At 48.7% G+C, this 70,192-nt stretch overlaps 5 protein-coding genes across 5 annotated transcripts; 3 read left to right on the plus strand and 2 right to left on the minus strand.

Moving 5' to 3' along the window:
- Positions 1-346: 346 nt before the first annotated feature.
- Positions 347-3,786, minus strand: LOC120652810 (trifunctional UDP-glucose 4,6-dehydratase/UDP-4-keto-6-deoxy-D-glucose 3,5-epimerase/UDP-4-keto-L-rhamnose-reductase RHM1-like). The gene is made up of 3 exons (XM_039930743.1): positions 3,524-3,786; positions 1,129-2,719; positions 347-1,032 (listed from the first exon to the last, which is right to left on the minus strand). The coding sequence occupies exons 2-3, from the start codon at positions 2,695-2,697 to the stop codon at positions 580-582; spliced, it is 2,022 nt and encodes a 673-aa protein (XP_039786677.1). The 5' UTR covers positions 2,698-2,719; positions 3,524-3,786; the 3' UTR covers positions 347-579.
- A 1,584-nt stretch (positions 3,787-5,370) lies between these two features.
- LOC120652812 (UDP-glucuronic acid decarboxylase 6) lies at positions 5,371-9,578 on the minus strand. Its single transcript, XM_039930747.1, has 13 exons — positions 9,186-9,578; positions 8,917-9,021; positions 8,722-8,808; positions 7,953-8,040; positions 7,125-7,216; positions 6,969-7,033; positions 6,800-6,888; positions 6,624-6,701; positions 6,419-6,512; positions 6,264-6,330; positions 6,108-6,171; positions 5,927-5,967; positions 5,371-5,840 (listed from the first exon to the last, which is right to left on the minus strand). The coding sequence occupies exons 2-13, from the start codon at positions 9,007-9,009 to the stop codon at positions 5,649-5,651; spliced, it is 1,050 nt and encodes a 349-aa protein (XP_039786681.1). The 5' UTR covers positions 9,010-9,021; positions 9,186-9,578; the 3' UTR covers positions 5,371-5,648.
- A 9,914-nt stretch (positions 9,579-19,492) lies between these two features.
- On the plus strand, positions 19,493-20,660 carry LOC120652813 (cysteine-rich repeat secretory protein 55-like). The gene is made up of 2 exons (XM_039930748.1): positions 19,493-19,914; positions 19,998-20,660. The coding sequence occupies exons 1-2, from the start codon at positions 19,565-19,567 to the stop codon at positions 20,449-20,451; spliced, it is 804 nt and encodes a 267-aa protein (XP_039786682.1). The 5' UTR covers positions 19,493-19,564; the 3' UTR covers positions 20,452-20,660.
- Positions 20,661-22,616: 1,956 nt separating this feature from the next.
- Positions 22,617-23,423, plus strand: LOC120652815 (uncharacterized protein Mb0911c-like). Its single transcript, XM_039930749.1, has 2 exons — positions 22,617-22,820; positions 22,899-23,423. Exons 1-2 carry the CDS (start codon positions 22,693-22,695, stop codon positions 23,185-23,187), a joined length of 417 nt encoding a protein of 138 aa, XP_039786683.1. The 5' UTR covers positions 22,617-22,692; the 3' UTR covers positions 23,188-23,423.
- Positions 23,424-28,715: 5,292 nt separating this feature from the next.
- LOC120652816 (heat shock cognate 70 kDa protein-like) lies at positions 28,716-31,397 on the plus strand. The gene is made up of 2 exons (XM_039930750.1): positions 28,716-29,113; positions 29,353-31,397. The coding sequence occupies exons 1-2, from the start codon at positions 28,885-28,887 to the stop codon at positions 31,074-31,076; spliced, it is 1,953 nt and encodes a 650-aa protein (XP_039786684.1). The 5' UTR covers positions 28,716-28,884; the 3' UTR covers positions 31,077-31,397.
- The last annotated feature ends 38,795 nt before the right edge of the window (positions 31,398-70,192 follow it).

Raw genomic sequence — 70,192 nt, forward strand, 5'->3', positions numbered from 1 at the left:
ATCTTATCGTATCAATAAGTAAAGCACCAGCAATAACCAATTGATCATCCAGCGATCGCAGAATGGCTTTTCCAAATAGAAACATCCAGCAATCCACCATACAGTGATAGACAAAACACAAAATTAACGTAGCGAGGATAATCACCGAAGGTGCTGCTGTGCAGGGGGGCTGACAACCTTATATCCACCAAGAACCCCCAAACAAAAAAAAAAACAAAATTAACGTAGCGAGGATAATCACCGAAGGTGCTGCTGTGCAGGGGGGCTGACAACCTTATATCCACCAAGAACCCCCAAACAAAAACCAGAGGCGCAAAGTGCAAAGAATGCACCACAAACCAGAACATGTACAACGACTGCTCTTGACAGTTACGTAATATATAAGGGAATAAGCTAACTCATAGTGTTCTACGTGTTCTGTAAAAACATGATCCGTAACAACAGAATGACAAAGAAAGGAGGTACGCCTGCCATTCTCCCTAAAGAATTGACCACAACTACGAACCACCATGCAACATTAACTAATTTTGTGTCCAACAATAACCAATACAAAGGACCTCAACAACCCCGTATAAATCCTCAGTTAGAAGGGACCTTCCTGTTTGGCTCAAAGACGTACTTGATCAACGAATCCTTGATGGATAGCAGCTCAGGGAACTCAGCCTTCAATTTCGATGCGTCCATCTCATTGTTGCTCCTAGGTGCAACTATGACCTTGGCCTGCTCTTCAAGTGTGAAGTTGGTCCACTTGAAGTCGGGACTGATGTACTTTTTGTACATCTCCAGAATCTCGTTGTGGCTGACAACACCAGGGTTGGTGAAGTTCCATATGCCCCTGCAGTCCCGCTTCGCCATCTCGATGGAGATAGGCAGAAGCTCATCCAAAATTGTCATGCTGTTGGGAATGTTCACCACCTTGTCGTAACGAGCTATCTTTGTGATGAAGTTACGAGGGTTGCTTAGGTCTGATGATATAGGCATCCTTACCCTAAGAGTACAGACATTATCATAGTCCTTCAATAGTTCTTCCACCTGCAGTGCAATTAACAGCACAGAAGTTAACTTCCAGGCATTACGAAGCAGTAGAAGGTAAACCCACGATAAACAAAAAGACAAAAGTGAGCTTACCATTGCTTTAGTTTTGGAATAAAAGGAACCTGCAAAGTTGGGTGTGTCTTCCTCTTTAAAGCCGATTCCAGACCCTTCAGGGTGCTTAGCATCGTACTCAAATATACAGCCTGTAGCATAGTTGATCATGAGCAAACCCTGCTCACGACAAACATCTGCAAGATTCAAGGTGCCTACAACATTGGTGCGGATAGTGTCTTGTTTGTGGGTCTCGCACCAGTCAACATTCGGTCTCCCAGTGACTCCAGCAGCATTGAAAACATGAGTTGGCCTCACATTTCTAATGTCCTCCAAAAGCTGAGAACGCTCCTCCAAGCGTCCTTTCCCATACTCATATGGTATCCCTTGTTTCTCACAAATCTTCCCAAGGAGGCCACCAATCCATCCAGTCCTACCATATATCAAGAACTTGTAGGGATGCTTTTGAGGGGCATCGGTGGTGCTTTGGGTACTGGTTGCAGGAGCTGTTGTGCTAGCTTCCAATGGTGAAGAAGATAGATACTTGGTTTCCTCGGTCCAGTTATGTCTTTCATCAACACCAGGAGTCATCAGCATCCTTGGATGAGGGAGCAGCGCACCAGAAACATCTCCCCAGTAATCGGGATTGGTGGTATACCACTCGATTGTTTTCTTCAATCCCTCTTCCCATGGTGTGCGCTCTGCCCATCCCAATCTCTTCAGCTTCTGATCATCCAAGAAGTACCTCTGGTCATTGAAGGGCCTGTTGTCAACAAACCTGATGACTTTCTCAGTATCCAAGCCAAAGAGCCTGCATATGTCCTTGGCCACATCAATCACCCTCCTCTCCTTCACAGTACCAATGTTATACACATGTCCAACCTCTCCTTTGTGAAGAACCACCTCAAAAGCTTCAGCCACATCCTCACAGTACAGGTAGCTCCTGACATTGGAACCATCTCCATGAATAGGAAGAGGCAGACCTCTCATGGCCAAAAGAATGAATTTGGGAATGAGTTTCTCAGGGAACTGATTTGGCCCATACACATTGTTACCACGAGTGGTAATCACAGGAAGACCATAAGACCTTCCATATGCCATCACAAGCATTTCAGCCCCAGCTTTTGTAGCTGAATAAGGATTTGTTGGAAGCAGTTGTGAGGCCTCGTGGTTACCAACCACAGCATCCTCATCAGTTTCTCCATACACCTCATCAGTACTGACATGAATAAACCTCCTGATCTGACCAGTAACCTTGCAAGCCTCCAGCAGGACGTGGGTACCATATATATTGTTCTTTGTGAACTCAAATGAATTGCCAAAGGAATTATCCACATGAGTCTGAGCAGCAAAATGCATGATGGTGTCAATTGACTCTGTGATCAGAAGGTAGTTGACCAGATCAGCACTTGCAATGTCACCCTTGACAAACTTGAAATTTGGTGAAGGCCGCGAAGGGTTGAGGTTCTTTAGGTTGGAGCAGTAGTCAAGCTTGTCGAGGACAACAATCTTGTAGTGTGGATAGCTCCTAACCAGGCGGTTTGCCACATGCGATGCAATGAAACCAGCAGCACCGGTTATGAGAATGTTCTTGGGCTCGTAGGTCGCCATCTTTGTCTGCTAATCCCTGGACCTGTTAATTTGTTACAGAACACAATGAGATCAGATGTCCAGTCACAGTGACTCATCTGCTAAAGTTGAGGAAATGAAAATACATACAAGCAACATTCCCAGGAAAAAAAGAACCGACATGTAAAAAGCAGATAGCAATCAGCAGCAATAATAAGTTAATAATAAAAAAAATAACAAAATGAAGCTAACTATCACTAGAAAACATGGAATTAACTAATTATCAGCAAATGTAGTACTGGAATATAAAATGAAATGAACAAGGATCTTTAGCATATATATAGTATATAATCAGATATGTCAGCTTAATGGTCTTGCCCACTGATTGCCAACTTGAGTTCTCCATGCTACGCAACAAATAACTCTATTACTAAGGGTCATTAACTCTAGCAGTAAGAGTCGTTAATCCTACCAGTAAGGATCATTAACTCAGGAAGATAAGCAGAAGCCAGACAGCGCTCACCAGTCACCACAATATCCTAGCCCAGGCAACCAACAAATTCAAGGGCTCGCGGCCACCATGATCCACACACAAATCTAGAGAACCAGCTCACGCAACGCAACGGCAGCCAACTCCATCGACTATCCGTTCGCAACGAACGAACGAACGGCATCGCCGCCGACTAACTCCCGCGTCCAGACCCCGGCAGCAGGGGGAGCCGGATCACGCTCCCCCACTGGCGCGGGCGCCGCGCCGCGAGGATCAATCAGATCTATCGCGCTGGCCACCACAACGAAGCCGAAACGAGCACCGCCCGGAAGCAACCGTAGAATTCGCAAGACCAGATTCGAGAGCAGGAGGACTTACGAGAAGCGGTCGCCGAGATCCGGGAGCGCCGCGGTGGCGGCGGAACCGAACCGAGCCGAGCCGAGCCGACCTGGGGGAGCAAAAGCCTGTCGCGGAGCCGAAGGGGGCGGTCGCGCGCGCCGCGGCGATGCGCGCACGCGCGTCCCGTGCGGGGGGACGAGGCGGCGCGGGCGGTGGCGGTGATGAGACGACGCCTGCCGCGACGAGCAGCGGGGCGAAGCGTGGGCGCGTGGAGGGAGGAGATCGGGGGGCGAGGGAGGGAGGGGACCGGGGCTGGCTCGCTTAAATGCGGGCCGCGCTAGTAGTCCTGGCTCCAGAGGCCGCGTGGACACGGCGTCTGTTTCGTCCAGCGTAAGCTGGCTGCTCTTGCTGGCGGTGGTGGACTCGACTCGCGGCCGCGGTGCCCCCCCGTCGACAGCGCCACAGCTCAGCTGCGGACGGACGGGGCGTGACGGGGGTAGGTAGGCGGCGCCTCCGGCGCGTCTCTCGCACGACGCGGATCTCAGCGGTGATTCTAGAGATATTTTTCAAAATTAACTTTTTCTTTCCTTTTTGGATGGACTCTAGCACACGGTTAACGATCGCGGTGCTGTTTCTGTTGTGTGCTGAAGTTAAACCTTCTTGGAGATAACGGCGCGTCTCTGGATGGCGGCGTAGCGTCACCGACATCCTGACGGCGTGCTCTCCAGCGTGGGCCCCGTAGCCGTAGCTCGTGGTGCTCGTGCTTCGGTCGCTTGGGACGGAAGCGTTGGATCATTCGTTGCTCGCGTCGCCAGTCAAGCCCTGCTACCGCTCCGCCATGTTACCACTTTACCAGCGGGTACGACTTGTACTAGCCAACAAAAGGCAAGGGTCGGTTGGTTTCGCACTGACGAAGCTGGAGCCAGATCTGCTCAGCTCGTTAAGTCCACTCCACTCCGTGTGGGTGTGGGGGCGTCGTGGGCTCTCGTGGCTCGTTGCCGCTGTTTCCATCCGTTGGGTCACGCGACCGACGCGGGAGGAAAGTCAGGAACGACGCGCGCCCTGCTTCGTTTTTCATCGTGCCTAACGCGCAGTCAAATCTGCCAATCTGGTGTCCCAGCACTAGGGCCTGTTTGGCTCCAGGACTTTTTCCAAAAGTCCCTATCACATCAAAAGGAATCTTACTATTTTATATTATTAAATAAAATCTGTTTATAAATGTTTTTTGACAGCTGAGTGCTTTTTCGCGAGACGAATCTAATGAGCCTAATTAATCGATGATTGGCTACAGTGATGCTACAGTAACCATTCGCTAATCATAGATTAAGATACATCATTAGATTCGTCTCGCAGTTTAGCCCCAGGGTTCTGCAGTTAGTTTTATAATTAATATTTATTTAATACTTCTAAATACTAAAAAGTCCCTAGGACTTTTTTGAAGTCCCTCAATCTAAACACCCCCTAAAGAGAATCGTCTCGAATGGGGGCAAAAGAAGCTCCTGTCACGAAAGGTAAAAAAGGAAGCTTCTGTCGTTCCGCGCCACGATCTGTGCACGACCTGGCTGCCTAGCATCCGTTGAAGAATTCGCAACCGGAGGCCACCAATCAGATATCAGCACGACCCCCCGACGCTTGCATGTTGCGAGTACTCCGTACTTCGCAGCTTCTGCTACTCGTGCCATTATTTTCTCCAGACGACACCCGGGTCACCGGGACTTCCATTTGCCGAAACACGGTTCAGTCAGATTTCTGCAAGACAACGACAGCTTTGTAATGTCAAGGTGTTGTCATTTTAGCAGAACATTTGTCCGGTAAACAAACAAAGTGTGCATTTTAGCCATGTCAAGCTGATTAGAGGTTACTCTCAGGCATCAGCAGCAGCAAGATGGAACAAAAGCTCAAAATGGCATCAACATTGCTATAATCGATTCAGGGAGTACACATGCTACAAACAAGTACCACAAGATCTGCGGGAGCAGAGAGACGCAAAACGGCCGGCCCTGTATGGGAATTCTAATAGTACAATCTTTCAAGGTGAACGACAAAGGTGTATTCAGTTTATTGGAACTCAAATTCCGTAATGAAATGTGGCCACGAATAATGACGAACCCAACTATGAGTATGCTCCCCCCTTGGATATCCTTCTCGCCAAAAGCAGGGCGGTTTAGGCCTTAGTCTTCTTGGGCACCGCCAGGCGCTCCCGGAAATCATCCTCCATGAGCACCAAACCGTCGCGCAGGACGACCTTGGGCTCCCACCCAAGAACTTCCTTGGCCTTTGTGATGTCTGGCTTCCTCTGGCGAGGATCATCAGGAGTGTTCTCAGTCATCGTCACTGTCACTTCCGGGTTGATCAACTGCAAAGCAGGCATGTCAGTAAACCATTAAGATTTACCAAGATTAAAAAAAAGAAAGGATTGCAATTATATAATATACAGCTTACCTCCTTCACATTCTCAGCAAGTTCCAGCATGGTAAATTCACCTAAACAATAAATATATCCATTTAGCAGAAAGAAGAAGGAACCTGACTTCTTTAACATAGGAATGCTTATGACAAATTTATAACGCTGACTGAACTGACAACTGTGTGGCAGCAAAAGTAAATACATAGATGAATTTTACCTGGGTTACCCAAGTTAATCGGTCCAGTGTTGTTTCCATTCATCAGCTTAATAAGACCATCAACCTACATTGAAATGATGTAGTTGTCTATATTATGCACTGAAAGAGCCATGAGAAATTATGAATCCAATTTTGCAAATGCAATGGAAGACAAACCATATCGGCAACGTAGCAGAAGCTCCTAGTCTGTGTGCCTGGTTTCTGGACAGTCAGGGGTTCGCCACTAGAAGATTGTGAAAGAAAAAAGGTAAGCCACCAAAACCATCTGGACACATGCTGAACTGAAACAGAAGAAATCCAACAATTATTACCGAACAGCCTGAGCAATGAAGTTGCTAACAACACGGCCATCATCAATGTTCATCCTAGGCCCGTAGGTGTTGAAAATCCTGGCAATTCGGATTTCTGCAGACATGGTCGACAAATATTAATAAGGACAAATCATAAATCCCAGAGTAATAACGGAACAAAAAGGGCTATCAGCTAATAGTGAAGTTTAAGTACACAAAGTATTACCAATGCCATGCTGCCTGTGATAGTCGAACATCAGTGTCTCCGCTACACGCTTACCCTCATCATAACAACTCCTGACTCCTGATAGGGAAAAAAAATCAAAATGGTAAGATAACTTGAAAGTAAATTTATGGAAAGAAGAGGAAAATATATTGCATTGGCCAGACGAAAAAAATTACCAATTGGGTTAACATTGCCCCAATAGGCCTCGGTTTGAGGATGCTCCAGCGGATCACCATAGACTTCAGAGGTTGAAGTCAACAAAATCCTGCGATTGAACATAAATTCCATTTAATACAGCTTTTTCACATGGAGGCATTGGAAGAATCAATAGGCATGATTACCAACCTAGCTCCAACTCTCTTTGCAAGTCCCAGCATGTTAAGGGTCCCAATAACATTAGTCTTGATGGTCTGTTCAGGAAATTATAGACATTTCAATACAATGAACGGTCAGGAAAAACAAAGAAATGATATACTTCTCACAGAACAGAGACTTGCATACCTTAACAGGATTGTGCTTGTAGAAGATTGGGGAAGCAGGGCAAGCAAGGTGATAGATTTGGTCAACCTCCACAAGCAGCGGTTGGGTGACATCTAAAACAGTGAGGAAGAATTTACAGCATAAGAGCATAACTCATGACTCCTGAGGAAGAAATTATACTTAAAATGAAATGACTGAGACTAGGTATTCATTAAATTGTTTTTCCAAGACATGATGAATACTATTAATTTGAGTATATGATCTGTCCCGTCATCACATTTTCATGATCAGAAATGAAGAAAGTTACAACACCAGTGTCAGAAAAAATAACTTGAATGCACATGCTTGTACTCCGAATATGAGTTGCCATTAGCAAGTTCCAAATAATAGTCAATGACCAATTAAGAGAAAAAAGAAAGTTAATTCAGTCAACAGACAACTCGGATCATGCTATTGGACAAGCATTGAATATATGGCACAATAATTGCATGCTACTTGAATTGTCATTGACTAACCATGATTCAAATTTTCAGGAACCTTTGAAAAAGACGAAAATAACTACAGCTTACAAGTGACAGTACAGTACTAGTCAACAACTAAGGCTTCAATAATAAAGTCAGAAAACATTAAGCTCCATTAAACGAACAACAAAGGACATGTTACGGCAAACACAGAGACAGCATAAAGAAATAGCACTTTATTTGCCATTGACTATCCAAGATCAATAACTCAGGATCCTATGAAAGAGAAGACTTAAAGCAATACCAACATAATTGAATTTGTGGCAATGCAGAGACCTATACTAGCAAATGTCTTCAAGAATGCATAGTTAACTAGTAGTTATTTTACCGTGGCGGATGAGCTCAAATCTTGGGTGGCCGATCCACTTCTTCAGATTGTCTTTTGAACCAGTGAAGAAGTTATCAGCAACAATGACCTGGACACAACAGAACAGGGTTAAAAAATGTATGCCAGACAGGATCTGTAACAAGGATCCTAGAACTAAAAGGTTTTTCCAACCCACAAATTGAGAGCAGTATGAACTATGAAACAACACTACCGTAAATAGCCCTCAATCCTTAGAACAGCACTCCACATGAGCCAACAACTATCTTAGGAAGCTCAAAATGAAGTACCTCTAACAGGATCTCTAAAGCATTGCCAGTGGACCTTTGTGATCTTTCAAAGCCACAAACAGATCCACGAAACAACACTCTGAACTACAGTCATGATATAGCATGAGCTCTATCAAGTAATGCACGCTTTGCTGCTGGATCTCACTCAATACAGTGATCACTCACATTACCAATCAGATCCACAGAAGCACCCAATGCTCGAGCAAAGCTTCCAGCTATAGCTTAATACATCAATTGCCCCGACATGATGCAAAATGTAACTCGAAAGCTTGCTGCCCAGAGATCTGGAAGCACAATTGTCTCCCACCAACGTCCCTTTCAAGCAGATCTAGACCCACTTAGTTCCTGGCCTTATCACTCGGATGAGATCTAGACGCCCTCCATCATAATGGGTTTGACCAAACACATGGACGCAGGCCGATCCCGCAAACCAACGAGCAATGAAGTGCTATGCTACGGGATCTCAGTCAGGGCGCGCGTACCTCGTGCTTCTCGTTCTCCATGAGCTTGTCGACGAGGTGCGAGCCGATGAAGCCCGCCCCACCGGTGACCAGGATCCGCAGGTTGGCCTGGATCACACAGCAATTCGGCACCGACGATCAGGATCCGGAAACACGCGAGCCGGGCAAGGCCACACGGCGAGGGAGGAGATCCGGCGACGGAGATCGCGCCCTCACCTGGAAGAACTTGGAGAAGCGGAGCGGCGAGGGGGTCGGCGGCGGGCGGGAGGTGGTATGCTCGCCGTTGCTGCCATTGGTCTCCTGCGCCATCGCGTCGCGCACCTGGTTCCGCCCAGATCCAACCCAAACCACACGCGTCAGGCGTCAGATAGAAATCACACGCACCGCGGAACGGGACGGAACCAAAAGCGATCACGCAATTGCGAGCGAGCGAGCAACGAAGAAGCGTGGGGAGGGGAGGGGAGGGGACGGGGCGCGGCGCTCACCCAGCAGCTGGCGCAGGGGATTGGGCTCGGCTTGCTTGGCTCGGACAGACACGGGGAACGGGCGGTTTGAATCGGATTAGACTGGGGGCGGACGACGAGGAGGCCTTCCAGATCTGAGCCGTATTTATAGATCCCGCGCTACGCACTCCCGGAGCAGCACAGAGGGAAGGAGAGGGGAGATGCAGGCAGTCAGGCCAGGCCCCAGCACCACCACCGATTGCTGCTACCAACCGGCCTAATCACAGATCTCACCGCCACCCGACGCCACAATTAATTCCTCCCCCTTTCCGATCTGGTGCCAATAAGAAACTAGTAGTAATCCGTGCAGCGGAGGGGGTGACGGGGACGAGGAGGGAGGAGCAGACATTTGCGCTTCCAATGGAAGCAAAGGTGCCGGTGCTGGTGCCCGGCCGCGCGCGAGATTCCAACGGGTGCCGCGTGCGATCGATGGCGACAGCGCAGCGCGCCCGGACCCGGACGCCCGCGGCCGGGCCCCCGCCGTCGTCACGTCACCGCGCGTTCTTTGTTTAGTGGCGCGATTAGGCGCGCGTTTGGTGCGATCTGGGCGACTTGGGAGTGAGATCGGTCGGTCGAGCAGTCGAGGGCAGGAGCGGTCGTTCGGCTGGCAGGTGGGGCCTCGATGGCGGGTGAGGCTCGCGAGCTGCCCGGCTCCTGGTTCTGGCGCGGGGCCGGCGAGTTCGAGCCGACGCGCTGTTGGACGTGGTACGGGGCTGTCGGGTACGGCGGAGCGGCGAGGTGCCGACTCGTTGCTTGCGACATACGGCGCATCATGATTCAGAGCCGTCGATTGGGTCCGGGCTAAGATTAGATTAGGCGATTAGAGAGCGGCACGGGATTAAATGGGAGGTCTCAGATTATGATACCGGGCGAATGAAGAAGCTCGAGGCTTTGCCTTGGCACCGGGATAAGAATATTCTACTAATTCACGTTCACGTCGCGGTCGGTCCAACCTAAACCAACAGAGAAATGCCCCAACTTTTCTCTGAGAGCTAGTAGCAGCCTAGCAGCTAGCACTAGTGGGAGGTTACACGCAGAGTAATGAACGTAACCGATAGCAGAGCATGTGATTGCGATTGCTGCCGTGAGTTTTAATCTTGGCACGTATAGAGCCGGGCTCCGCCTCAGGCATTTCATTTTTTTTTCTTTTTGTCGCGGCACTTTGCAGCATGCGCTGGTTGTTGCGATTTTCTTTTTTTTTCTGTTGGGTCCTGCGTTTCCGCCCTGAGCTGCCGGCGACATGTTACTGTTACCTTTCTCTGTTCTTGGCGATGGGTTAGCGTTACTACTGTCACCCTGCTTGCTTGCCTGAAGATAGACGGTCATTGATCCCAGTGAAGTGATTCAGAGCCGCTCAAAGCGAAACGAGCGAGTCAGCGAGACAGAACCTAGCCGACGAGCAGGGATTGAGCATTGTCTGTGGGTATAATAAGCAAAGGTCAACGGCCAAACCCCTGAAGCGCCCCGACCCGAAGATCAAGGCTAAACCATGTATTAATTACCAAATAAGGTCTCCGGCATAATACATGTTACATCAAGTGGAGTCCAGAGTCATACAGAGCTTTATTTAACACGTACATGAGGAGTAAAGTGACAACACAAAGCTACACAGAACAACCACAGGATAACAACTAGCATAGCGACATGCAGGACTAGCTCTTCATCCATCACGGCTCCACTCGATCAGCTTGGGTGCGGACACGATCTACTCGTAGTCTTCCGGCACAAAGTCTGGATCCTCTGGAGGAAAAATCAACAGAGGTGAGTACAAAAGTACTCAGCAAGCTCCACCTCACCTTACGGGAGGGGGATGACATGCACGACACACATTGAGCACCATGCATTAGCAATGCAACTAATGGTATGCAACTCTTTCTGACACAACCCACAATAGGTAGCTCACTGGTTGTCAGGACCACACCGTAGCCTGCCCATACCGTGGACACGGACCATTCGAATGGATTATACACTCTGCAGAGGTCGTACACTGTACCCATAAGCTCGACTGCCCGAACGGACAACCGACATAGCCGACACCCAGCCGTGGTCACGCCCCAACCCGGTCACACAAACCCTCGGGCCCTGACCCCAATGGTCTATACTCGTAAACCATCCCTGCGACCGTCAGGCTAACCAGTGGGATTAGGCTAAGTCCGGCCCATACCGGAACCTGTGGTCGTACTAAAGTAAACTAGGTGAGATGTCAAAACAACTCGGTCCTTATGGTTCACCAGGGCAGCAACCATCTCTCAACATAACAACTCGAACCTACCACCACGGTAGCACTCACCCGCCAGTCTACCACCACGGTAGCGCCGGCTCCAGCACACCCAGCTGCCCTGGTCTCAGCCAGCTCCCTTCGTATCCTATTCTCAGTTTCTGGATATGCATGACTACTCAGATGCATGCATGAGCACACTCAATCACTCAAGTACTAGTATATGTAATCGATCCTAGACCCAGGCTACAGCTAAACGTCCTCACATGGATGCAACCGCTCACGTAGGGGTCGATGAAACTTGCCTTCGCTTGCGTACGCGTCGGCGGCGGCGGCTTCCTGCTCGTGGTATGGGTCTTCAGGCTCCTTGGCAGGCTCCTCCTCGGTCACTCCGTGATCTACGAGCGGAAACGGCACAACCGGCAAACAAACACAAGCAAGCAATAAGCTCAAATGGAGATGAAAATAGGAGGAATAGATAATATATGATTTGAGGAGAGTTTAGGAAAAAGAGCTACATAAAAAGGAGTTGATATGAAGGAGATATTGAGTTTTTGGTTAGTAGAATGATTTGGATTAAGTGCTCACGGTCTGGTGGGTGTTTTGGGCTTTTGTTGTGGAGTTAATGGTCGGGAGAGCTGCCTGCCATCTCACCTTGGCGCGGAACAGCTCGAGGAAGAGGACCAAGTGTTGGAGCTTCGTCTCGTGAGTGAGCTGGGCTCGGAAGAAGTGGTTCAGCTGGCGGAGTGAAGAGGCTCGGTGTGCTTGGGCTGGTGACGGGGCTCATCACGGCCTTGCTCCTTTTATAGGCGAGGAGAGCAGCAGCGGCGTCGCGCAAGGACGGGCGACGGCGTGAGCTGCGGCAGCTCGTCGTCAACGCGAATAGTGGCAGCACTGAAGGCGCGAGCGCCGAGGCGGCAAAGCCGGCAAGGGCGCTGCAGCGGCGTGGGCGAGGTAGGGACGCGGGAGCGGGCGACACGGCGTGATGCCGGCGGCAGTGCGCGGTCCTGTTGTGGGGCCGGCATGTCGCGCGTGCGCGAGCGAGAGCGAGCGGGTGAGGCGGTTTGGCGGAAAAAATCTCGGCCGGCATTGTTCGTGGCGACCCCGATTTTTAGCGAGGTGGGTGCTGCCATGACGGGTCTTTTCAAAGTCAATGGTGTGGGTACTCTGTGGCTTCCAGGGAATGATGAAGTTATGGCAAAGGAGGTAGGCGCTGTCATGATTGTCTGGAAATTATGGCATGGTACGGTGACTTGAGAGGCTTTTATGGAAATGAGATGATTTTTGTCGTGGGTGCAAGCATGCGTATGCTGGTTACTGGAGGAAATGAATGTACTAACGCAAGGCATGAGTATAAAATAGTTTACCTAGTAGTTATGTAACACCTCATATAATGTTAGTATTATTTTATGTTACTAAATTAATTGCAACATAAGTTTTATTTTAGTGATTGTTGGAAAATTGAGGTGGCCCTACTAAGTTGAGGATCTACACCAACTCACTTCAGAGTCGGTCAGCATCTAGTTATTTAGTGTACCGGTGTAACATCCCTATTTTTATTACTAAAATAAAACTTATTTTGTGATTAAATAGGCAACGTAAATTAATATAATACTATCTTTATAAGAGGTGTTACATAATTAAACTACTAAGCAATCCTTGCGGTACGCACATGCTCGAGCTGCTGCTGAGTCCACTCCACGTACGAGCTCACAAACCAGGCTTGCTTGTCTCCTACGCTTGCCTGGCTCCCTCACGGAGCACATGGGCCCGCGTCGGGACCGCACGCTGCACCCGGCACCACGCCGTGCCGACCAGCGTCGTGCCCCCACTCCGCTGCAGCTTTGCTCGACGGCCTGCCCGCCCTCGTCGCTCGCACTGCTCGACGATGACCTCCGCAATCCACGCCGGAGCTGTGCCCCACGGCAGGTCGAATCATCTTACCAGCCTCGGAACTCCACGACGTAGCTGTGCCGTTGTCGCCGCGCACAGATCCCGGGCGAGAATTTTTGCCACGAACCGCCTGTGGCCGCCCATAATTTGGGCCGGGTGCTGCACCGTGATGCCTCGCACCATCCGCAGCTCGTCGCTGTTCCTTCCCGGGAGCTGATAAAAACTCTATTTGTAGCATCCCTGTTTTGCTTGCGTGAAGAAGCTGCCCAACCTGTCCCCTGCCTCGGCCAGTGAACTGCCTTGTCCCCGAGAGCCGTGCTGCTGTAACGTCCATGCTTTCAGCTTGCGTAAAGAAGCTACCAAGCCTGCCTCCGCTGCGCTGCTCCGTCATATCGCGGCTGCACTGTGCTGAGTCGTCGCGCACAGCACCGGCCCAGATTTTTTCCCCGTGCGAACCGCCTTACCCCGTCTATAAAAGACCCCGTGCTCTCCGGGAAGGCTACCCAGAAAAGCTTCCCCATACCCTCCGTTTCCGTAACCCAAGTTCCTACTGTTCCCGACCCAAGACCCAAAAACCACAGGTAAGCCACCCTCGTTCATAGCTACCCTGAGCCTCTTTTACCATTTCTTTCTGATACACTAGAATAGTTGCACAAACTACTTATAGCCAAAATACTAACCCTTGCTGGTACCCCTAACCTTTTTATCGACGTAATAGAAACAACCTTCACTTTGTAAAATCAATATCTTGCTCATCTTAACTCCGTTTATTACGATTATTGTTCCAAAACTCATCAAAAAGTATAATCTATCAAATAAAATTATATTTGTGTGTTGTATTGATATGTTTTATCCTGTTGTGTGGCGGTACGTTCGTACTTTGCTGGCGGGACAGACGCTATTCCGGAGGAGGACCCGGAGAACCAAGGCGACCAGGAGCGTGCCACGTCGGACGACGCATACGCAAGCGAAGGCAAGTTTCATCGACCCCTACGTGAGCGGTTGCATCCATGTGAGGACGGTTAGCTGTAGCTTGGGTCTAGGATCGATTACATATACCAGAACTTGAGTGATTGAGTGTGCTCATGCATGCATCTGAGTAGTCATGCATATCCAGAACTGAGAATAGGATACAAAGGGATCTGGCTGAGACCAGGGCAGCTGGGTATGCTGGAGCCGGCGCTACCGTGGTGGTAGACTGGCAGGTGAGTGCTACCGTGGTGGTAGGCTCGAGTTGACATGTTGAGGGATGGTTGCTGCCTTGGTGAACCATAAGGACCGAGTTGTTTTGACATCTCACCTAGCTTACTTTAGTACGACCACAGGTTCCGGTATGGGCCGGACTTAGCCTAATCCCACTGGTTAGCCTGACGGTCGCAGGGATGGTTTACGGGTATAGACCATTGGGGTCAGGGCCCGAGGGTTTGTGCGGCCGGGCTGGGGTGTGACCACGGCTGGGTGTCGGCTATGTCGGTTGTCCATTCGGGCAGCCGAGCGTGTGGGTACAGTGTACGACCTCTGCAGAGTGTATAATCCATTCGAATGGTCCGTGTCCACGGTATGGACAGGCTACGGTGTGGTCCTGACAACTAGTGAGCTACCTATTGTGGGTTGTGTTGGGAAGGTGTTGCATACCATTAGTTGCGTTGCTAATGCATTGTGCTTAATGTGCATCGTGCATGTCATTCCCCTCCCGTAGGGTGAGGTGGAGCTTGCTGAGTACTTTTGTACTCACCCCTGTTGATTTTCCTCTAGATGATCCAGACTTTGTGCCGGAAGACTACGAGTAGATCGTGTCCGCACCCAAGCTGATCGAGTGGAGCCGTGATGGATGAAGAGCTAGTCCTGCATGTCGCTATGCTAGTTGTTATCCTATGGTTGTTCTGTGTAGCTTTGTGTTGTCACTTTACTTCTCATGTACGTGTTAAATAAAGCTCTGTATGACTCTGGACTCCACTTGATGTAACATGTATTATGCCGGAGACCTTATTCGGTAATTAATACATGGTTTAGCCTTGATCTTCGGGTTGGGGCGCTTCAACCGGGTTCTTTTGACGGCAGTGCCGCCTTTTGCTTCAGGGAGGCAGAGCCTACCAACAGATGAAGCTGGCTTCCGGGTGGCAGAGCCAACCTTCGATGAAGCCCAGACCCTTTTGTGATCCCGGGTGGCAGAGCCAACATTCGATGGATCACAACTTATACACTAAGTACTAAGCTTAACCGGAAGACTAGCACTTATAAAGACGCTTACCTTATTGGAGCAACAAAGGAACACACACCTAGTACACTCTACCTATGCTTACTTCTACTATGCCCTTGGATGTGTGTGGGATGGAGTGGAGTAGTATGGCATGGCAAGGGGTGGCACCCTCTTTATATAGGCACCCATACCCTCTTGGATGAGTGACACATGTCACACTCTAGGAGGTTCTCTATAAATATCTAAGTTCCCTACAAATATCTAATTCTAGAAAATTCTAAATTTTACCATGACAAGAAAATATCTAAGCTTCTTGTCTTCTTATGATTCTTGTGGAACATTCTAGAACCTTGTCATGGTGAACAAAATTATGCCATTATTTATCCTTATTTTTTATAGAACCTTCTAGAAGTTTGCATTATAAATTTCAACACTCCCCTTAATCGTGATGAAAACTGGGATGTTACACCCCCGCGCGGCAGATCTTGAAATGAAAGGCACATCATCGTCTACATAAAAAAAGAAGAAGAGGAAGGAACAGATCGAGGTTTTTATGGGCTGGCTGCTTGGAAGTGCATCGAGATATTCCTTGCTTCGGACACGAGATCTTCCATTCCTGCGCACCGGTAGCGGTGGCCCATGTGTTTCACTGACTCGCAGCTTGACCTGGGGAGCTCCCGAGGTCAGCTCTCAGTCACCGATCCTCGATAGCGTAGCACGTCTGGTCCACCGTGGTGGTGTCGCGAGTGCGGGCAGAATCGATTCATGGCGAGCTGCTAGAGAGTCTGGCTCGCTCGCGAGTACAGGAACTCTGAACCGCGAGTTCCTGTACACAGATTTTGACAGCTCCCACGCACGCATCGACGACGTGCGAACAGGGTTCACCTTTTCGTTTTTTTTCCGAATCCCGCCGTTTGCCGGAAACGAAATTTCGGCCGAAATTCGCTAATTCCGAACGGAAAGGGAATTCAAATTCAAAAAACGAAATTTCGGTGAATTCCGACCGAAATTTCGGTGATTTGGACCGAAATTTCGGTGATTTCGACCGGAAAATGATGTCAGTTGTGATTTTCCTACTGTTCCCGAGGTCAAATGAAAAACTTTTGAATACCAACTTTGTTCAGTTTTTCGAGATCTACAACTTTTGTTTCAGGAACTTTTTCATTTGAGCAATGGTTTGAAAGTTATTTAATTATTTCAAAAACTACCAATTAAAAGTCTTGTCATTTCATGTGACAACTTTCATTTTCTCTCTTAGGCCTCAACTGGACTTTTATTATTCTTGTTATGGCGGATATTCCTATAAATTTTTAGGGACATTAGTTGATCCAATTGAAAGTTGTTTTAAATCCAGGACAAACATGATTTGAATTGGTTATCAATTCATGTGACAGTGTTTGAATTTTTTGTTTGATTCAATTTGTATAGAGAATTGTTAAAGCATTCTGAAAGGTGTGTTTTCCGGCAGTTTTCCAACGGAAAGTTTTCCCCTGCTCTATAGATGGTGACAATTCTCTTGTGGCCTAAGATTTTGGTCACATGCATGCTGTGGATGCAAGAATTTGACCTTCTCTTCTTATCCTCGGGACTGGAATGGCGTCGGAGGAAATTCACTGGAATCAAGGTTACAGTCACCGACCTACTATTGCAATGCAAAGCTTTCTTCCACGAAGTGGGGGCAGATCAAAGGCCACAACTGACTTAATCTGCTGTTGCCAATGGAGAAGAATTGCCAATGGAATTTAACACGTATCAGCAATGGCCACAACTTCAAAAAAAAAAACTCCCAAGTCTCCACAGTTACCGGCTACAAAGCTAGAAGAAGAGCCAGATCGAGGGCCTGGTTAAGAATAATAGACTACAGCAGACAGAGGGCTTTAGCTGCCATCTCATTCGATCTCACCGCTACATACAAAAGAAAAGAGCTGCTAGATGATAATATAAAAGCAGATGCAAAAGGCAAAAGCGAAGCAAGATTGACGACGAGCCTAATTGGACAGCACGAGGAAACCAGATCTACTAGTCTACTGATGAGAGTATAGTCCACCCGGGCCGGCCGATGGATCATCATCCTAGTTGTAGGTATGCATATGAAATTGAATAGGTACCTCACCAATATCATGATAAACCAAAGTCTAGTTGAAGTCGAGGGGAGAAAACAAATTTTTGCACATGAAATGACGAGTCATTCAAATTACGGTTTCAAATGTTAATTTTAGTCTAGCAAATGATCTTAGATTTGAGTGTGTTCTAGTCCTATTTGCTCAGAAGAACACCTAGTTTTTTATCATATTTTTTCCCAATTTTTTACAAATATTTTTGAATTTTTAAATTTGAAAATGAAAAATGGCGAAAAATACCGGAATTCCATTTCCCGGCTACTAGCGAAAACGGAAAATTTTCCGGCGGTTTTCCGCCGGAAAGTTGAACCCTGCGTGCGAAGCGGTCGCTGGCTCGCCCGCTGTCGGTGGAGCCGGTCGCTCGCAGCTGGCACCCCACGTGGACAGGGACTAAAAGTAAGAGTAGTGTTTTTCAAAAAAAAAAGAGCAGTATATTTCCAGCCGTTAGGTAGGAGTAAGACCGGGGCGATCGGTGGGTGCCAACGTGCCGGTGTCCGCCCCGCCGCTTTCCGTTTCTTTTGTACTTGAGCTTGAGCCGTTGAGCTCGCGCCCGCGGCGGCGTCGTTGCTCCGGCGTGCCCCTCGACTACACGGCACGCGCCAGCAGCGAGTGCTCGTACGAGCCCAACCGTCGACGCGGACTCCTCGTCGCGTCGTTGCCCCCACCCGGCCACCCCTGTCGTCGACGTCGTCGATGTGTTCTTTGTCAGGTCTTCGTGTGGCCGAGTATGCCAATAATTGCTGCCGAACCCAAGCTTGTAGACTCGTAGTAAGGATACTGTTGGTCGCTTAGTCGGTTGGTTAGCTTGGCACTATGGGCCTCCGTGCCTGGCCCTGTGGACGGTGCGGTCCTGCCAAATTTCGTGGAAGAGCTACAGTGCTACGCTCGCTGCTCGTGTTGAGTGGCTTTCACGATGTATTTTAATCCATCCATCAGTTTTTTTTTAAAAAAAAAAGGAAAGTGGACTTCTCACTTCTGGATGGGCTTCTTCAGGCCGCATGTGATGGCCCGGTAGAGACGAGGCCCAAGTGCAGGACATCCTGATCCATCCTGATTCCCGACGTCTTTCCGCTCTTTCGTTCTTCTGGTCTTCTGGATGACTGGATGAGCTCCCCCGTGTCGTGGATGACGAGTGGCACGCCACACGACTTCAAGAGCAGGGGGGTTGGTGGATGCACGCACACGATGCGTCTGCTCTTCTTCTTCCTTTTCGGCCTTCATGGTGCCTGATTTACGTGCAGTATATCGACAGTCAAACGTGGGATTGGTTTAGGTAACTTACCACCACCATCTACACCAATACACCATCCAGTCCATCCTCATGGGTGGTTCACTGTCTCGTTCACTCGAGTAACTTGCAAGATGCAAGGGTGTGCCCGGCGAGCAGGAATTCTGCCAGGAACAATTTACCTTGTATGCAAAATACAAATGTAGCGCAAAAAAGAGAGAAACAAACTAAATTCACCTGAGGTGTCTGTTTATTTTTCTGACTCCCAGAAAAAAAAAACAGCGAGCTTTCATCTATGAACTGTGATGCGCAACTGCTATCTAGTCAGAGGATGAAGGGGTCGTCTACCCAAGTCAAGGAGTCATGCATGGCGCCGATCGAGCCGCCAAGCCAGCTAGGTCGCAATGTCTGCAAGTGCCAAGTGCCCGTCTGCCCATGCCCACCCGTGGACCAGCTGCTGACTCAGCGGTCAGCACTAGGACTGCAAACTCGATCTGCATGTTAATGTCCACATCAAAACGGCACGCAACCAAGGAAATTAAACAGTCAAAGAACGGCAGCAACCGGAAAGCACCGTACCTCTCTGCAATCCTAATTCCTATCCGCTCTCCCTCTATATAAACCTCCAACCATCCTTCACAGGTGGAGCCACACGAATCACTAGCATCTTAATAAGATAGCAAGCACTCGAGCTCGACACGCATGGAGTTCATCAGGGGCAGAGCGCGCCGCTGCGTGGCGCTACTTGTCTCCATGGCCCTGCTCCCTCTGCTGGGAATGGCCGCGGACTCCATCGGCAGCTACTGCGCCGGCAGCAGCTACGCGGGCAGCAGCAAGGCCGTGGCCAGCATCAACTCCGTCCTCGCCGACCTCGTCGCCACGGCCTCCACAGGGGGCTACGCCACGTCCACCGCCGGCAAGGGCAGCGCGGTCATCTACGGCCTCGCGCAATGCCGCGGCGACGTCTCCGCCGGCGACTGCGCCGCTTGTCTCGCCGACGCCGCCAAGCAGCTCCCCAGCACCTGCAGCTACAGCTCCGACGCAAGGATCTGGTACGCCACGCGCGTCTACACACATGCTGACACCTGACATGAACCTGCTACAACACCATTTGCATATTGGCACGTGCGAGCAGGTACGACTTCTGCTTCATGCGGTACGAGAACGCCGACTTCGTCGGGCAGGCGGACACGGACGCCGGCGTGATCCTGGTGAACGTGCAAGCGGCGGACAACGCCAAGGCGTTCGAGAAGGCGGTGGCGAAGGCGGTCGGGAAGGCGACGGCGCAGGCGTCGGCGGCCGGCAGCGCGGGGCTCGGGCGGGGCAGGGACCAGTACACGGCGTTCGTGACCGTCTACGGGCTGGCGCAGTGCACGCGGGACCTGGCGCCGCTGGCGTGCGCGCAGTGCCTGTCCACGGCGGTGTCCCGGTTCGGCGGCTACTGCGGCGCGCGGCAGGGGTGCCAGATCAACTACAGCAGCTGCAGGGTGCGCTACGAGATCTACCCCTTCTACTTCCCGCTCGCCGGCGACGGCCGCCGCGCCGCCACCGACATGACCAAGAACACCAAGATCGTCGTGCACCCTTGATATGTGTGTGCGCGTGTGCACGTAATAAGGCGGCACATCATCATGATGTGCTTGCACACATAAGTTTGAAAGTCGCTAAGGATGAAGGGATTGGCTTGATAGATGTTTGTTGGATAAGGCTATAAAGAAATATCCGCCACTATGTTGCTACTGCTAAGCAGTTTTAAGTACATGTCTGCGTTGAAGCAATAATATTGATAAGTTAGCTACAGAAGTGGACTTGAAGTGTGATGATTCGATCGTGGCGCATGATTCGGCATAATATGTTTTTCATTTCTAACCTTAAATTTTCCCGCCGGGAGAAAATTCGTGTTTGATCTACTTTCTTTTATTCGTGTTTCTCGATTCATAATTGTCCTTTTTTTCAGTTTTCTAACACAAAAGGAGTGTGGGCAAAAGAAAAAAAAGGTCACACAAAATTAGAGCACTACTAGTATTTTCAGACTACATGGTAGTTACCATGCGCCCTGATAAAAATCTGCAAACTGTACAAAAAAAAGGTGTTTCTTGATACAGCTGACCCTTTTTGTATAATGGAGCTATCACCGAGACCAGCGTTTTCGGCAGGCTTCGCCGCAAAACGCCTCGATTTTTTTGGTGCTTACTGAAAAAGGAACCACCACTGCTTTGCGTGCGTGTGTGTCAACTTCTGTACCGCAGCACACTGTTTGCTATGGGTTCACAAGGAATGCCTGTCATAATCTTGCTGAATTGCCTGTCCAAACCATCGGTGCAGTGCAGTGCCAAGCACTGAAAAAGTGGAAAGGGGCGAATTATCGCCGCAACGCCTATTCAAAATTGTTGCCAGTTGTATATGTAGGGGAGTAGGAGTAGAGCGGAAGGGGGCATCTATTCCTTGCACGTGCGACTAGAAGTTATGCTATCGCACAAGTTCGTTAAAGATATAAAAACAAAAATTGTTCTGGAACAAAATGAAATGTTCCAAAAAAGATAAATTCTGAAATAAATAAAATTGTTTCAAAAAATATCTAGAGATGAAAATTGTCCTGGAACAAATAAAAATATTTTATAAAAAATATTATCTAAATATAATCAGGTGCAATAGTATGTCTTCTAGTCGCACGTGTAATGAATAGACGCCACGGGGCGGAACGGTGTGACTGGTGCCAAGACGACGTGACGTTGATGTCCCTGGACCTAGGGCGTGTTTGATAGGGTGGCCCGTGGGCTCGGCTGCGCTCTCGGGAGTGCATTCACATGTTTGGCTCCACTTTGCCCTCCCTTAGCCCGGCCTGTTGGGGCCAAAACCACCCCCCGGCCTGGCTCCACTCGTACACGAAAAATCACCATAGCTGGAGAACCCGACTCCGCATGACGCAAGGTGGGTAATTTGGGGGCGATTTTGGGCTGCCAGCCCGGCTCCCAGGCGCTCCTCAAACAATACTTGAGGACGTCTAGACTGGATTGGGTCACTGCGCCAAACAAGAATGAGTGGTCCATTGCCACCAGACTCTGGCCGACCATGCCTGGTCGCTGGGCCGGACTAGCCTCAGCCACCCTTTCAAACACGCCCCTAACCAACATTCAGAGTTCCAGGGACGACTGTACCCAATCGAATACGTCATCCAAGCCAAACTTCCAGCAAACAGGACGATCTCTGAATTCACGGATTATTCTATTGTTTACTGTCCGAGAACTTTGTGTAATTCTAGAGCTGGTACTTGAGCGGAGGCCCATTCCAGCCTTGAGCTGATACCCGGCAAAGCAATTCCACATTCCAGCGCCAGGCCCTGTAGATTTTTCAATTTTCCATGACCCAACACACGTGAGAGGCCCAATCTACACCAAGAGTTCAACAAGACCACCAAAATGATCGTCGGACCAGATACCCAAGCCAGGCCTTGAACTCACAACTCAGTACGACACGACTCTATAGCCTTCGTCTGTGAATTGGTTTGTGCCACCAGTCCACCACCGAACTCGCAAAAACAAAAAAAAACAACAACAATAACAACAACAAAAAAACAGTCCACCACCGACCGGAGGAGACGAACGTGGAAGAAAGCGAGCATATCGCCACTTGCATGCGCGACACCTTGCAACGCCGTGGAACCCGGCTCGGCCGCCGACCCCGCGCGCACAAAAGGCCAGGGCGGGGCCGACGCCTAGAGGCCACAGAGTTACTCCCGCGGCAGGTAGTCAGGTACGCGCGCATCGCTACCTGAAATTCACAGTAGCATAGGAAGAGCGGCGCTAGGAAGGGGCACGACGTACGGAGCCATGGCCTCCGGCGCGGTGAGCCCCGCGTTCGCCTACACCATCGTGTACGTGAGGGACGTGGAGAAGTCGGCCGCCTTCTACGCCGCCGCCTTCGGCTACGCCGTCCGCCGCCACGACCAGTCCCACAAGTAAGTGACACGACACAGACGCCTTCTCACGCGTGTTCCATCCCCTTTCCTGATGACGATCCTGCTGCTGCCTTGCAGGTGGGCGGAGCTGGAGAGCGGGGCGACGACGATCGCGTTCACGCCGCTGCACCAGCGGGAGACGGACGGGCTCTCCGGGGAGGTGCAGCTGCCGGACGCCGCCGCCGCGCGGGGCCCCGTGGAGGTCTGCTTCGTCTACGCGGACGTCGACGCGGCCTACAGGCGCGCCGTGGAGAACGGGGCGGTGCCCGTGAGCGCGCCGGAGCAGAAGCCGTGGGGGCAGAAGTCCGGCTTCGTGCGGGACATGGACGGGAACATCGTGCGCATCGGGAGCCACGTCCGCGAGTGACAGATGACCAGGCTCGGTCGATCCCCCGGCTGCTTAGCTTGCTGCCGCGACATATAGAAGTAGAAAAATATAAATACGCTCCGTCGTCGGCCGGGTAGTGTATACTACTCTATGTCAAAATAAATCGTGTAGCTGGAGAGGTTTAGGCGTCGAGGTACTCAAGGAAGACCAGTGCATATACAGTACTAGTTTAACAACAAAAATAAATCGTGATCTCGATCACCAGTGGGTATTGCTCATTCAGAATTGAACTTTACCCTCAACACAGTCAACCAGTGGCGGAGGTAGGATGGAGAAGAAGGGGGCTGAATCAATGAAGTTGTTAATTTGTATAAAGTTCTAATGGTGATTTAATATTTGCTACAGTAATTTTAGTGTAATTATTTGCTTTAGGAGGGGCTGGAGCCCCCAGCCCCCCTGTGCATCCGCCGCTGCAGTCAACACTGCAACTCTAAACTCTGGCTGCCCGTGTGATTCGGGATTTTCATCAATCCCCCCTCTTGATCAAAACCAGTAGCGGATGCAGGATTGAGTCCAGGGGGTTCTCCTTTTCTTCCTCCTCGTGTCTACCTTTCCTCTATCTTCCACCTCAAATTTATAGGGGGCCTTGTGGGGGCTCCAATAAACAGCTTGTTCGTCCAGAGAGTTCTCATTTTCTTCCTCCTCGTGTCTACCCTTTCCTCTTTCTTCCACCTCAAATTTATAGGGGAGCCTTGTGGGACTCCAATAAACAGCCTGTTCGGATGGGCTAAAAGATCTGGCTGGGCTGATTCTGTCTGGGCTTATCAGCCCAGCCGTTCGGCAGGCCCGTTCCAGCCGAACAGCTTATTAGCACGTCCGCCCGAAGGATGTCGCCGTCAGCCCATCACACCCCCTCCTCCCCCGCGTCCCGAGCACCCAAGGCTAGGGTTGGGGCCGCACCGCCGCCCGTCCTGCCTCGCGCCGCCGTCCGTCCGACCCGCGCCACATTCCGTGCAGCCCCGCATCGCCGCCTTCCCTCCCGTCCCGTGCCGTCACTGTCCGTCCGCCCCGCGCCGCCGTCCGTCCAAGCCCTCTGTCACTGCCGTCGTCTAGGCTGCCCCGCACCGCCTTCCTGGCCGCCTTGCGCCGCCATCTTCGGAGCTGCCTTCCGCACCGCCGCCCGGGCAGCCCCGAGCCGGCGCTGTCCAGGCCGCCCCGCACCCCCATCCGGCCCTCCCCGGGCTCTGCCGTACTGGCCGCCCCTGCCACCGACGGTCCCCTCGTCGGCCGCTCTCCCCAGCACCGAGATCCGCTGACAGACGTCGGTGCTCAATCATTGCTTACCCGAGTGGTCTTTATACCATACTACATGCTTGATATTACAACCTATATGTCCGAATCATAATAAACTGACTGTTCATCCCTGATGTCCTTTGTTCCTTTCATATTTGATCCACTTCGAGTTTAGTCAGCCTCTGGCCAATAGTGACCATACTAGCAGCCTCATCTACTTCCTTGTGCTCCCCCTCCAGCCAGGTACTACAACCTCCATTCAAGACGCGCAAAGCCAACTGAGCAGGTAAGTGTTATGTCCATTACGTACTTATGTCATTTGCTTACATTCATTTGCAAGATCCATGTAGATAATACAAACAAATGCAAACCTTGGTATAGATGTCTCGTGATCATGCTAAATGGGATGACCGTAAGTTGTCCCTGATGCTTGACCTAGTGGCTAAGCTGAAAGAACTATGCCATTGGGCAGACAAAGGCCCTACCTCCATCGGATGGACTACTATTTATCGTCCCTTCAATGAACTTAAAAGGGTGTATTTCAACTGGCGCGACGGGCACAAACACACTGGGCTAGGCCGTGACCCGGAGACCGATGAGGTGGCAGTTGACCCCGTTTGGTGTGCGGCTGTCCATGGGGTACTAGCTTCAACCCTATCCTTCAATCCACGATAATATGAAGGTTCTCATTAACTGATTACTAACATGTCGAACCATGCCGCACGTGCAGGAAAGTTCTAAACCGGCTGGTGAGAAGTACAAACGTCCGTCATTCTGTGAACAATTGTTCTTGCTTTTCGGACACACCCCCCGTGATAGGGGCGAGTTGTTTTCCGCTGGTGGACATGGTACTGACCAAACCTCTAGTGGTGACAGCCCTCGGACTCCTCAGGATTTGTCCAATGAGCCTGTAAGATCCTGAAGTGTCGGTCAGTGCTCCAAAACGATCCAGCAGGGAGCATTCAGTTTGCAGCCCAATTAAAAACAAGAGTAGCCAGCCGCCCTCCCTTAATGACTGCCTTGGTGACCTCGACAATATCCTCAAGGACACGAAGGAGCGCAAGTCCCGTTGTATCACTGAATCCGAGGAGATGGCCCAAGTCAATCAAATTTTGAAAGAGGATGGGTACAACGAGAGTGATCTATTTTTTGCCCAAGCCTTGAATCTTTGCACCCACAGGCTCCATCGTAGGGCTTTCCTGGATTTGTAGACCAAAGAAGGCCGGTACAACTACGTCAAGGTTTCTTTGGACATGATGACTCTAAAGTCCAAGTGATCCAAACAAACGATGCTATTGCGTGGCCGTTGTGTGTATCTATTTTCGTTTGTTATGTGATTACTTACATAGTTGTCTGATGTTTTGGTAACATGTTGTTTCACTTGGTGCTGGTTGACACAGGTGTGCGAGCAGCAATGCACGGCTGATGGAATGTAGTGGTGATTGAGTCACAAGAAAGGATTTGAGTGGCTGATGGGATCCCAGCCGAAGCAGGTGAAAAACTGAACCAGGTGAGGTTAGTAGCCTTTATTACGAAATGTTGAATACTGCAATTGGCATTCCTGGGTAACAATTTATTCAATAAGGTAGCAGCATCCATTATTCCTGAGTTCTGTTGTTACATAGTGTGACACAGTCATGCTGCCTAGAAAACATTTCTTTATTAATATAACACTGTTTTGTTGCCTATTTGAGTTGCATATGGACAACAACGAGGAATCGTCGACCAGCGGGTCTTCTACCGACAGCCACGACGTTAAGAACTTGGCTGCAGCAGCTGTCGTGCTGAGAAGGATTAAATCAATTCTAGGGATGCATCCACCTTTGGTAAATCCTCCTTGTCCCATAACCAAGCTGACTGGGGCTCAATGGATGAAATTGAGTCTTGATGACCCTACTAAATGCATAGATAATTTACGTATGTCTCGTGATGCTTTCCTGAACTTGCATGACCGCTTACTTCCATATGGGCTGAAAGGTACAAAAGATTGCGAGTCCATGGAAGCTTTAGGTTTATATATCTGGACTTGTGCACACGGGGCTAGTGTTAGAGAATGCAGGGATAGATTCGAAAGGTCTTTAGATACAATAAGTAGGAAGACTTCTAAGCTGGCAGAGATTATGTTTAGGTGGGCACAGACTGTACTAGTTCCAGCCGATAGGCACTATACAAAAGTGAGCAGCGAACTTACTGAATATGCACCATGGTTTGATGGATGCATATGTGCTATAGATGGCACTCACATACCGGTGGAGGTGAATCAAGAAGCCGAAGCTGATTTCATTAATAGGGACGGGGAAGTTTCAATTAATGTTTGCGCCATAGTGGACATGCATGGCCGATTCACCTATGTGGGAGCCGGGAAGGCGGATGCATGTCATGATATGGCGGTTCTCCAAGATTGTCAGGCGGATCAAAGATTCCCGCATCCACCACCAGGTTTGTGCATATTTTTCAAGCTTATGATGCAGCAGTAGTGTACCCAGTTTGTTGCAACAAGTGACCATACTGACAAGACTAGAAATTGTACAATTTTTGTAGGCCGGTACTACCTGGCGGACTCGGGTTATATGGAGCAGCAAGGGTACATGACTCCTTTCCGAGATACTAGGTACCATAGGTCACATTTTAGGGGCGTTGATGTTCGCACATTAGATCGTCACGAGAAATTTAACTACATTCACTCCAAGCTGCGCAATATCATTGAACGCAGGTTTGGGCATTTGAAAGAGCAGTGGCATATCCTGGAAGGGGTTCCATTCTTCAGGAGTGGAAAAGCAAGCATGGATTATCATATCATGCTTTGCAATGGAGAATTATCTGTGGCTGCGTCAATATGGAGATGGTTCAACTTACGATCCGTCGCAGTGGGTGGCGATGAATACTACAACTAATACCTCAGAACTGAGGGAGTTAGTTTCTGCTGCTGTGTGTCCGGCATGATTCGTAATTTCTTATTGGTGATTGGACTCTGAATTTGGTATTATTATGTGAACAACCAGATTTGACTTGTGGTTTGGCGCCATGTATGGAACTGATATTGATTGGGGATTTTTTAAATTCTTAATGTTGATCAGTTAATTGTTAATGTTGATGGGCCGAACTAGTTGTTTGTTGGTCCGACTGTTATGTGTAATTAACTGTTATTTGAATGTCATTGTCAGACTTTTTCCTTGTAATGAAAATAAGTGCTACTTAAGAGATGAGGATAATTGTTGCGGTTCATGGACATGAGTGCATTTCCGTTGCAGCAGTGGCACCATTTTGTTCGTTTCATATGCTGCATTGGCGCCAAAATTTGAATTTGAATGGGAGTGTCAAAGAGGAGATTTGAATTTTAATGGAGCTTGGGCAGCTGCCATGGAACAGTATTACCAGCCCAGCCGAGTCACCAGCCCAGCCATCTACTAGCCATCCGAACAGGCCCAAAGCTCGTGGGGGTAGAGGGGCTCCTGAGTCCTGCCCCCCTCACCCACGCTGGCTCGATACCACTGTTTGGAAACGTTGAGAGTCCATGCACTTCTGTAGCAACGCACGGGCATAATTAACATACGGGCACCAATATGTATCTAATGCATATACCAATTTTGTCCGTAGCAACGCACGGGCATAATTATCTATATAAATTACTAAAGTGAGTAAGGCTTCCATCTAATTTTTGGTTTGGTCGCCTAATTTTTTGGTTCGGTCCGCCTTATGTCATTGATAGGTGGGCCTTAGTCCATCCCGTATGAGAGTCGGACTAGCTTTTCATCTACGACTCGATCACAAAGATCTCTACAAATTAACGAAAAACTATACATATCCGATACTTATACCAATTTTGTCTGTAGTAACGCACGAGCATAATTGACTAATACAAATAAAAAAAAAAGAAGTATTATGACGATAAACAAGCCATTCCACACGGCTTGAAAAACACGACACCGTTCCAGTGTTTTCCACTTGGCGCCTGAACTCGCCCGAGCCGCTCCCAGAAAAATCTCCTGGCCACCGCCTGGCTCGATGCTCCAACCCGGGCCAACCCGCCCGCCGCTGAGGTGGAAGCCGCACGAAACCTGCGACCGCCCGACCGACCGAGCCCCGCGCACCGTTCTGGAGAGCTCCCGCGCGCGCCCGAACTCTCCACCAGCGCCCGCGCTCCCCGCGTCCCCGAACCGACGTCGCCCGCGGCCGCCCGCGCGCCGCCACATCACCCCTCCTGCTGCCCGAACCTTCCCGAACGCCGCAGCTTCCCGGCCCGGCGCCTGTATATAAGCAGACGCCGCCCCGCCTCATCCCAGCAGCACAAAGAGCAAATCATCAATCGATCGATCCGCAAGCGAACCGGAAGCGAAGAACAGCTCTCGATTTCGAAATCGCGCTCAGGCATACGCCCCGCATCTAAATTCTTAGCTTGATCTGGTCGGAGAAGAAGGCGGCAGCCGGCAGGAGGAAGGAGAGATGGCGAGCAAGAACGGCGGCGGCAAGGGGGAGGGCCCGGCGATCGGCATCGACCTCGGCACCACCTACTCGTGCGTTGGGGTGTGGCAGCATGACCGGGTGGAGATCATCGCCAACGACCAGGGCAACCGCACCACGCCCTCGTACGTGGCCTTCACCGACACCGAGAGGCTCATCGGCGACGCCGCCAAGAACCAGGTCGCCATGAACCCCACCAACACCGTCTTCGGTAAGTTCTACCCTTCCGAGATTCCAGCTTGTTTTTCTGTAACCGTACTAGCATATGATAATAATCGGGTGATCATCATAGTCCACAATTCGGAACTAATCATCATATGGATCACTGTTTGCTCTGCTCTCACCCTGTTTTGGAGGCACAACAGGGCAAACTTCATGTTTAGAATACTAGATTTTTTTGGACACAAAACAGGTGTACTGGTCCCTAACCACTCTGTTTCCGCCATGCAGATGCCAAGCGGCTCATCGGCAGGCGCTTCTCGGACCCGTCCGTGCAGGCGGACATGAAGATGTGGCCGTTCAAGGTCGTCCCCGGCCCCGCCGACAAGCCCATGATCGTGGTCACCTACAAGGGCGAGGAGAAGAAGTTCTCGGCCGAGGAGATCTCCTCCATGGTGCTCACCAAGATGAAGGAGATCGCCGAGGCCTACCTCAGCACCACCATCAAGAACGCCGTCATCACCGTGCCGGCCTACTTCAACGACTCCCAGCGCCAGGCCACCAAGGACGCCGGCGTCATCGCGGGCCTCAACGTCATGCGCATCATCAACGAGCCCACGGCCGCCGCCATCGCCTACGGGCTCGACAAGAAGGCCTCCAGCACCGGCGAGAAGAACGTGCTCATCTTCGACCTCGGCGGCGGCACCTTCGATGTCTCCATCCTCACCATCGAGGAGGGCATCTTCGAGGTCAAGGCCACGGCCGGCGACACCCACCTGGGAGGCGAGGACTTCGACAACCGCCTCGTCAACCACTTCGTGCAGGAGTTCCAGAGGAAGCACAAGAAGGACATCAGCGGCAATCCCAGGGCGCTCCGGCGCCTGAGGACGGCCTGCGAGAGGGCCAAGAGGACGCTCTCCTCCACCGCCCAGACCACCATCGAGATCGACTCCCTCTACGAGGGCATCGACTTCTACGCGACCATCACGCGGGCCAGGTTCGAGGAGCTCAACATGGACCTCTTCAGGAAGTGCATGGAGCCCGTGGAGAAGTGCCTCCGCGACGCCAAGATGGACAAGTCGCAGATCCACGACGTCGTGCTCGTCGGAGGCTCCACCCGCATCCCCAAGGTGCAGCAGCTGCTGCAGGACTTCTTCAACGGCAAGGAGCTCTGCAAGAGCATCAACCCCGACGAGGCCGTCGCGTACGGCGCCGCTGTCCAGGCCGCCATCCTCAGCGGCGAGGGTAACCAGAAGGTGCAGGACCTGCTCCTGCTCGACGTCACGCCGCTCTCGCTCGGGCTGGAGACGGCCGGTGGCGTCATGACCGTGCTGATCCCGCGGAACACCACCATCCCGACCAAGAAGGAGCAGGTCTTCTCCACCTACTCGGACAACCAGCCCGGCGTGCTCATCCAGGTGTACGAGGGCGAGCGGACGCGGACCAAGGACAACAACCTGCTCGGCAAGTTCGAGCTGACCGGCATCCCGCCGGCGCCGAGGGGCGTGCCCCAGATCAACGTGACCTTCGACATCGACGCCAACGGCATCCTGAACGTGTCGGCGGAGGACAAGACGACGGGGAAGAAGAACAAGATCACCATCACCAACGACAAGGGCCGGCTGAGCAAGGAGGAGATCGAGCGCATGGTGCAGGAGGCGGAGAAGTACAAGTCGGAGGACGAGGAGGTGAAGCGCAAGGTGGAGGCCCGGAACGCGCTGGAGAACTACGCGTACAACATGCGCAACACGGTGCGGGACGAGAAGATCGCGTCGAAGCTGCCCGCCGAGGACAGGAAGAAGATCGAGGACACGATCGAGGACGCCATCAAGTGGCTGGACGGCAACCAGCTGGCCGAGGCCGAGGAGTTCGAGGACAAGATGAAGGAGCTCGAGGGAATCTGCAACCCCCTCATCTCCAAGATGTACCAGGGCGCGGGCGGCGCCGCGGGCATGGACGAGGACGCGCCCAGCGGCGGCGCCGGCGCCGGGCCCAAGATTGAGGAGGTGGACTAAGCGAGTCGTGACAGGTCCCGAGCTGGGAGTGAGATGTTGTTTATGCCTGCAGGTTCCGGGGACTTTGCTGGTGTGTCCGGCCTGCGTTATGGCGTCTGAATCTGTCTGTGTGGAATAATGTGGTGTTAATACTTGGAGCTGGAGGGTATTCCGAGTCTTCTTAGTGTCAGGGTGGTCGTAGGTAAGAGTGAAACATGTTAGGTTTAGTACAGTAATAAATAAAAATTTGTAAGAGCATCATAAGTATGTCCTTGTAATCGTCTCTGCTTGGGTTCAGGAGTCGACATATATCGAATATGGTGTTGTCTTTTTCAGTTCGGACGTCTGAAACTGTCCTTTGTGCTATTCATGAGTGCATTCAGTTCTAGTTGGCAAACGACTTCCGTTGGGTTTGAAAGTTTTAAGTCGTCGTTGTGTCTCTCAGATTATTTACAACCACCAGATTCTGTATCTCGTCAATCTCATCAGTTCCCAGCTTGATCAGGGGACTCGATACAAAAGTGCAGCCATTGGGGTTAACCGAACTAAGCGGTTAAGATGGGTGAACAAAGTAAAACGATGATACTGCGGTTTTGATCAAACAAACTGTAAGGTCTTACTTTGAGATAGGTAGAAATCATATCTATTTTGAACCAAATATAGCTCTAACATTGTGCATGAACCACATCAGTCTGACTTTGAAATTCATGGTTCCAACTGTACATGTCAGAACCAAAGGATCATATGCAGACTATTATGAAGATTGTAGCTTTGTTCAAAAGAACCTAAAGAGTAAAGAACATACAATCTAAAGGATTGCAATTTTCAAAAGGCAACCTTCTCTGCAGGAAAATCACGGGTAAGTGATAACCGGCACCTGACAACTACATGCTTGGGTTGTATGGGCATTAGGCGTAGGCTCATGCACTCATGTGATTGGACCTCTTCGTTGGTAACTTGTTGCTATAAATCTTGCTCAGTTTGAGTTGCTTCTGATTCACAAGGCGGCCCATCTAGGCATAATATATGTTTTTTTGTCAAGAACCTGTCCTGTTTTCTACGTACACCAGTAAAATCATGGTGTCTACTGTTAGTGCTGGGTCTTGTCAACTTAAGAACAATTATCAGTATGTATGAATATGATTTTTTTTCACCAGAAACATCACATTTAAGAGATCTTAAAATACCCAGTGCCACTTCATCGTCCCACCTAACATTTTTCAGTGGCACGTGAACAATTCTTCCTCAGGGGGGCGAGGTTGCAAAATGAGTATCCATTCTTTTTTTGCGGGTATCCATTCTTCAAAATGCAAATACCACATATCCAATCCAAAATCAGTATCAACTGTGTTATTGAAGCCCTGCTACATGTCAGTATATCAGTCTGACAGAAGATTCTTATCAACGAAATTCAGATAGAACAATCACAATTTCTCCCCCATATTGTTCAGCAGACCTATCCTAGAGCACCTAGCAAAACAACAAGAGCTCACCCGAGCGACAAACTGGTGGGGCCATTGGCCTGCTAATGAGCTTGAGGCAATCGGAAGTTTACACAACAAATCAAAGCTCGCACACTGTCTTTCTTCGGTGATCAAATGTCCCATAAAATGGTTAATGATACAAAGAGGCATGTTCTTCGAGGAAACCATGGGAATGCCTGGGTTTATATATGCCATAAAAGACATTAATAGATTCTCCATATCGAGTGAGTCATCTTGTGAGATTGCAGAGGTGTTCAGATTCTTCCACATCTTTTCCCTAGTTGCAATACCTGGAGTCGTTTACTTTAGGAGCTTGGACTTTGGACAGCACCAATGAACACTGGCATATCTTGCCGAGAATAATTACTGAACATGGATATCGAGTTTCAGTGATCTGAATGTCTTGATGAATTTCTCAATGTTCCTTCATAATTGCCTGTGAAACATGAATGCATAATAAGAAATATATCAAACAGTACGGAGACTGCAGGATGATTATTTGTATGCTATGTTTTTACACGCGAATAAACTTTGCATAAAAAAAACAACCAGTTCAGTTTTTTTTACGCATATGTAGGTGTTGTGAGATGCCCGTGGGGCTAGGATCTTGTGATGAGTGATTGAACAACACAGTGTGCGTGTGATGTTTCTCTTGGTTGGTGTCGATGCAGGTGATAGGTGGAGACTGAACATGCGGCGACGTGTGAAGAATGAAGATATGATGCCACGCCGATGGACTGAGAGCGGTGAAGGGTGGATCAAGACTTGCGTTCGAGGGATTTGAGATCGTGCGGTGTATGTCTACTGTACCTGACGACACAGCGAGAGAACGTTGGTGGACGGTTTCTTGGTTAAGCCACAAAACCAAGATCCCGGACGTTCGTTGCGGCGGACGTGGCTGAAGACGGGGACAATTGTCGATCGCGAGAAGATTCCGGATCGTCGTGCGGCGAGATCACGGGACGCCATGGTGCTAGATGGAAGGATCGCGGACATCGAGATTGTTTGCCGTGGAGGATGATATTGAGTGATACGCGCCGATTACGTTAATTTGATTTACGTAATGGCAAATTTGTAATTTAGGTAGTGCCACCCTATGGGTTATAAATATGTGGCACCTAGGATTGAGGGGTATGCGTTTTTAGGGTTTTTGGGCGTTTGCTACAGTAGCCGCCGTGAACAGTTCCGCGCTACAGTAGCCGCCGTGAATAGTTCCGCGCTACAGTAGCCGCCTCCCTGAAGCTCTTCTTGCGTGCACTCCTCTCTCCAGTCTAGCCTAGGGTTTAATTCCTAGTGAGGGATTTTTGTTGATCTCTCTAATCAAGAGAGGGAGGACGATCGGGCGGAGGCTAGATGCAATTTTGTAAGAACAAGTACTTGGTTTAATACTTTATCATTAAGTATTGTTCTTCGTTTCATTGCATCGTGCTTATTTGTTCTTCGTCAGGTTTATCGTCGGTTTCAATCTAGGTTTTCTTGATCCGCATTTTATACTTAATTTCCTTGCATAATATTTTGAGAATAGATTTCTAGTGATCTTGTGAACCTATGTTTCGAGTTTCCTCGCGTTTGGATCTAATTTGCTAAAGTTCTTGAAATTTGGGAGTTTGATCTGTTTGCTTCCGTGCGAAATTATTTTGAGTTGCTCCCATTCACCCCCCCTCTGGTCGCATTTTCCGGTCCTACAATTGGTACCAGAGCCGGTTAAGGTTTTCTCATACCTAATCTGTTGTGAAATCCACTTGTGGCGATCATGACTTCGTCTTCACATCCACCTGCTTTTGATGGAACCGATTACCCGTACTGGAAGGCTCGCATGAGTGCCTTTCTCAAGGGGAAAGGGATTGCGATTTGGAATATTACAATTGATACGACTTATGTGATTCCAGCTGATCCCTCAAATGCAGCTCACGCTACAAAATATGAAAACAATAACAAAGCTGTAGATTTTCTCTTTGCTGCTTTGAGCAAATCTGAATTTGATCGTGTTTCTGACAAACAAGTTGCTCATGAGATTTGGTCTACTCTACAAAATTTTCATGAGGGCACCAACGCAGTGAAGATCCGGTTATTTGAAACTTACAGGCGCGAATATGATAATTTTATGCAATCGCCTGGTGAGTCTATCGAAAATCTTTTCGCTCGATTTTTGAGTCTTGTCAACAAAATGAAAGCCAACATAACGGTTATGCCGTATGATGATCATGCAAGGGCTCTCAAATTGTTGCATGCACTCGACTTGGATGTTTGGGGTACAAAAGTGGAAGCGATTGTTGAGTCTACTAATTATGAGACTCTTACAACTGATGAGCTTTTCAGTAAGCTTAAATCCAAAGAGATCGACATCCAATTTCGAAAAAAGCTTAACAATCCCACAGCTGGTTCTTCTTCAAATATTCCAATGGCTTTGGTTTCTGGGAGTACTAACACTAATGCTAATCTTTCATCTACTCCTAGTTTTGCTTTGTCCTCCTTGTGTCATATTGCAGATGATGAGTTGGAGGTATTTGATGATGATCAGCTTGTTTTGCTCACCAACAAGTTCAAGCGGGTATATGAAAACAGGCGAAATAGAAGGCGTTCAGAAGGATGCTTCAACTGTGGTGAGCGTGGACACTTTATTGCTGATTGTCCAAGCAAGGTGAAGGCACCGGAGCATGGCAACAGCTACAGGCGCCAGGAACAATCAAGGGACAGGAAGAACAAGAGTGATAGGCGTGGGAGAAAGAAGGGACAACAGAAGTTTACTGACAAGCAAATCAAGAAGGCTGCACATGTTCTCTTTTCTTCGCTGGGTAGCTTTGATTCAGATGCCTCCTACAACTCTAGTGATTCAGAGTCCGAAGATGAGAAGCCCAAAAAGACCAATGATGGAGGACTCTGTTTTCTTGCTGACATCAAGGGAGGCATGTGCACTATGGCTTTAAATGAGGGTGATGCATATGACTGCAGCAACGACTCTTCTGATAATGAGGTACAAAATTCTGCTGAAGAAGAAATTGAAGAGTTGACTAAACTTGTTGATAAACAAAATAAAATTCTAGCAAGACTTAAGGCTGATCATGATAGAATATCTGCTGAATTAAAAACACTAAAAGATGCTACACCTGCTGCTGTAGAATGTGAGGAATGTTCTATTCATATGGTTTCTATTTCTGAATTGCAATCTAAGCATGCTGTTTTAGTTGATAAATTTGATTGTGCTAAGATTGAATTGGAAGAACTTCGCTCTCGTTCTGTTTTACTTGGTGCTTGTGCTACTTGTCCAATTTTGCAAACTGAGTTGAATGTTGCTAAATGCCATATTGTTCAGTTGGAGAAACACACTTGTCCTATTTTACCTGAGTGTTTGACTTGTCCTACTTTTGTTGCTGAAATTTCCATCTTAAAGAAGGACAATGCTGCTTTAGAAGAAGAAAACACTCATTTGAGAACAATCCTTGGTTGGTGTTCTGTGCGTGAGCCCCAGATTGGTATGACTATTGCACAAATTAAAAGGGGTGAACATTTTGGTGTTGGTTATGATTTGAAGCGTACTTTTGGTAAAAAGAATGCATATGGTGAGAACAATGGGCCTACTCCCAGTGAGAAGAGTCCACCGGTCTCATCTGAAGGTTTTGTGGTAGAACCTCCCAAGTCTGTTCCTAAAAAGCAGGTTTGGAGGGTTAAACCCAAACACTTCAAAAGCCTGAATAACATATGGCCACCAACTTGTGAACATTTGGATAACCTTAAGCCTGATTTTTCTGGTTCCACTTCTAAGGCTAAGGTTGTCGTTGCTCCTACTCAAAATATTTACCATTGCGATTTTTGTGATCGTGATGGTCATTTGGCGGAATTTTGCTTCCGTAGGAAGCGTGCTGAACGACGTGATCGGTACCCTGCACATGGTGCCTATGATCGTAGTGACTCTAGACGAGCGCCAGTTGTTCGCTTTTCTGGTTTTCGCTCACGTAATAGTGCCCCTGCGTCATATAGGAATGACATGCCACGTTTTCCCCCTCGTGGGCATCGTCGTTCTTTCGAGAGATTTGATTTTGCTAATGCTTCTTTTGAGCAAATGGCCCAGCACTGGTTTTCATTGCATTATCCTAACCCCAGTGTTGAGTCATTAGCTCACTCTCGTGTTCGCTATTGATTGCAGGATGGAGGCGAGGAGAACATATGGATAATGGACTCTGGTTGTTCGCGTCACATGACCGGAGATGATAGATGGTTCTCCAGCCTCACCCCCGCGAGCGGTAAAGAATACATTACATTCGGGGACAATAGTAAAGGAAAAGTGATGGCACATGGCTGTATCAAGGTAACCAATAAATTCATGCTAAAGGACGTCGCGAAGGTACGGAACTTACATTATAACTTGCTTTCTGTCTCACAACTTCTTGATGATGGTTTTGAAGTGCGTTTTAAGAAAGGCAATTCGCGAGTTCTAGATTCTATCGGTAACCTTGTTTGTCAAATCTCCCCCTTTGGACGAATTTTCATGGTTGATTTCTCTAAATCTTTTGGACAAGCTCGTTGTTTGGTTGCTCATGGTTCTCTCCCCATTTGGAAGTGGCATCGTCGTTTGGGTCACTTGAGCTTTGATTTACTATGCCGTTTGAGTTCGATGGGTTTGATAGATGGTTTACCGAAACTCAAGTTTGAGAAAGATTTGGTTTGTGCTCCTTGCAAACATGGCAAAATGATTGCGGCTTCTCATGCACCTGTGACTCAGGTGATGACAGAACGACCGGGTGAGTTGTTACATATGGACACTGTAGGTCCAGCCCGTGTTCGTTCTGCTGGTGGGAAGTGGTATGTGCTCGTCATTGTGGATGATTTTTCTCGTTATTCATGGGTGTTCTTTTTGGAATCCAAGGATGAGGCTTTTCAATTTATTCATGATCTTGTTCTAAAGCTGAAAAATGAGTTATCCAATAATGTCGTTAGAGCAATTCGCAGTGATAATGGCACAGAATTCAAGAATGCTCGAATGAAATCTTTTTGTTCAGAACAGGGTCTTGATCATCAGTTTTCCTCACCGTATGTCCCCCCTCAGAATGGTGTTGTTGAAAGGAAAAATCGAACGCTTGTTGAGATGGCTAGGACAATGCTTGATGAACATAAAACCCCTAGACGTTTTTGGGCTGAGGCGATCAATACCGCTTGCTATGTTGCTAATCGTATTTTTCTGAGAGCTTTTCTGGGGAAAACATCTTATGAGTTGAGATATGGTCGTTGTCCAAAAGTTTCTCATTTTCGCGTATTTGGTTGTAAATGCTTTATTCTGAAAAAAGGAAATTTGGACAAATTTGAATCACGTTCTTCTGATGGGTTGTTCTTGGGGTATGCTTTGCAAGGGCGAGCTTACCGGGTTCTTAATCTTGATACTAATCGCATCGAGGAGACATGTGAGGTCACCTTCGACGAGACGATGCCTTGTTTCTCTTCTGCTTTTGAGTGTGCAGGTGATGATGAGATTGGACAAAACATTTTTGAAGATGAGGTTGATGGACTTGACGATGATGATGATGCAACAGAGGATCCAGCTGTGCTCGAGGCAACTCCCATTCAGACGCCTAGCAGCACGATAGACGATGGGCCTTCAGAGCTTTTCACATCCACAGCAGATCCTGCAGCTATACCTATTGTTGATCATGAACCAGCTACAATTGAGGGGGAGGCAACTTCTGTTAGAACAGCACCTCGACATATTCAGCGTCGCCATCCACCTCAACAAATGATAGGTAACTTGAATGAGCGCACGACAAGGTATAAATCTAGAAATCAATGTGTCCTTGCGCATTCTGCATTTGTTGCCTCTTTTGAACCCCGTGATGTTGGACATGCGCTGTCTGATTCTAATTGGGTCAATGCCATGCATGAGGAGTTAGAAAATTTTGAACGAAATCAGGTTTGGGTTTTGGTTGATCCACCTTTTTTTTTGCAAACCAATTGGTACTAAATGGGTTTTTAAGAACAAACAAGGGGAAGATGGTCTTGTTGTCAGAAACAAAGCCAGATTGGTGGCTCAGGGTTTCTGTCAAAAGGAGGGTATTGATTATGGTGAAACTTTTGCTCCTGTTGCTCGTTTAGAAGCTATTCGCATTTTGCTTGCTTTTGCTGCCTCACGTGGTTTTAAGCTTTATCAAATGGACGTGAAGAGTGCCTTTTTGAATGGGTATATAGAAGAGGAAGTTTATGTTAAACAACCCCCTGGTTTTGAACATCCTAAATTTCCTAATCATGTTTTCAAGTTACAAAAGGCTTTATATGGGTTGAAGCAAGCACCTCGTGCTTGGTATGCTAGACTGAAAACTTTTCTACTTGAAAATGGGTTCAAAATGGGTTCTGTTGATAAAACTTTATTTCTCCTCAGACAAGGCAATGATTCTCTAATAGTTTAGATATACGTGGATGATATCATTTTTGGTGGTTCGTCTCATTTTCTTGTTGCAAAGTTTGCAGAATCGATGAGTAAGGAGTTTGAGATGTCTATGATGGGTGAGTTGACCTTTTTCCTAGGATTGCAAATTAAACAAACACAGGAAGGGACATTTGTGCATCAGGGAAAATATACAATGGATGTCCTGAAGAAGTTCGACATGGCTGATGCTAAGCCAATTTCAACGCCCATTCCGACTAGCGCAGCTTTGGATGCTGATGAAGATGGAGAATCCGTGGATCAGAAGGAATATAGAAGCATGATTGGGTCACTTTTGTACTTGACTGCGACGAGACCGGATATACACTTTGCTGTGTGTCTGTGCGCTCGTTTTCAGGCATCTCCCAGGACCTCTCACCGTCAGGCGGTGAAGCGCATAATGAGGTACCTTCGTTTCACTCCTGAATTTGGCCTTTGGTACTCTGCTTCTTCGACGCTCAGTTTGTGTGGTTATTCGGATGCTGATTTTGCTGGGTGTCGTTTGGATAGAAAATCTACATCAGGTACTTGCCAGTTTTTGGGTTCTTCTCTTGTTTCTTGGTCCTCTAGAAAACAATCCAATGTTGCTCAATCTACTACAGAGGCCGAGTATGTTGCTGCTGCTAGTTGTTGTTCTCAGCTTTTATGGATGATAGCAACCCTTCGCGATTTTGGTTTGTCGTTTTCTCATGTTCCTCTCTTGTGTGATAGCACCAGTGCCATCAGTGTTGCTAAGAATCCTGTGCTGCATTCTAAAACGAAACATATTGATGTTCGTTATCATTTTCTAAGAGATCATGTTGAAAAGGGTGATATTGAGCTTAAGCATGTTGATACTAGTCAGCAGTTGGCTGATATTTTAACTAAACCACTCGATCAAGCCACGTTTGCACGTTTGCGTGGTGAGTTTGGTGTGTGTTATCCTTTCTAGTATCAATGTTTTTGTCGCTTCGGTTACATATGCCTTATACTTGTTTCAGCGAATTTGTGATAAATGCCTTTGGAGAGGTTGTGATGCTTTGGGTGACCATATTTTGTTTTGAAAACAGCACACAGATACTTCATGATTTTATCAGGCTTGTTTACATGTTCTTGTTCTAGTATCTGGTTGAATACTCGACATATATCTTGCTCACGGTTCGGTTTTGGCTCCTTTCAATGGGTCAAAGACCGGTTCGTCACTGTGAATGTAGCTTCTTTTGGGCCTATGAAAGAACAAATGTTCTTTGTGTCGCAAAGACACACATGAACCGGGCACTCTATAGTCCAGGGGCTGTCAAAAGATCCCAGATCAGCAGGGACAACAAAAGAAAAATGGGTTCAGTATTCAGCATATAACATTGGGAACAATATATATGATGCTGAGATTTGGGTTTGTATATACAGACTTGTGCTTTAGGCATGGCAGCCTAAGTTGGTTACTCACAGCTTGCCCCAGTCGCAGGTGTTGTGTGTGCCACGGGTTTGTCTTTCATGGCATAGACCTGATTCAAGCATTTGCAGTGAACTTTGATTGGAAGCTTTGTTACCCGTCGTGTGAGCTTGCTATATGTCTTGTCTTCAGCTTGATACTGGCTTTGAATTTGTTTGCATGGTCTGACTAATTGGTTTTCAAAAGGTTCTAATTTAAATTTCTATGGTCATTGCATTGTGTTGCTGCTTTTCTGAACAGCTGGTTTTGCTGGTTCGCTGGTATAAGTATTTGATATATGTCTCTGAAGCTTCTATCTGTGCCGTCCCCTCATGTATCTTTTACTTGATGGAGTGCTTTGTCAACAAGGGGGAGAATGAGTGACACAAATTCATTGCTGAGTCTCAGGGGGAGGTTGAGTTTGAGCATTTTGACAGGGGGAGTTTGTCAGCTTTGGAGCTTTTCAGTTACTCTTGTATTTGTCTTGATTGTGTCGAGCCTAGCTTTTGTTGCTAGCCCATGTCTTTGGGGATCAAGTTTGTTAGATTGTTTTCTTTTCTTTCTTCTTTTACTCTATTTTTGTTTGAATAAATTTGTGTGGTGTGGTGTTGTCAATGCACTCATCAAGGGGGAGATTGAGATGCCCGTGGGGCTAGGACCTTGTGATGAGTGATTGAACAACACAGTGTGCGTGTGACGTTTCTCTTGGTTGGTGTCGATGCAGGTGATAGGTGGAGACTGAACATGCGGCGACGTGTGAAGAATGAAGATATGATGCCACGCCGATGGACTGAGAGCGGTGAAGGGTGGATCAAGACTTGCGTTCGAGGGATTTGAGATCGTGCGGTGTATGTCTACTGTACCTGACGACACAGCGAGAGAACGTTGGTGGACGGTTTCTTGGTTAAGCCACAAAACCAAGATCCCGGACGTTCGTTGCGGCGGACGTGGCTGAAGACGGGGACAATTGTCGATCGCGAGAAGATTCCGGATCGTCGTGCGGCGAGATCACGGGACGCCATGGTGCTAGATGGAAGGATCGCGGACATCGAGATTGTTTGCCGTGGAGGATGATATTGAGTGATACGCGCCGATTACGTTAATTTGATTTACGTAATGGCAAATTTGTAATTTAGGTAGTGCCACCCTATGGGTTATAAATATGTGGCACCTAGGATTGAGGGGTATGCGTTTTTAGGGTTCTTGGGCGTTTGCTACAGTAGCCGCCGTGAACAGTTCCGCGCTACAGTAGCCGCCGTGAACAGTTCCGCGCTACAGTAGCCGCCTCCCTGAAGCTCTTCTTGCGTGCACTCCTGTAACACCCCTGTGTTTATCGTCTCGCTAATCACGAATTAATTCGCTAATCGCGGACTCAAATTCGTCGTTAACGCTAATCGCGTTCGCTTAGCAAACATCTAGTTAGCAGTGTTCGATCTCGTTTTTGTCCTTGATCCGAGCTCCAAATCAACTTCCGCCCAAAACGAAAGTTGTAGATCTTCTTTTCCTCTACAACTTTTATTTTGGCCAAATTTCATGTTCCCATATGAAAAATTGAGTTTTAACTGGTCAAACTCGGGCAAAAATCATTTAACGAAGAAACAGTGCCTCCACTGTGTTCGTCACTGTGCCCCGACGCCATACCGGCGACTGTGAACGGCGGCGAGCTTCCACGCGTCGGCCATCGCGTCTGAGCGTCGCTCTTCACTTCGCAGACGACCTCGAAGCTTCCCGTTCCGTTCCCCATTCTCCTTCCTCTGAGCTAGGTCGAGCTCGAGCGAGCAGAACCGAGCGAAATCGCCGTCGCTCGTCGCTCCGGCCAACCCTCGCCGCCCCACCTCAATCCGTCGCACTCCGAGCTGCGCGACCCCGCCCCGAAGCTCCTCCATCCATCCACGAGCGCGGCCGTGCCCTACCCCGGCCGAAGTCAAGCCCCAGACGCAGTCCACCATTGCTGTCTTCGTCAAGCTCCGCCCCGAGCTTCGCCCCTATCGTCGAGCTCCCTCTCCGAGGTCCCCTCCGCCCAAAATCGATCCACGGTGAGCTCAATCGCGGCCTCCTCCTACTCCCTGACCTATTCCCCACCCGAATCGGCGCCGCCGCCGTCGAATCGGAGCCACGCCGCCGCGGAACGTGCTGAGCGCCGCCGCGCATGCCGCCGGGCCTCCCTGCCCCCGCCCGCGGGCCAATACCGCGCGCCCCGCCGCCGTTGGACCCCCCTGGTGCTCGCCCCGCCTCGCCTTGCCGCCGCTTGGCCCTGCCGCCGCCGGAACGCAGCCGCCGCCGCCGCCGTGGCCATGCGCCGCCGTGAGCCGCCGGCACACGCCGCGGGGGGCCCCCTGCGCACGCTCGCGCGGCGCCGCCGCGAGCCGCACGGCCGCCTGGGGCCACTGGCCCCCATCCGCCCCTCCCCGCGCGCCGCCTGGCCTCGCCCTGGCCGGCCCGGCCGCGCCACCACCGCGCCACCCCTACCGCCGCTGCGAGCCGCCGCCGCCCTTGGCTCTGCGCCTCCCCGCGAGCCGCCTGCCACCCCGCGCCCCCGGCCGCCCTGTGCCCCGCCTGCCGCCCTGCCGCACCGCCGCCGGTCGGCCCCGCCGACGGGGAGCGCCGCCGCGCCTGCCTGGCCGCCGCGCCGGCCGCCCAGCGCGAAACAGAGGAGGAGGGGGCGGGCTGGGCCACTGACTAGCGGGGCCCGGCTGTCAGCGCCCCCCCCCCTTTATCTTTTATGTTTTCTTTCAATTATTTCGGCTGATAATTCATAATTGTGTAGAATTTCACAGAAAAATGCGAAAAATGCCAAACAAATTTTGTTAGGTTTCTAAAATCAGGATCTTCAGAGGAAAAATACTTAATCATGCATTTTATCACTTTTTCTCTGATGAAAAATTCAATTTGTGTTTAACTTAGTTTATTTTGTACCACTTGTTTTGTTACTCTAAAAATTATGAAAAATTCGTAGTGGCTTACTCTTTTCATGTGTAATCCACTGTAAAAGTTTCGTGGCCTGTTGCTATGCGCTTTTGGGTAGATCTATTTATACTTCGTTTACTTACTAGGGTTAGTTAATTGTTTCATGCATGCAAAGCAAATTCCTGTTAATCCATGCTAACCTAAGTCGTTTTAGTAGTTGTTTTCGAAGGAATCACTTCAGGCTAATTTGAGTTAATCATTTCATCGCATTTTGTGCTCATGCATTGCTCTGTGTCCTATTTGTTGCATGACATATTTTATTCGTGTAGACGCCACGAACGAAGCTGTCCACGAGCTGATCGTTGAGCCGGTCCAGGAGCCACGAGCAGAGGAGCAGCAGCAGGACGCCGTTGAGCACGCCCCCGGAGACCTAGTTAACCCCACTGACCTGCAAGGCAAGCCCCGGAGCATAACCATAATTTAAATTATTCAATGTTTATTTAAGTATTGTGCATTTATGTTCTAGGAGTTGAATGGAACCATAGTATGCATGTTTCCCTAGGTACCGAGGGCCTATACTAGTATGCAGGTGTCGATAGAAATGCTTTGCTAAATAGGATTTCGGTAGAAGTCGAGTGATTGCTGTCACTCGCGAGTTTAGGATCTTGATCCCTTAGCTTTGGCTTGAAATGAATTGTTGAGTAAAGAGAAATGGAGACCGGGCGGAAATGAGTTGGTTTGGTATGAAATGGATGGAAAGTTAGCTCCGCCTGTGTCGATTGAGGACCGTTCCGTTGTTGGCAGTGCTGATCGAGGATTGAACAGTACTAACCACATACCGGAAGTAGGAGGTAGTCGAAACCGGTAAGCTGTGTACCACCTTACAGCGGTGATTTGAATTCCGCCATGCTACGCTGGGCGTGGGAGTTGGTGGGTGTTGGATAGGATGCCGCCTCCGGGTTCTCCGGGAGTTCACTGCGAGGGGCCCATCACCTGGGTTTTAGCAGGCGTAGTTCAGATGCCGTGGTAATGTGGAAACAGTTGACGCGAGTGGCCCGACGGGGCTTACATGTGTCGTGTGAGTTAGGTCCACCTTGCAAGGTTAAATCGGATCGATTCGCCGTGACTCGCGGTTATGAGAGCCTTGATCTCTTTGTCACATCGTAGTAAGAAAGTGGAATGAAAATGGTATGGAAAAGACTGGTTTGGAAGTTATTAAAAGATAATCTGTTCCACCATGTGTGTTTTAGATGAATTGGCGAACTTAGTAATACTTGGTATATTAAATGGAGCTAAAATATTGAAAGTAAGGATTCACTTATAGCAGCTTTTCAGCAAAAGAACTCCAGAGCCAAAAAGCTTTGCATGTCTAGGTAATGGGCTAAGTATACCCAGAGTCGGGTAAGCCTTGCTGAGTATTAGTATACTCAGGGTTGTTGTTGTAACCCCTCTGAGCAGGTTGTGTCCCGGAGGACTTCGAGGAGATCTGTGCGTCCTGGATTGGACAGCCACTTCCTCCAGGTTGGACCGTCGAGTGGGCCCCGTCTTCCCCGTGAAGATTGGGCAGGTTGGCACCACATCGGTGGGCAGGATGTGGAGCTCACCTTTTATCGTCGTCGTAGCTATCGTATTGTATTTCGAACTCAGTTTTAAACTTCCGCTGTGCGTTTGAACTCTGTTGTTTGTATTTAAGACTTTTATGTAAAACCTGTGTTGTAAATTAATTTGAAGATTTCTGTATGCTGGTAACACCTGTGCTCGTCTTCGTACGAGTCTAAGTGCAATTGTGATCCTGGAGTACAGTAGTTTAATCGGGATTTTACCCGACAGCCTGTCAGGTTACACCGTTTTAAGTGCACAGTAACTGGATTAACTAATAAGATGATGGTTAGTGCATTTAAGCCGGTTTAATTTGGACGGTGCTGCTACAACTCCTCTCTCCAGTCTAGCCTAGGGTTTAATTCCTAGTGAGGGATTTTTGTTGATCTCTCTAATCAAGAGAGGGAGGACGATCGGGCGGAGGCTAGATGCAATTTTGTAAGAACAAGTACTTGGTTTAATACTTTATCATTAAGTATTGTTCTTCGTTTCATTGCATCGTGCTTATTTGTTCTTCGTCAGGTTTATCGTCGGTTTCAATCTAGGTTTTCTTGATCCGCATTTTATACTTAATTTCCTTGCATAATATTTTGAGAATAGATTTCTAGTGATCTTGTGAACCTATGTTTCGAGTTTCCTCGCGTTTGGATCTAATTTGCTAAAGTTCTTGAAATTTGGGAGTTTGATCTGTTTGCTTCCGTGCGAAATTATTTTGAGTTGCTCCCATTCACCCCCCCTCTGGTCGCATTTTCCGGTCCTACATGTTGATACAAAAACTTATGAACAGTAGCAGTTAGACAGTATCTAGAAAGTAACTACAGAAGATTTGGGTAAGATAGATTTTGGATAGCCGCAGCATGAGGCATCCAAAAAAATTCTGACCTTACCCTGATAATACTTTTTGAGATTCTGCCAAAGCTTCAGGCTGGTTGCTATCACACAGTTGACCTAGCCCTGGCAAGGAGCAAGAGCCAACAGAATACAAGATGAAGCAGAGCCTCGTGGCACACAGAAAAGTTCATGAATTATGCCTTGTTTGTCATTCTTCCGCACACTTTGCATACTTCACGTGTCCGACAACAGCCACATATTGCAAGTTTCAGCATCTTGCGCCAACGCCCTTGAGAAGCTGTATCAGATGGTGGGAAAATACCTTGTCTGAAATTGCAGCTTGTAGCATCGCAATATCTGTAGCTTTTCAGAAGTGATTTCCATGCCATGCTTGTCCAGATGAAGTTTACAAATTGCAACGGGGAATTTGCATTGGGAGTTGTTTTCTTCTTTTCGATTTGCTCTGTGGACTGAAACCAAAGGCTTTTCCGATGCATCTCCGGCCGCAGCTCGCCATGGGCGGCAGCATCCGACCGATCGGCCAAGACGCAAAGCGGAAGCGAGCTGCGAATCTGCGATGTGTTCAGAAGGGTTTGCATACAGAAGATCGAACAAGGCGCATCCAATTTACCCGGAAGCAATAGCGATTTCGCGGCGGATCGAACTGACACCGGCTAGGGCACGCAATGCTCGGGAGCTCGCCGGAGGTCGGCAAGGCAGCGCCGCGGGACGACGACTCGACGATGTGGCTGCCCCGTTCGCTTCGCTGGAGTCCGAATCGGGCGTATCCTGGCCGTAGGTTGCAGATCGGACGGCACTGGGCTGCCCAGGGGGTGGACGGTGAATGAAATACCGTCCACCCCGGACGGTAATTGGGATCCGGCCGCAAGGCCGCCCGCCGGCGAGCCGAGAGCCCGCTCGCGAGGCAAGCAAGGGGATAATGGTCTGGAGTGAACGCTAGGAGCGCCGGTGAGGCACCCGCCGCCGTCTGCGCCGGCACCAATCACCGCAGCTTCTGCCTGCCCAGTTCCGCGCGCGCCATGGGGGCGGCAAGTGGCAGGCCGCCATGGCACCGTGTGCCGCGTCCATGTCCGGCGTGACGCCGCGTTGGGCGCACAAGGCAGTGTCGCGGTGGCATCCACGCCGGACGTGGCGCCCTGGTCGATGCAGATGTCGACTGGGGCGCGCGGTGACGGAGAGGTGGGCGCCTGAACCTCAGGTTCAGCGCCATGGCATGCTCTGTCTCCTCTGCTTCAGTGTAAAGTGACTGAGCCATTGCAACTTCATCAGTAAGGCCGTGTTTTAGTTCTTTACATCTAAAATTTTTGTGTTGGAATCTTACTAATTTGAAGTACTAAATGAAGTTTATTTATAATTTTTTTTACACAGATGGATTGTAAATCGCGAGACGAATCTAATGATGCTAATGAATCTATGATTAGTCCATAACTAGCGGATGGTTACTGTAGCATTACTGTTGCAAATCATGGATTAAGTATGCTTATTAGATTCGTCTCGCGATTTACAGCCCATCTATGCAAAAAGTTTTGTAAACAGATTTTATTTAGTACTCCATACATGTGTCAAAACATTCGATGTGACGTTTTTTTTGTGTTTACGGGATTTACGGGTAAAGATAGCCTAAGCCAATGCATAGGGTATCGAATTTTGGAAACTATATGGTTGATTGTTGTGCTTCCCTTCCGTCACCGGATGGGTAGTTCTGTGCCTGCATTGGTACATTTTTTTAGATAAAGTCCTGCATTGGTACTGCATAGTAGGCAACAAAAGTAATATGATGTTGAATTTCAGTTGCCACACGCCTTGGCCTGTGAGGTTGTGCAAGGTGAAAAACAATCAGAGCAGTTCAAAATGTCGTGTTTGGTTGTAACAGTAAAATTTCGCGAAAAGAGAATCTTGTATGTATGGAGTACTAAATGTAGTTTATTTGCAAAACTTTTTTAGAGATCGATGTAACTTTGCGAGCCGAATCTAATGAGCCTAATTAATACATGATTAGATACAGTAATGCTACAGTGCCATGCTCTAATCATCGTCAAATCATGCGGCTAAATGACTCATTAGGTACAATATTGCTACAGTTCACATGTTGTGGAGGTGCTTTTGTAATTAGACTTAATTTAATACCTCTAATTAGTGGTCAAAGTTGCAAAAAGTTTCCATCAAACCTTTTTCACCCCTAACCAAACACAGCCTAGGGAACTGCAGATATTCAGGTGTGCTGACAACCCTGAATTTCTTTCAGGAAATGCAGAAAAGAAATAGTCCACTGTATGAAACATCCCCCTTTTTTAATCTTACAGCAAATGAATGAACTAGTTGGTAGTTTTGAGAGACTACTGAATGAAATGTAGCAATAGAATCAACCAGCAGGTACCCAGCCACCGTGGCACCGAAGGGTGCCGCAACTTCAGGTGGGGCGGCATTGCGCTTTCTCGCTGAATCTCCTATTCTCCTCTGCTTCAACTTCAGGGTGAAGCGAGCCGTTGCCACCTCAAGTGTGATCCATACACAAGGTATGACATCCCAGTTAACAAAAGTAAGTGACTGAGATTGTGCAGTGGTAATACAAAAATCTGCTAAATTCTGTAAATACTTTGCTGCTTCTACTATAATGAAAAGGCAGAGCACCAGCCCAAGTTGATAAAAAAATCTGCTAAATCGTAATTTTTAAGGAAAAAAAAACTTCTCAGTATGGATTATTCAGATGTGATGAAGCTCTGAACATTTCCCTCACACAAAAAGGAATACTCTAACTTTAGCTCTGGCTTATTAGGTTGATGAGATGGCAGAATCCCCAAAAATGCCAATACAAATGCCTAACCGAGTTCAGAGTCTGAGAACAGTCGATTAACCAGTCGGAGCTGCATCTGATGATCTCTGATCTCTGGCCTTTAACAATGAACAGTACGTTCTAACAAATGTCCTGAAAGTCTGAATGAACAGTACGTTCTAACAGTCTCGATCTGCTCTGACCACTGAAACAATGGCCTTTTCAACGTCCCAGATGCATGTGCTGCTCCAGCTCGCCATGCATGGCGGCAGCATCCGACCGACCGGCCATGGACGCAAAGCAGAAACAAGCTGAGATGTGTTCTGGAGGGTCTGCACAGAGAAGATCGAACAAGGCCCATCCAATTTTCCCGGAATCAAATTGGATCCCGGCCGGATCGAACCGACATCGGCTTGTGCATGCAGCGCTCCGAAGTTCGCCGGAGGCCCGCGAGGCAGCGCCGCGCGATGACGGCTCGGCGAGGGGGCGCGAGGTAGCCCCGTTCGCTTCGCTAGAGTCCGAATTGAATATATCATGATCGTCAGTTACGGATCGGACGGTCCTCGGCTGCCCAGAGGTGGACGGTAAATGAAATACCGTCCACCCCGGATGGTAATTGGGATACCGTCCACCCCCTGGTCGTCGTGTTCGGCCGCAAGGCTGCCCGTCGGCGAGCCGAGAGCCCACTAGCGAGGCCGGGAAGGGGAGAATTCTCTGGTGTAAACTCCAGTAGCGCCGGCGAGGCACCCGCCGCCGCTTGCGTCGGCACCAATCACCGCTCTGCCTGCCCAGTTCTGTGCGCGCAATGGCGGCGGCAAGTGGCCGGCGTCCCGTCGCACGGTGTGCCGCGTCCAAGTCGGACGTGGCGCCGCGGTGGATGCGGAAGGCCGTGGCGCGGTGAGGTCGGACGAGTGGGCGGACGGGGCGGCGCCGCCTGCTGGTGTCAGGTTTCTTGGGAGGAGGGGTGTGTGGTTGTGGTGGGCTGTCGCCACCGGGCGTGGGCGTGCCCCCGTGCTGACGTGCTGCGATGAGGTGTGAGGCGATGCATAGCTCGCCGCGGCGACAATGGGGCGCCGGAGCTTCAGGTTGACGAGAACGCGGCGGCGTCCACATCTGACGTGGCGTCGTGGTGGATGCAGATGTCGAACGGGGGGCGCGGCGACGGTGAGGTGGGCGCCGGAACCTCAGGTCAGCGGCATGGCGTGCATTGTCTCCTCTGCTTCCAAGTCCTCTGCAGCCAGCTTGCCTTTTCATGCCCAAAACGTGGAACGAGGATGCCGTCGCGGAGATTCTCCGGAAACTTCTGCCTTCTGAACGTCCGGGCTCGCCGCCGCCGCCGCCAATTTGCACCCCTAGCACCGAGCTTCTCATGTCAATTACTCAGTACCAGTACGTTAACGCTTTCGCTTACATCTTTTTTGTTTGCTAATTTGGTCTTGTTTGGCGTTGGGGATCACGCTAATCACACGGGGGAATCTTCGTCGTCGTCGTCATCGTCAGAATAGAAACTCTTTTGTTTTTATTCTTATTTTGAGGAGGATAAACTCTTTTTTATTTGAAGGATCAGAAAAGAAACTCGGCACATATTGGAACGTCAGCCCACTTAGCCGCCGCTTCAAATGGCTGTCGCTGTTTCAATTGGCGGCAGATGGCTATTTCTGCAAATTATGTACCTTAAAATATATTTCTGCAAAATCGTAAAAAAGAAATAAAAAAAATCACAAAACGTAGCAGCAAAGGTGACGCTAATCTATTGGGCTGGAATGTTTCACGGCATTGCATTACAATTGGGCCGAGCCCAGTAAGCACTACCGTCGCCCAATGCAATCGACCTCCTCCTCCGTTCTTCAGACATGGGTCATGGCCTTCAGAGTCCAGGCCAAGACCAAGGTGCCAACGACGCTTATCCACAGCAAAATGCTTCGGCCAACAGAGTAGCACCGCTGGCCAATAAGCAAGCAAACGGCCCGACGTGAAAAGGTCCCAGGGCCAGGCATCTCCAACAGATTAGCTAAATAAATCTAGATAGCTAAAAAACAAAAAAAATCCTTAAAAACAACATCCAACAGCCTAGCTATCAGAGTAGCTAATGTATCTGACTGGTTGAACAATCGATCAACCAGTCGGAGCTGCATCTGATGATTTCTGATCTCTGGCCTTTAACAATGAACAGTACTGGTACCTGTAAATGTCCTGAAAGTCTGAATGAATGGTGTGTAGGAAACGTTCTAACAGTCTCGATCTGCTCTGACCACTGAAACAATGGCCTTTTCAACGTCCCAGATGCATGTGCTGCTCCAGCTCGCCATGCATGGCGACAGCATCCGACAGACTGGCCATGGACGCAAAGCAGAAACAAGCTGAGATGTGTTCTGGTCCTTCTGGAGGGTCTGCATAGAGAAGATCGAACAAGGCCCATCCAATTTTCCCGGAATCAAATTGGATCCCGGCCGGATCGAACCGACATCGGCTTGTGCATGCAGCGCTCCGAAGTTCGCCGGAGGCCGGCGAGGCAGCGCCGCGCGATGACGGCTCGACGAGGCGGCGCGGGGTAGCCCCGTTTGCTTCGCTAGAGTCCAAATCGGATATATCCTGGCCGTCAGTTACGGATCGGACGGTCCTTGGTTGCCAAGGGGGTGGACGGTAAATGAAATACCGTCCACCCCCTGGTCGGCGTGTCTGGCCGCAAGGCCGCCCGGCGGCGAGCCGAGAGCCCGCTCGCGAGGCCAGGAAGGGGAGAATTCTCTGGAGAAAACTCTAGAAGCGCCGGCGAGGCACCCACCCCCGCTTGCGTCGGCGCTAATCGCCGCTGCCCAATTCCGCGCGCGCAATGGCGGCGGCAAGTGGCCGGCGTCGCATCGCACGGTATGCCGCGTCCAAGTCCGACGTGGCGTCGCGGTGGATGCATAAGCCGTGGCTCGGCGAAGTTCGGACGAGCGGGCGGACGGGGCGGCGCCGCCTTCTGGTGTCAGGTTTCTTGGGAGGAGGGGTGTCCGGGTGTGTGTGGCTGTGGTGGGCTGTCGCCACCGGGCGTGTCCTCGTGCTGACGTGCTGCGATGAGGTGTGAGGCGATGCATAGGCGCCGCAGCTTCAGGTTGATGAGAACGCGGCGGCGTCCACGGCGGACGTGGCGTCGTGGTGGATGCAGATGTCGAACAGGGAGCGCGGCGACGGTGAGGTGGGCGCCGGAACCTCAGGTCAGCGGCATGGCGTGCACTGTCTACTCTGCTTCCAAGTCCTCTGCAGCCAGCTTGCCTTTTCATGCCCAAAATGTGGAACGATGATGCCGTCGTGGAGATTCTCCGGAAACTAATGGTTTCGGCCGCCACCGTCCGGGCTCGCCGCCGCCGACGGACGCCGCCGCCAATTTGCACCCCTAGCACCGAGCTTCTCATGTCAGTTACTCAGTACCAGTACGTTAACGCTTTCGCTTACATCTTTTTTGTTTGCTAATTTGGTCTTGTGTGGCGTTGGGGATCACGCTAATCACACGGGGGGATCGTCTTCGTCGTCATCGTCAGAATAGAAACTCTTTTTTATTTTTATTCTTATTCTTATTTTGAGGAGGATAAACTCTTTTTCATTTGAAGGATCAGAAAAGAAACTCGGCACAGATTGGAACGTCAGCCCACTTAGCCTAGCCCAGGTGATGACAAAGCGTGGTGTCGCTAATCTATTGGGCTGGAATGTTTCGCGGCATTGCTTTACAATTGGGCCGAGCCTAGTAAGCACTACCGTCTCCCAATGCAATCGACCTCCTCCGTTCTTCAGCCATGGGCCATGGGCCATGGCCTTCAGAGTCCAGGCCAAGACCAAGGTGCCAACGACGCTTATCCACAGCAAAATGCTTCGGCCAACAGAGTGTCACACCACTGGCCAATAAGCAAGCAAACGGCACGACGTGAAAAGGTCCCAGGGCCAGGCTTATTATATGTCAAAAATAATAACCCCCCATCGCTGCCGTTCTCTGACATGGACCAGCTACAGCTGCGTACTTTTATTTTCCTTTCGTTTCTTAATTAACGTACCACTTCGCAATCGCTTTCTCGAGGCCCCGGCGCCCATCTCGTTCTTGTATGTAACAACAACAAAAAAATATGTATTGTCGGAAAGGAAAAGTGTTGGCTAACACAATTAGGGACATCCTAATCAGGGTACTAAGATCACTCCGAAAAACACAAACACATGATAAAGCAACTGGGCTCACGAAGGCCCACGGCCTCCTTCCAATCTGAAAAAAAGGAAAGGACTCAAAGAAGCCCAGCGTGCGGCCCATTCGCATCCCTCTCGAACCCGCGGGACGATCTCCGCCTCGCTCGAGGGTCCCCGTCGAGACCCTTCGACTGCGCCCCGCATCTCCGCCTCGCTCGAGGGTAGCAAACCTACCCTCGAGGGAGTAACTCAGCTCCGCCTCGCTCGAGGCCATCTCTTTGCATAAGGGACAAGCGGCTCTGCCGCTCACCGGCCCGCCGTACGAAGGCATTAAATGCCAGCCACTCCTCCACAGCTCCCAGGACAGGCGACGTCGGGCCGCCATTCCCACAGTGGATGTGACCGGGGTCTCATCCGCCGACTTCAGTCACCGCTCCGCCATCCCGGATGCTGTAGCAGCACTGTGGGACCTGCGACGCGGGATAAGACAGGCTCGGCACTGCTCCCGTTACTATTCTGCCGACACTGACCAACCGGACCCCCCTCTCGCTGGGGAAGGGGTCCGGCGACATCACGCATCCTTCAGAGAGGGGCACTCAGCTCACACGGACGGAGTCCAGGACCTCCCCCTTGAGGAGTCCAGGACCTCCACGTGTCCCCCGGACCTCCTAGTGTGCACGCCCGCACTCCGACCCGGGGGTCCGGGGCTACCGCACGCCCCGCTACCGCCACCGCTACCGCTGGTGCATGCAGAACCCTAGTCCGCAGGGCCCACTAAACGCCACCGCGCCGAATATAGAAGACCATACACCAGCGACGACCGCGCTGCCTGCAGGGGCTGGCAGGACGACCGGCGCGATCTCCGCAGAACCAAGGACGATATCCAGGACGACTGCGACGCCCGCCGCCATGCCCCACAGTGTACTCCCTACAGTGTCCGACCACTTTACCCCGCGATTCGGGGGAAGACGACGACTTCCACGCCCCCACTCATGTGCGCCGCCCCTCCTTGTGACTATAAAAGGAGGAGGCGGGCTTCCTCTCGCCGGGCTGGCTGGCTGGCTCTCGCTTCTCTCTCAGAGAACTCTCAGGACTACTGAGCACTCATCTCAACCGACTCCACTTCTAGCAGAGACTTGGGAGCTTCCCTCCCTCTCTCGCCTCGCTTGTACCCCCTACTACAAGCACTCCGGGTGCAAGATAATACAATGCCCTCGCACACCTCCTTTGCTGGACGTACGGCCCCACGGCCGGAACCAGGATAAACCGTGTGTTACTGTGTTGCCTCTTGCAATCATCTGTGACGAGGAAACACGCAGCATTCACTAGTTGGGATCTAGGCCCCCGGGTCGGGACACCGACAAAAAGTCTCGTTCTTGTAACAACAAACAAAGTTCATTATATTTGTTAATAAACATTTTTGGATAGATCCGCGGATACTGAACAAGACCGTAGTAATTTCTTGGCAGGCGAACGAAATACATAGAGTGGATCAAGAAAAAAATGGAACTATGATTCATACTCACTATTTAGACCTCGCAACCAGACTGAAAAAAAATTCAAGTAGTTCTTAATAAAAAAAGAAATTTTCTTCCTTCCAATTTTGTTTGCCCAAAAGACAACTTTTTTCTCTTTCAATAAATGATCATCAAGCGGTTCTTATTCGAAGAACCCTTGCTTTTTGTTTAGCTTGAGACTCAATCATCGTGGCTCTAGTATGAATCTAATGTTTTAATTGAATTGATTCATAGGATCGCAACAAGATAATTTCTATCAAAAAACCACTATAAATTTTTATTTGATTTTTTTACTTGTAAAAATCAAAAAATAAAATAAATAAAATAAATAAAAAATAGGGAAGAGAAAAGTAAGTAAAACAGCGACGTTTTCTCTTGAGCCTACAGGACAAGTGCACAGCTACGTCAAAGACTCCCATGTTCGTGCACCAACAGCCACTAGCAGTAGCACAGGGGATGATTAATTGTACGAGAACGATGGTGATAAGATAGGCGAGAGGAAGGGAGCCAGGGTGTCCGCTTCGGCAGGGGCGGGCTGGGGTGAAATATATATCTAAACATTTTGTCACTTTCGATCTTGTTCGGTTGCAAGTGAATTGAAGATGATTAGATAGGAACGGAAAGGATTAAATTCCCAATAAGTTATAATCCTCTACCCGCAAAAAAAAATTATAATCCTCTCGATCCTTTCGACCCCCCCTAAATCCTCTTATGGAGGGGATTAACCGAACAAGCAACATCTCTTTAAGGGAGCATTAGAGCTTCTCCAATGGCGAGTCGATGCATCAGGGTAGAAGCAAGCCACATCAGACGATGCATCAAACCGAATCCTGCTGCAAATGAATAAAAAACTGAGTAGTCATATCTATATGATTAAAGAGTTCAGCTATTACGCATCGATTTTGGTGAAGGACAGGTGACCAAGAAGCTGACAAGTGGGGCTGATAGCTTTTTTACTCGCCTAGAGTCGACTCAAAATGATGCATCGACTTTTCTCATTCTTTCTCATGATTCGATTGCTACAATGGTATGATTCGCTTTGAAGTCAGCCACGTCGGATGATGCATCGGTATTTTCCCCCCACTGGAGATGGCCTTAGAAATCGATTGTGTCAGCATTCGTCGTGCGCTATCGCGATGACATTGCGCAAGTGCTGCGACTCAGGATGCAGGTTTTGTTGAATTGACCCAACTACCCAATACCCAAAACATGAAAAATAGTGTAATTACCTTATAGAGCCGACCCAATAATTTTTTGATTCGCTTTGGGTTCCAACCGTGCGTAATTGGGTAACCCAAAACAAATGTGGCCTCTCCGTGGAGACAAGCTCAGCATTGAAGCCAATCCACTCGTGGGGTCTGTTGATGAGCGGAGTAGCCAGCAATGGCAGCCTCTATTTCGTTGGCGCTGGGTCCTGCTGATGAGCTGCATGGAGCGGAGTAGCCAGCAGCAATGGCAGCCTCTGATTTGTTGCCGTCGGCAAGCGCAGTCGCGGTGCAGGTTAGCCAGATTAGTGCGCGAGGTAGCTGCAGGGGGCTATGCGGGGATCCGTTCTGTGGGGGTAGTGGTGGCCGCCGCGAATTCGCGATTGGAGTTGTCCCAAGCGTGGACGCCGGCGGCGGATCAGCTGTGTGGGGTGATGTTGCTACAAGCCTACAGGTGCGTGTCCTCCCCAACCGCCATGGCCATGGTTATAGCTTGATTTGCTTTTTTCCAGCTCGATTGGGTCCTATTTCATTGATCTCGTGTAGCTCCGTCCAGCATGAACAAACCCAATCCGGGCATTTGAGAATGGAGATCTGGAATTCTCTATTTGGTGACCGCCATGGTCACAGAGTAGCGGAGATGGAGAGGAGCTAATAATAATGGAGCTTCAGAGCCACGAACGAAGCACAACAAGGAGGATTAGTGGCCACCAGCGTCCGTGGACAGCTTCAACGACGACAAGGTGTCGGCGCTCGAGAGCATCGACGGCGCGAGATGGGCCAAGGTCTGCGCGCATGGCGGCGGCGTGAGGACCATGGCACCTCCAGGTGACCACAATGTGGACGCTGAGCTCGTCGCCGAGATGACGTACATGGCGGGCGAGTTCCTCACGCTGCGGTCCAAGGCGAAGCCTCACTTCGACATGTCCGAGGCGAAGCCTCACTTCGACATGTCCGACGGGAAGAACGGCGACTTCACCGTCTCCGTCTACCTCTAGGAAACCAGTAATAGTGTTTTTTTGGTAACCCACTAGATTTTTGGGTAATCATATACTTAATTTTGGGTCGATCCATTATTTGTCCTTTTGATATTGGGTTGGGTGGGTTGGACACCGGTTGACCTAAAAGTGGCCCACTTGCATCCTGAGGTGCGACAATCAAAGAGCACCGGAGTGAACAAATACGTTGCATTGGAGGGCCATTCTACACAGAAATCATTGTGATACATTGCGCGTTGCTGATCGGAACTCTAAAGCGCATCGCACGGGACCCCGCACGCCGAGCCACGTTCACGTTGCTCTATCGAGGGTCAACGGTCAAGTCAGGATAAGAGAAGCTTCGGCTGCTTCCACCTGGCTCCTGCACCGGAGCCTACCAGCAGCGGTACAAGGCCAGTCTTACTAGAAGTATTATCGATATAATTATCTAGATTGTAATATTAAAAACTGTGTCAGGGAAGTATTATGGTGATGACTCTCTCCTCATATTTTATAACACTCTTCTCTTCTCTCTCCTCATATTATTGATACATGTTAGTAAATTTAATGTACAAGACACTCTTATAATGTTTTTATTGAAATTGGCCTAAGAGCATTTCAATATTTTTTTTTTCGCTCCAGCACGCATCTCATCTCACCTCGCTCGCGACTTGGATATTTGGGAGGCTGGGCTGACCACGACGGCGGTTTTTTCTTTTTTATATTTAAAAAATTAAAATTTTAAAAATATATGTCCATTTTGAAATATTTCAAAAATACTCCCCGGTCGCCCCCCATAGGGCGACAGGCCTTAAGTGTAATTTTTTTTTTTTCAAATTCGCAATGAGGTCCCTGGAATAAAAAAAAGCCCTGTCGCCCCCCAACGGACGACAGGGGCCTGTCGCCCGGCCCACGGGCGACCGCCGCTGGGCCCAGCCCACGGGCACGGTAACGCGGCAGGGGGCCTGTCGCCCCCCACGCGGGCGACAGGGGGGGCCGAATCCCCCCCCCCCCGCGGGCGACCGGGGTACCACCCCCTATAAAAGGTCCAGCCCTCCACCCCCTATAAAAGGTCCAGCCCTCCCCTTCCCTCCTCATTTGAGCCCGAAAATTCCACCGAAAATCCAGAAAAAAATAGAGGAATGAGGAGAAGGAAAGCGGCGAAGCCCTGCCGGATTCAGCACTTGTGATCTGCAGGTTAGTACATTTAGTTTATATATTGTTAGATTTAAGTACTATGTATTTAAACATGAGTAATTTAAGTAGGGGTGAGTAATTTAATTTAGTTAGTGCTATAGTAGAACCATTTAAGTAGGAGTTCAATGATACTTTAGTTTGTAGTTACGTAGTAGTAAATTAGTTCTACGCATTTATTATTACAATTGCAGTACTATTAGAGACGTGTTTATAAATTAATTATGATTTAAAATAGAATTTGGCATATGCAGTATAGAATTTGAGTGTCATCACGTACTTATGAATACTTATACGTTGTAGTTGAATTTCATACTTAGTTTTTACGGATTATTGAATAAGGTAGTGAAGTAAAGAGTATAACTCGATAAGTATTATGTGATATACAGATATGTCGAGCAAGATGCAGTTTCAAGTATTTTATGGTGAATACAATGTTATGTATGGGCCAAATAGAGTAGATCTTTCTGTCTTTAAGCGCACATCTAGCGGCATAGATAAACCTCTGGAATGGAGTTTTGGTTCCATATGTAAGTGGCTGCAGCGTGAGTTACATGTTGATCCGTTGACACATGTGATCACTGTCCAGTCTCTTGTTAATTGGGAGGTAGAAAGTGAATTATGAGAATTAATAATGATACACAGCACTGATGACTGCCAGAAGTACATGCAAGCAGTTCTAGATCGTGGGTGGGCTTTGGCCATTTTTGTTCAAATTAAGGAGAAGACACAAAATGAAATCCAACATTGTGCAGATCAAGAAACTCCGAGTATTCGAAGAGAGACCAATTATGTTGAGCAAGATGAGTCAGAAGAGACAGAGAACCAAAATATGGGACCACAGGGCCTTGCTGATGAGGGAGAAAGGATACATAGCATTGTGGACGAGATGGAGGCAGAAGACCAAACCGCAATAGAGATGGAAGAATATGAGGACTCATCTGATGACGAGCAGTACTCATTGCCAAAAGAGTGGAAAGAACATGGTTTTGGCAGTCATGTCGCAGAAGATGTACGAAATCAGGAGTGGGAGTACAGAGGGAATGAGGTAGTGCAAGGTGCAACATATCCAAACATTGAAGCCGTAAAAGATACTGTGAGACTATGGGCAATCTCATTGAAACGAGAATTCAGAGTCGTAAAGTCTGGCAGTAAAGAATATGAGGTGAAATGTGTGAATGCTGGATGTCCATGGCGAGTACATGCATTCAAGGGAAAATGGAAGCCAAACTGAAAATGTTTCATTGTCACAGAGCACACTTGTTTGCTGTCAGAAGTTCTTTCCTCGCATCACAATATATCATGCGACTTTGTTGCAAAGCAAATGTATGGGTTTATTATGGACAACCTAAATTATGAGCCAAAAATGATTGTTCGACACATTGAGCAGACTTACCAGTACACCATCAGTTATTTGAAGGCATGGCGGGCTAAACAAAGGTGTTCGAGATGCGGTTCGGCACATACGAGGCATCATATGATAACCTACCTCGTATGTTATCCCAGGTTGCTGCTAGAAATCCTGAAAGTTTTTATGACACATACCTTATACCAGTCGTGGCTATGGGACAAAGAATTATGCAACGAGCCTTCTTTTGCATAGGTGCTTGTGTTAGAGCATTTCAGTTTTGTCTTCCGGTGATCTGCATTGATGGCACATTTTTGACTGGAAGGTATAAAGGTCCGATACTCACCGCAATCGGTGTATATTGCAACAACCAAATTGTTCCGCTCGCATTTGCATTTGTTGAGAATGAGAACATAGACAGTTGGTATTGGTTCCTTGAACGAGTGAAGATTCATGTTGTTGCTGCACGTCCAGATGTGTGCCTTATTAGTGATAGGCATGCAGGTATCCTGCAATCAATACTGAAATTGCAATGTGGAACTGCGACAACGCCTCCATTATGGCCTGATGTCCAAAACAGGTGGTGCATTAGGCATATGAGTGCAAACTTCTATGAACACTTCAAGAACAAAGATCTTAAGAACCTGTTTAAGAGGTTGTGCACCCAAAATCAACAGAGAAAATTCAATGCATTATGGCAGATGCTTGATCAGTTGACTGCAGAGCTAGTGAAGGTAAGGGCATCAGGAGCAGCCACGAGTCAGGCTGCAGAGGCTAGGGATTCAATTGAGAAGACATTTTCACACTGGATTCGAGGTGCACCTAAGGAGAAATGGTCATTTCTTTATGATACCAACGGAATACGGTATGGTATTCAGACAACGAACCATGCAGAGTGTTTCAATATGGTTATGTGTTCTTGTCGTGCCTTTCCACTTGTGGGGATTGTTGAGTTCATCATGTATGGGTGCATGAAGTATTTCAGAGAGCGTTACACGGCTGCAAGCATAAATATCAGCAACCCCCAAATTCAGTTTTGCAAAAGAGTGACACAATATATGCAAGAGAAGATTGAAAAGGCCAAACTGCACCGCGTCATATCGACAGGTACAATGGAGCATAGATTTGAGGTTCTATGCAAGGATAGAAGTGGTCGTGGTATCCGTAGAGATAGGGTGGTACAGGAGAGTTTGATTACAGTTGATGGCAAAGCCTTCTGCTCTTGCATGAAGCCTAAGTTATTGCATTTGTCATGCTCCCATCTCATTGCGACATGTGCAGAGTCTGCGTTGCAGCCAGGAGTATTTGTTTCACCGTACTTCAGTAAGGAAGCAGCTGTATCCACCTGGGGACATGAGGTATACGGGATTGGAATTGTGGGGCCTTTCACTCAGGATAATGAGAATAAGATGTTTATTCCTGATCCAGCCACTAAGAAAGGCAAAGGCCGTCGTCAGACACGTCGTATTCGGAATGGTATGGACGAGTCGGAAGCAAGCAAGGCACAAAAGCGTTGCAGCCAATGTGGAGCATTGGGTCACAACTACAAGAAGTGTCCTCAGAATACACTTCACGATGTTGCTGACGTCGGTCCTTCCGGAAATCCCAGAGATGGAGCACCTCCTACGTTCAGACGAGCATCGGCGAGAATTGCTCGTGGAAGGCATTCGATGTCATGATCCACAATTGTATTTCATTATTTGTAATATGTAGTAATGAAATATTGCAGGTATGTAATGAACTATTATTGTACCTATGTGTCCAGTTTGTATGAAATATATATTTACCTATGTGTTCTCATATATTTTTTAATGCAGGTATGGAGATGGACTCCTTGCTAGACCCAATGATCGACTCGAGCCACAGGTCTTACTTTGCAGCTGTTGAGCAGACAGAGGCATGGTCGAGGCAGCGTGATCAGTTGCGTCAGGTAGTGCACAACTTCGGAAGCCGTGTGCAGTACGAAGACAGCCACGGGTCGTCTCAGGCCTCGTCGTCGTTCCCGTGTCCGTCGACCATGCACGGGCCGACGTCGCAGTTCTTCCCAAGTGCAGTTAACGTACATATCTCTTTAAAATTACATCAAGTGTTCCTACATATTTACTAATATCACATACAGGATACGATCCAGCTACTGCGTTCGGCCATACTGGAATGTTTAGAGGGACAGCACCAGTTGGCGGACCGTATCCAGGGATGGTACCGGGGCCACAGATACCGGCCTACACAAGTTAGTTTATGTTTCGTATTTCGGTTTCTACATGGCATGACAAAATATACGAGCGTACGCTAACATCCACATTTTTTACGTAGGATTCTACCCCCATGCGGGCGCCGGACCTTCTTCTTCCTCCTTTCGACCAGATAACGAGACCTTCATCTTAGACGACTTCGACAGCTTGAGTCCAGAAGAGCCTGCCGCGCAAGGTGACCCCGATGTCTTGGGGTATTCACAGCTAGGAGGAGCACTTGGGATCTCTCAGCAGCAGACACCGCAGCCCCTTGCGCGTCCTGAGCGACAGGTGAGGTCTCCGGATGTTCTCACCTACTCCGAGGGCCATGTCCGTGCCCAGCAGAGGGCTAAGAGGGTCCGACGCCCTAGGGGTGATTAGATGTATCTGATGTTTGTATCTCTGATATTTATTTGTAATGAGATAGCTGTGGACCGCTTATTTGTATCCGATGTTTATGATTGTGGTAGGTTACTTGTCATTTGTTTCTATAGATACTATTGATGTGAACTTATTATGTTTGTGGGTTCCATAATGCTCGTGAAATAAGGGAAGTTCTTGCGATTTTTTCCCGTGATTTAATGAAGGACAAGTTAGGTGCGGTAGGAGTCAGCGGCCGAGATCCTGCCGACGATGATAACGAATACACGCTCGAATAGCTCAAAATAGGTTCCTGGAGGAAAAAAAAGGGGGCCTGTCGCCCGGGGGGCGACATGCCCCCCTTTTTTTTCCTCCAGGGACTTCGTTGCAAATTTGAAGAAAAAAATTACACTTTGGGCCTGTCGCCCTATGGGAGGGCGACCGGGGTATATTTTTGAAATATTTCAAAATGGACATATATTTTTGAAATTTTAATTTTTTTTAAATATAAAAAAGAAAAAACCGCCCCACGACGTGTCAAGAATATTGGTTGGTGACTACTGACTAGGTGGGCTGGCTTTGGCTCGTTGCTGGGCTTGAGAGTGACCTCGGCGTGGCTTCTCATCTCGCCAATGGGGCGGTTTTTATATTTTTATATTTTTTATTTCTGTTTTTTACAAAAATATATTTTCAATATGGAAATTTACAGAAATATACCCCGGCCGCCCTGCTGCCGGATGGCAGGGGCTAATCTAAAAAAAGAGGAAAACAAATTGCGGGCAGGTCCCTGGGAACCGGCCGCCCGGCAGCCGGGCTGCCGGCCTCCCAGGCCGCCCGGCTGGGGGCGGCCGACCCCCCCACCCTTATATAAGGGTGTTGGCTGCCCCTCCCCCTCATTTGCCTTGCTAAAAATTCAGAAAAAAGAAAAGAGAGGGAGGGAGGGAGAGGAGGGGTGAGGGAGAGGCAAAGCGGCGAAGCCCTGTCGGATTTTCAAGCCGACCACTTTAGGTAACTAAAGTTTTCCATATTTTATAAATAGATTATGTTGTAATTACTTTTTTGAAACAGTAGATTACCAATCAGTTCAATTATTGTTAGGAGTGATTAATAGTATATTTAGGTGCATTTACTTATAGTGATTAGTGTTGATATAGTACATTAAGTGTTAAATTTTGTATTAGAAAATATTAGAAAATTGTCAGAGAAGTATTAGAAAATGCAAGAAAATGTTAGAAAATTATAGAAAATGTTAGAAAATTGTAAAAAATTATAGAAAATTGTAGAGAATGTTAGAAAATTGTAGAGAATGTTAGAAAATTATAAAAAATTATAGAAACTATTTTGTTGAAACAGTAGATTAGCAATCATTTTAATTATTATTAGGACTGATTAGTGGTACATTTAGGTGTAGTTAATTGTAGTGATTAGCGTTGATATAGTACATTAGCAATCTAATTAATTAATCTTAAAAATTGCAAGATAATATTAGAAAATTTCTAGAATGTTACAAAATATTAGAAATTATTATTAATGGTTAGAAAATCTTATAAATTATTTAGGAAATATAAGGAAATATTAGAAATATTTACATGTGTGTGATTGTATTGTATTGTTTTGATCTTACGTGGTAGGTATGACCGGCGTTACTCCTGCGTTGCTGGACCCAACAATAGACTCGGGTCACCAGTCATTCCTTGCGAAGGTTCAGCACCAAGAACTAAACGTGCTGCGTCCATGTCCACCTGCAGAGTTGGTTGCTGTAGACCCACGATGGGTGCCCAGGTGATATGTCGTATATTTTCTGTTTTTATTCGTTATACATTTCGTTATATAATGTATTAAAATTTGAGCACTGTATGATGCAGGCTGAACGAGGCAGGTCTTCTCACAGTGGCTCGTCTTGCTGAGAGTGCTTTGGTGAAGCTACACAGGTCTCTACTTTCAGCTCTCGTTGACAGATGGAGACCTGAGACACACACGTTCCACCTCCCTTGTGGGGAGATGGCACCGACCCTGTAGGACGTTGCGATGCTGCTTGGTCTTCCTATCACCGGAGACGCTGTCGGGCCCCACGTGGTACCTTCTACGTGGCTGGAGGATCTTGAGGAATGTTTTGCAGGTGTTGCCACCACGATTGATCCTGAAGATTTCAATGAGCACCCACAGTCGAAAGGCCCTTCCAAGTCATGGCTCCTACAGTTTCAGGTACAGTTTCGTACAAAACGATGTGTTTATGTATTTTATGGCTTTGAAATAACTCATGTGTTTCTTATTCTCAATGTTCGTACTTCATTGCAGCCGGATCTGTTGGCAGCCCATGCTGATGACTACAGCGTGACTAGATCACTCGAGGCATACCTGCTGTGGTTATTTGGGTACATCCTGTTCAACAACTCACACAGGCACTGTGTGGATAGGGTGCTTCTGTCATACGCACAGGAGATCGCCGATGCAGATGAGGATGTCATACCCTTATATAGTTGGGGTTCTGCGGCTCTTGCATGCACATATCGTGGACTCTGCAAGGCATCACGGCAGAATGATAGGAATGCTGTCCTAACGGGGTGCCCAATTCTGCTACAGCTTTGGTCTTACGAGAGGATTGCGATTGGTCGTCCCATGATTGACCAGTCACCGTACACGCCGGATATGTATGGTGACATGGAGGACGACAGACCCACCATGGAGACTCTCTAGTACTCTCGACAGGTATAGACCCGATAAAAATTTATATTCTATGCGTACTATGGTCATACATTGTTCCCTCAATACCTTTCTTATGGACACATAATTTTTATTTTTGCAGAAAACATGGGCACATGTACAGACCTGGTGGTCTTATCCTGAGTTTGTTGCCGAATTTGATCGATTGACCCCAGAAGACATTGTGTGGGAGCCATACAGTCCTTCGGCTATAGCCGCACGTGCACCGCTGGGGATATCTTCGGTGTGCACACAGGACCAAGTCCTATGGATGACTACTGCAGTTTTGGTGTACGACGTTGCAGCTGAGGCTCACTGCCCGGATAGAGTCATGAGGCAGTTCGGTCAACGCCAGTCTTTCCCTGTGTCTTCAGCGTTGGATCGTGTTCAGCGACATGATCACCCATGTACATACAAAAATGTATGAGCACCCATGTACTAATAACGTGAAACTAATTTATATTTAACGTGCAGTTTAACAAGGAATGGGCATCCTTTCTCGACAATGTGGGTCACTAGATTACAACCATGGGTGGCTGCGTGGGATGATGCAGACGAGCAGTTGGCTGAGGATACCGGTCCACACACCGAGCCTTCGTTTCGGGCGTACCTGACCTGGTACGACCCGAAGACTCGTTGCCGTTTGACGTATGTTGACATGCATCCACAGCCGCATGTTGCGACTTCGCAGGATCGGTATGCACGACACAGGGATGAGGCATTAGCTGGGGCGGTGAGTAAATGTTGACGGCATTTTCGATCTTTTAATATTTGTATACTAAGTTTTTTTGTTGCAGTTCGAGGCATGCAGGCTGCTTGAATTGGATTGCTCACTGAATGTAATGAGGCTTCATGGCGGGTCTACGATGAGCGTGCCGGCACAACTCGAGGCCTGGACCACTCAACGTGATAGAGCCCGAGGTATGCTTCAGGCCTTTGGTACGCGGACGGAGTACGAGGATTCCTACGGATCGTCGCAAGTGTCAACATTGGTTTCTTGTGGTCCCGCATGGCAGCAGCCTCCCTTATACCATCGACAGGTAGAAGGTATGATGTGATATTTACCGATCCGTATGTTTATATGCATTATTTAAATACGACTCCACACAGGGTACGGGTACCCCGGTTCTCAGCCCTATGGAGGGACAGGTGCCTCGCAAGGGGCTCCATTTCATGGGACCCAGTTTACCTCTATGCCACATGCTGGAGGGACTTTAGGTAAATATGTGGTGCATAATTTTATTTGCTTATGTTTTATGGTCGAAGGCTCATACGTTATTATTTATACTCAGGATCACAACAGTTCACCGGAGCGGGGCCGTCTTCGTATCACCCTATGCCGTCACCAGGAGGATATGAAGGAGTTTCTTCCTATCCACCACCACCACCTCCTCCAACACAGGGTACGTATAATAATTTGTACGGAATTGCATTCACTTTTTGAATGTTACTTAAATTTTTTTTTTGTGATCTGTAGGGTGGTCTGAAGACAACACTGCGGCCTCCTTGGACGAGTTTACACGTTTGTTTGCTACGCCTGCCCAGGACGATGATCCCAGCTTGCATACACCTCTGGCTCAGTTACGCCGTCCTGCCAGAAATGTGGGGCCATCGGAACGTCATAGCTACCCTACAGATCACGTACACGCACAACGTAAGAGAGGTCGGAATGGTAGGGGTCGTTAGTTGTTTCCACTTGTTTCTCCGGCGGCATTATGGACTGTTTCGACTGTTCGGATTATGATTGTTTATGATTGTGGTAGTTTACTTGTCATTTGTTTCTATAGATATTATTCATGTGAACTTGTTATGTTTTTGTGGGTTCCATAATGCTCGTGAAATAAGGAAATCTCTTGAGAATTTTTTCCGTGATTTAATGAAGGACAAGTTAGTTGCGGGAGGAGTTAGCGGCCGAGATCCCGCCGACGATGATGACGACTACCGCATACAGAGTAAACTTCATGCCATGCTTGTATAGCTCAAAATAGGGACCATAGTGTATCTATCTACGAGTACGAGATCACATGTTGCCACTGCTCAGCACGGTGATCACGGGTTTCGCATATGTCGCATTGTTTGCCCAGACAAACGTGACAAAAGACGACAACCCAATAGTAGTGCCCTTTCACCATTTCAAAATGATGTGACAACACGGCAACCACCCCAGCTCACATTCAAAGCAGTCTCTCGGGCGAGGACGACGAAACTGTCATTCTACAGCGAAGGTATGTGGCGTGTAGTGGGGAAGGCGGCATCTAGGCACGATCGACCGAGCGGCAGCGATGCAGTGCTGTGAGTCTGCATGCACTTAGATGCTCTGCATGCACAGAGATGCATCGAGTAGTCAGTTCGATAATTGAATCTAGCCTTTTCAGTGTTCGGTCAGCTAGCCTCTTCACTGTGTTGTTATGTAGGCTTTTCAGGTCCATTTACACTCCACACTCTGGGTATCAGACCTTTGTGCGCCTATAAATACTCCGAAGTTTGTGAACTCCCAGCAGCACTCAAACACCGAAGCTCATTGTATACCCAATGTCTGGAGGTGGGGCTAGCGGGAAGAATTACTACGGTTTTGGGAAAGAAAAAGGGGGAAGAAAGGGGGACCCCATAATATGGGAGGGACCTCTTGGACCTGATTCCTTTTCGGAACCAGTGTTTGAGTTTCCGCCACAGCACAAGAGTGATTTTACCAATGAAACTCCTCTACGACAATACGATAACCGTAGAGAACCGTGGCCAAAATGCAGACATGGTGAGGATTGCTTAGTGCAGATGTGCACCGACGGGATGGATGGCGGTCGGTGTTTCTTCGAATGCCCACACGCATGGTAATACTCGGTTATTTTATTTCTTTATCTTCGTTGAGATACCTTACATAAAATTTATTTTGCAGTCTTCAGATGCTCATGAAAACTGTGGTTTTACCAAATGGATCGATCCTGCACCAATTGATTTAGTTCAGGAGTTTATCGAGTACCTCCAGATAAAGATTTTTGATCTGGAATGCAAAGTAAACCATTACGAGGAATTGAGCGAGGGTAACAAAGACGACGAAGATGATGATACCAGCAATGCTGCCGCTTCACATGATGAACTATGCACTATCCTTACTGCAACTGCCCTTGTCACAAGAAGAAGGGCCCTGCCCCTCCGGCACCACCGCCTGCACCACTTGCAATGGGTGGATACTGCGGAGAAGGCTCAACGCAGTTTGCTACGTGGGGGTACGGCTACTAGGACTACTTATTGCTAGTCACATGCTGCATCGTTGTGTTTGTTGTGTTTTTCTAAATTAACTAAGGCATGTTAGCTTAGTTCAGAATCTGTTTACCGTAGTTGCAACGGGTTCTGCCATGCCACTGCAATGTGTGTTTCATTAACGTTGTATTATGATGTAATTCCTATGGTTTATATTGTGTAATGCAGTTTTTAGTTCTTGATTCTTACCGTTATATTTGATGTGTGGTTCACAGTATTCTAGTCTCCTAAAAATATCCGAAAATATTAAAGTCAAGTTCGAAGATTCACTAGATTGCTTGTGCGTGCGTGGCACCTCGGCGCCGTGATCTGTGGCGCCAAGACGTGTTATCTCGGCGCCACATATTACAGCGCCCACCCCAGGGTCTATTTCTGCAAAAAGTTAGAAAAATGACACATATGTGAAATTATTTCGCAAAAAGGGCTAAATTGCAAAAAAAAAATGCCGGCCGCCCCACAGCCGGGTGGCCTTGGGGCCGGGCGGCCGGTTCCCAGGCACCTGTCCGCAATTTGTTTTCCTCTTTTTTTTGCAGATTAGCCCCTACCGCCCGGCAGCCTGGCGGCCAGGGTATATTTCTGTAAATTTCCATATCAAAAATATATTTTTGTAAAAAACAGAAATAAAAAATAAAAAAATCGCCGCCAACGGCTACGTCTATGCCTCATCCACTGCTGGACTACTGCTGGGGATGCACAAGCAAAACCGGTTCCCTTCGAAACTCCGGCGCCGACGGCGACGGGTTCAGAGAGTTGAGACTTGAGACTTCGTTCAGAGCTCCACGCCGTCGTAGAAAAAGGATGGAGAGCAGGAGACCGCCTCGGTTCTCCAGGATGTGGAGATCAGGAGATGAAAAATAACCGTCAGGTACTAGCTCGTCCCTGTGTGATTCGATTCCATGACCATGAGGTAGGAGAAGAAACGCTAGCTGCTGCCTGTTCAGCTGTCGTCCAGGTGGACACTTGGAACGGAGGAAAAGTGCGGTCGATGTGGAAGCTACTAGGGCTGAGTGCCGACATGGCGCGAATCAATCTGCAGGCGAAAAGCGCCTACATTTTCCCCACCTTTGTTCCCTCTGCGCCTTCCGGAGAATATCCCACGTATCTTTAACAAAAAAGAGTATATCCCATTCCCAATCCATGTACAGTACATACCTTGGAAAAGTAGTACCCGTATACATATATTCGCCGAGTATACCCAATGGAACGGAATCGTCAGCAAACTACTTTATCTTGGGAGTTCAGAGTACAAATAATCCCACGAGCAAGCGACGCCTGACCGTACGAGTGCAGCATAGGCCAAAGGCGCAGCCGACAGTGACCGCAGACTAAATTCTAATGCAAAAGATTTTAGGTAAAGCCACCAAACAATCTTGGAGCGTTCAGTGGAATGGAAGCAGTATGCCGATGCAGCCGTGTGACCGGCTAGTGGTGAAGTGGTGCCTGGTGACCGGCTCAAAGCAGCTAGCAATCCCTCTTTCACACGCCAGCAGGGGGAGAAATTTCCAGCACAGAATCGCTCTGAAATATCCTCCTAGGCCAGCAATCAATCGAGCAGAGCTCTCTTTTCGTCGTTCTGCGCAGCCATAGCTTTTAGAATCCAAGCACGAGGTCGACCAAAGGTGCAGACCGGCCGGACGCTTATCCACGGCAAAGATCTCGGCCGGAAAACGGCGACGTCGTCCACAGCCCAATAAGCACGGCAGCGGCAAGCCGTGAAAAAGTCCCCAGGACCTGGCTTATCAAAACCCTAAATGCTCCAAGTTGCCATTCCTTTCACGGACCACCAGCTTACCAACTCGCGATCCGCCCGCTTCTTTTTTCGGTTGCATGGAGCATAGGGATGGCCTTTGGGTGAAGGGAGAGGCCACTTATCGAAACGATGAGTTGCAGATAGTGGGGTCCCTTACCGCCAGGAGAGGAGACGGCCCCAAGACGCCACGTCGCAATCGCTATCGAGCCATCGAGGGGAGGCCCGGCCGAGCCCCATCCCAGAAACCAGGCCTGGAGTATATTACTATTCGTAAACAAAAGAAAAAAAAATCAAAATCTCTCGGGCAGGGAGACGAATTGAACAGCGACGGTCTCTTGTTTCTTCAGCAACGCTCGTGCACCCAGCCATCCAATGATCCAAGCACGACGGCTACGTCCAAATGCATGCACCAACAACATTGAGGAAGCAAGACTTCTTCAGACCTCAGATTTTTTTTTTCTTTTTGGGAAGATACAGTAGGAGCACTGCTGTATAGTAGCATATAGCAGGGAGAAGCACTGCAAGTCTTTGCGTAGCTGTGATTACATAAATAACTCTGAATTGACTCTTACTCTCAACATTGAAAGTAAACTAATTCTCAGCGCAGGGCCATCTCGTCTTTGGTCAAACTAATTTGTTCAGACCTCACGGTTTATCTTCTCTCTTCTCCTGTGTTTCTTTACTGATCACGAGAACGACGGGCTGGGTGCGCCCGGCCGGCAGATCCGGAGATGGGCCAATCAATATTGAAACCGATCCGGAGAGGAAATGAGAACGATGGGGTGCAGGTGACGCAGAAGAGATGAGCCAGGGTGTCGATCAACCTGTCCGGTTAGGCCCTGCATCCGGGGGCAGACATCTTGTCATCTTCAGGGGATCATATTACAAATCATTGTGGTAGCATGAATGCAGGCGTTGCGTTTAGAGATTAGAGAGGGACCACGATGGACAATTATGGGTTAGTTTTTTGCCCCTTATTTTTCTTGCTTTGAAGCATGAATTAGAAG

This window comes from Panicum virgatum, chromosome 9K, assembly GCF_016808335.1.
Source record: "Panicum virgatum strain AP13 chromosome 9K, P.virgatum_v5, whole genome shotgun sequence".
NCBI classification, from domain to species: domain Eukaryota; kingdom Viridiplantae; phylum Streptophyta; class Magnoliopsida; order Poales; family Poaceae; genus Panicum; species Panicum virgatum.

Excerpts from the sequence above, each read along its gene's own strand:
- LOC120652812 (XM_039930747.1), bottom strand. The coding sequence starts at position 9,009 with ATGGCGCAGGAGACCAATGGCAGCAACGGCGAGCATACCACCTCCCGC. Across the intron at positions 5,968-6,107 it reads GATTAACTTGGGTAACCCAG|GTGAATTTACCATGCTGGAA; the intron begins GTAAAATTCATC and ends TTTATTGTTTAG. Across the intron at positions 5,841-5,926 it reads TTGCTGAGAATGTGAAGGAG|TTGATCAACCCGGAAGTGAC; the intron begins GTAAGCTGTATA and ends CCTGCTTTGCAG.
- LOC120652815 (XM_039930749.1), top strand. The coding sequence starts at position 22,693 with ATGGCCTCCGGCGCGGTGAGCCCCGCGTTCGCCTACACCATCGTGTAC. Across the intron at positions 22,821-22,898 it reads CGCCACGACCAGTCCCACAA|GTGGGCGGAGCTGGAGAGCG; the intron begins GTAAGTGACACG and ends GCTGCCTTGCAG.
- LOC120652810 (XM_039930743.1), bottom strand. The coding sequence starts at position 2,697 with ATGGCGACCTACGAGCCCAAGAACATTCTCATAACCGGTGCTGCTGGT. Across the intron at positions 1,033-1,128 it reads ATTCCAAAACTAAAGCAATG|GTGGAAGAACTATTGAAGGA; the intron begins GTAAGCTCACTT and ends ATTGCACTGCAG.
- LOC120652813 (XM_039930748.1), top strand. The coding sequence starts at position 19,565 with ATGGAGTTCATCAGGGGCAGAGCGCGCCGCTGCGTGGCGCTACTTGTC. Across the intron at positions 19,915-19,997 it reads AGCTCCGACGCAAGGATCTG|GTACGACTTCTGCTTCATGC; the intron begins GTACGCCACGCG and ends ACGTGCGAGCAG.
- LOC120652816 (XM_039930750.1), top strand. The coding sequence starts at position 28,885 with ATGGCGAGCAAGAACGGCGGCGGCAAGGGGGAGGGCCCGGCGATCGGC. Across the intron at positions 29,114-29,352 it reads CCCCACCAACACCGTCTTCG|ATGCCAAGCGGCTCATCGGC; the intron begins GTAAGTTCTACC and ends TCCGCCATGCAG.